The sequence below is a fragment of the Pezoporus flaviventris genome, unplaced genomic scaffold, assembly GCF_033815535.1.
Source record: "Pezoporus flaviventris isolate CSIRO_AGI_PZ_B2104156 unplaced genomic scaffold, CSIRO_AGI_Pfla_v1 ptg000007l, whole genome shotgun sequence".
NCBI classification, from domain to species: domain Eukaryota; kingdom Metazoa; phylum Chordata; class Aves; order Psittaciformes; family Psittacidae; genus Pezoporus; species Pezoporus flaviventris.
This window is the reverse complement of record NW_026892555.1, coordinates 83,682,527-83,754,200: the sequence shown is the minus strand read 5'-3', so window position 1 is coordinate 83,754,200 and position 71,674 is coordinate 83,682,527. Positions and strand designations below refer to the sequence as shown.

Here is a 71,674-nt window from a genome sequence, read left to right as displayed (position 1 = left end):
TCTCAAGTGTTTGTTAAGGTAGATGAGAATAGCAGCTGTTCTCTAATTTCCCCAACTCCTGAAAAAAGCACTCTCAGCTTCTGTTCCTCTACTATAAGGGGGATCATTCGACTGCAAAAGAGAATTGATGAAAATACCATTAACCCAAGTCATTATTTCTATGAGGTTTGTAAGACATGCTTGGACACTGGAGTGACAGGTAAGGTTCCCACGGAAGAAATATGTAATCTGCTCCATGGCTGCCCTAGCCACCGTTGTTCCTCCTTGTTTCCCTTTGGAAAATAACAATTTGTACTCTCTTGTGAAACTAATGCAAGTATTTCCTCTTTTGCTGCCATCTCTTTTCCTGCTGGATTGATGAGTATTGCGGACACTCTTGATGTTTTGTCTGAGGTTGGAAGTCAATAACAAGCTCAAATCAGGTTTAAGGAAATGAATCAATAAGCAGAACAGGAAGGAAACACACCAATTTAAGCCTAGAAAACCACATACCATAGTACAGGGGCTTAATACCTTTATTTTTACTGTGAAACTGGGGACATGAACTTTCAGGTGTCTCAGCATATTAATTACAAAAAAATCAAATTGGCACAAGGCAATTACTCTTAATGAGGTAAGACAAATGGTAAAACACCACTGAAAGGAAGACAGGTGAAAGCTGTCCTGAAAGGCCAGAGAAGACAGGTGAAGGGAAGATGAAATCAAGAGTGTGAAATGCCAACCCCACACAGAGACCATTTGGCTGGAGGAACACAGGAAAGGTGGAAGGAGTTTAGCCCCGCACTGAAAGTTTCCATCAGAAGTTATAAAAATGGGGATAGTGTATCCTGGAAGGTTTTAAATACAGATTCCTGCTCAGCCCATTGCCCAAGTGGTGCAGTGCTACCTGCAAATATTGAAACATCAATTGCCTGAAGCGGTTGGCTGAAATGCTGCTGCCTGAGTACTGTGAGCAATGTGTTTGTCAACATTATTGCAGGGGAAAGCAAGCCAAACTAATGACAACTGCCAAAAAAGTAGAGCAAAAAAGGTATACATCCCCTTATGTGTTAGAAACTGACTCTGTGCCAGGCTCTGTCAGGACGTGAAGGGAAATGGGCCCAAAGGCAGCAGAGTCCCCCAGCAGGCCTTTGTTTCCTGCTTTTAGTACTGTACCATGTTTATATTTGGCCAAGCACAGGGGGATGGTGATAAGGATAGATCCATTCTTTTGTGGACCAAGGAGGAAGACAGGACTGCTGGAAACATCTGTTATTTCAGATTTTGGGGCTGAAGGTCTCTTCAATCTTCTCATGGTCCCAGAACCAGCCACGGGAGCTGAGGAAAACCTCACTGTGCTTCACGCTCCAGCAGTACCCTCTACACATGGGTTAAAGAAAACTTAGAAAGCTATACACAAGTTTTCAAATGCACCAGGAGATAGCTTTTATCCTCTCTGGTTTGCACACTGCGAAACTGAAGCACTGAAAAGTTGGTTTTCACAGTTTCCTAGTGCTTGACACCTGCATGAAAGGTTGAGGTTTCAGAAGCACTTCAAGTGTTCAGGAGGAAGCAAGGGCAACTGCTCTTTCTCAAAGCTTTGAATAGCAGCCACTTCTTTGCTAAATTTGCTAGTATGCAAATGCTGGCAGAAGTCAGCACTGAAGCTGACTACACTAGAGTTTTGAATCAGTTCTCTCAGCGCTAGATAATGCCTCTCATTATCATTGTGGCTTTCCCCTCCCCAGTGACTAACTGCGCTGGGAATAAATCAGCGACATACTAACTGGCACGCTTTTTGGCAAGCACAGTCACCCATGAAATTTGCATTATTTCCCTCCTTCTGCCTAGCCTGCCCACTTAGCAGCATTCCTCTTCCCCTTGGAAGCAGGTCCTTAACTGGGAGAGTCATTTACAGTACTGGCAAATGTCTCAAAAGAAGCGTTATGGACAGAGATGTCTCAAAAGACCAGTTTCACCCCCTGGTCTGTGAATAGAAGACCTTGTTGCTTAGATTGGCTTGATGGCTTTGGGCAGGGAAGAAGCAGTGATTTCTTTGATCATTCTATAATCACCTCAGGTATAAGTGAAGAGCTGGAGCCACAGTCACCGAAAAGGAGTTCCTGACAGGAAATTTCACCTGATGTATCTGGTAATACTTTTGAACCACTGACCCAGATTCAAGCACACAAACTGCTATGTACTCAGTGTATAAACATATGTAGGGCTCTCTAGACTTTGGACAGTTGCAATACAATGTATACTGCTGCTGTATCTTTGACAGTCTTAGCTCAGTGAAATTACTCATTGCACTTCAAGTGTCGAAAATAATACAGCCATATGTGTAACTGCTGTGTGTACTTCATAAATGAAATGGTGCCACCATAAACTGTGAAAATAATGCAGCTGTGTAAAATCAGAGTGATGAATGTGTGCTAGCCTGCAGTTCTACTAATGCAAGCCAATGCTGATACCAAACCGTTCCCTCAAATACACGGGTGTTGAAACCTACTTTATAGGGAGGCAATTGTTCAGTGTGCCCTTTGTTTACGGACAGAATACAACACTTCGGTTGGTTGGTTTGGTTTTTTTCTTTTTATCCGAATTCTAGGATTTTGGTGGAGGTGGGACTGTTAACTACTGACATTTCTATTATGATGGTGGCCCTCCAAGGTAGGTGGGCTTGGCTTCAGTTTTGGGGAAAATCACCCATCCTGGCCCATAGCCAGCTGCTGTGGTTAGGAGATCACAAGTGTGAAATGGGGCACAGCACAGCATGGCAGTGGGGGGTGTCTGTCTCTGCCGCATTGGTCCCCACTTCTAAAGCCAGAGAAAGTCCTCAGTTTAGCGGGTCATCACCACCACAGCGCATCTGCATGCAGCTCCTCAGGGACTCAGTCTGGGCAGGCAAAGGACAAGCTGAAACAGGGGACCGGACAAAGACCTAGGCCATTAAAAGCTGATAGCTGAAAGACAAGGAATAGGATTACAGTCGAATGACACCCAAATAAGGAGACAAAAGACAGGGAGTGAATCCTAATGACTTATAGAGGAGGGGGAAGACGGAGAGACAAAGACCGTGATTGCTGTCAGCTCCTAGAAGGAACCTCCCAGCCACATCTCAGGCTATCACATGGTTGCCCTGAGTGAAGGGGCTTTCCTAGCATCCTTTCCTAGGATACTGAGGACTAGGTACTGAGTGAAACATGTTCACATGTTGGTCACAGGGAAACCTGGCACACCTTCTGGAGAAGACAATGGTGATGATGACAGCAAATTATTTTTTATTTTTTAAGTAAAATAATCTGCGTCTGCTACAGTGTTGCAACATTAACGATGAAGGTTTAGAAGCAATTAAATCTCTGGCCAGGGTGACTACACTGCTGAATGTTTCCTGAAAGAGGCACACTTGGGATAAGGGTAGTTAAGCCATCAGCAGATAAACAGAGATTTGCTAGCTTCCACATCCTGAGCAATCTCTGCAGGCATAGATGCATCACTGGGGAGTGACTGACTCTGTTTATCGATCTTGATAACGATACAAAAACCTTTGTGGGTGAATAGCAGCCCTGGCTCTTATCACCAGTGCCATAAACTGAGATACTACTCAACAACCTCACCCTCCATCCCAGAAGTGGTTAGCAGTGTGAGATACCTGAAACAATACTGGTGGATCCATATGGAAAGCCGCTTTTCTTACCTAATAAGTTACAAGTGGCTGAATGAAACGAAGTGGTGCGCTACATGTACTCAGCAGAAAAAGATCACACCTCATGGACAGCCAGAATAACCTTGCTTTTTAAATATTCACTATTTTTAATTCCATTTCTCATTCTGTAGCAACTCCATTGTACTCCTCCATGCCTTAAAACAGTGTCAACAAGAACCAGCCAGCTGGTGAGGCTGTGATGGTACTTCAGCTGCAGACATGACTACATAGCATCAGCTCCAGAGAGAGGTTTGTCATGCTGCCATCAGCACTTTCTTGTTATATGGAATGTCTGGACAGGTAGGAGAAATACTAGGCTCTGGCAAGCAGCAACTTGCAACTGCAGCTGTTTTCACAGTTCAAAAATAATCCAATGTGAGGCAAGGACTGGCTGCACTGAAAGCAGCAGGAGCAAGGGATCAGAGGCCAACTCCCTCCTCACCTCAGATTTACAGCTTGGTCCTCCTGGCTCATTTGAGCTTTTCCCCAAAGCCACCTGGCATTCTCCTGGAGCCACTGTCGCATGTCAGAGAAGTTTTCCTCATAAAATAGAAGGTACAGCAAGCCAGCTGGCTAGAGCAGGATGCTGTATTTATAACACGTCAAAGATGAGGAAGGCGGTTACAAGAGTTCAAGCCAAATAATATAATTCATAGCAGCAGGGAAGGAATTATGGGGCATGAGGTGAAAAGAAAAAAAATGAAATCCTATCTCTGAGAATGATGCTGCTTTTTCTAACTTTGGTAAAGCCACAGTGAACAAGATCAGAGCAACCTGGGTCAGTAAGTTCTCCATACAGAACAGCCCAATTTAAGACAGCTATGACAGGGTGCGAAAGGTGAAATCCAAAGGAGGGCAAGTTGGTCTCTCTCTCATGATTAAGTTTGGGCATTTGCCTAAAAGATGCTGATCTTGAGTTCAGAGCCTGCAGGCCACTGGATTTTTCCACACCTGCTATAGTCTTGTCACGTGGAGTAGAAAACCTGCTTTCTGTCATCTGTCACTAGCAGCACAAGAATAAGTGTAAAAACATATTCAGAGAAAGCAAAACCCTTTTGACTTTAAGATGCAGTTGAACTCTGCCACGCATAAGTGAATCCTGCTTTGGAAAGCTCTGCCTATAAATATTTTCTTCATGTTCATTTGCCACACTTTTTTCTTTAGGCAGAAGCATCATGTAATTTGAAAGAGCTATACTCTGCAGCTTTCAGCCAAACTCATAGTCATTTAGCAATGAATTTCCTAGTGTGTTCACTGCAATAGCTGTAACTTACTTACCCAGGAATATCCTTATTGATTATCAGGTTTAGGCACATGTTATCCAAGTATGGATATATGTTGCTGTCACTTCTCCCACAGAGGACTTTTCCCTGTGTAGATCCATGTCTCCTTAGCTGGGTTCCTGGCCTTGGGTCAGTGGCAAGCAGATGGGTAGGGACTTCCAGAAGAAGGTAGTTGCACCCACACCATTTAACATAAGCAATGGTTTGAAGACAAAGGTTAGGAAGATGCTGATGAAAGAAAACATTTGCAGAGAAAAGAATAAGATAAAAGAGGTTTGGGAAGCACTGTGGAGCTATATCAGAATGGTTTTCAAAGTAGTCTGAAAGAGAGAAATGAGTAGAAAATTAAGAAATAGAGGGGAAAGACATGCAGGTAAGATAAAAATAGCAGAATAGGATTTAAAGGGAGAGGGACAAGGAGAGAACAACCTATGAGAAAAACTAAAAGTTGGACAAAGTAATGCATTATATGGGGACTACATGTCAAGACATTATAGCAAAGAGAGAAGAAGAGGGCAGAGGATGCTACTTTCCAAGGAAAGAATGAAGAAAGAAATGCAAAGAAAGAAAATAATACAAGCAACAAGGAAAATAAGAGGTGGAGACTGGAAGAGAAACAGAAAATGGTTGGAAGGGAATTAAAACGTTAGAGGAAGAGCATGAAGAAAGCTGTGTAATATTAGGACTAGCAAAACGTGTTTTATTTATTCATGTTCCTTCTGGATTATTTTTTCCCTGGCAGCTGCTGAGGGTCCAATTGCTGTGCACTCCCCTCCCTCCGTGGAGGGCAGCCAAGCACTTCTCTTTGAGGATGATGAATGCACAAAGCAGTCTTGAACGCTTCAACTTTAAACAAAGAGCTCTCCAAAGACCCTTCTGCCTTGGGCAGCTTCTCTTCAGCCTCCCTGGTGGAAACCTTGCAGCTTTGTTACAGCCCACATGTAGGCTCCCATGAGCTCCTTTCACAGGTTGGACCATTCTTAATGCTGAAATATGGATATTGGGATGAAATAAGTGAGAATCAAGCTAACCTTCCTTAGAGAGATAATCTGCTCTCTCCTCCACATCTCTCCTTGCAGACAGGTGGGCTGGGATGTCAGCTGTAACAGAAATCAATGTCCTTATGGGACCCTCCAAGTCCTGTTGCAGCCAATGCAAACTCCTCTACTCGTTTTAACTGGTGTGCCCCTGCAAGGCTCGCACCCCTGAAACTGACACCCACCTCTACCCTTTGGCCTCTTCGGAGAGTTTGATTTGCTGAGCCATTTATCCAGTGGGAAATCTGGGAAGTTGAGAAAGGTGAGATAAAAGGATTTTAATCCTTTTCTTTCTTCCCCTGAGTAAGGGGAGGCCCTTTCCAAGAATAAAAAGGTGTTTAAAAGAAAAGCCTTTCTTCTCACAGGTAATTTTCATCAGTTCAGATAGTGACATGGTAACTTTTCCAAAAGCTTCCTAGTGATTTAAGGGTGTAAATCCCATCTGACTTCAGAAATAAGGCTGGGGTAATATTTTGCCCTTCATCCTCATTTTTGTGCTCTTCAGACAGATCTCTAAGGAGGTCTGTGCTCCTAATAGAGATGCGACTAATGGTTTCAAACAACTCTTTAATCAGAGGCATGTATAGAAGAATGTCACAGGACTGACAGACACATGGATCGGGCAAGTGTCACAGGCCGAGGGTCTGAGCTAGGAACCTCTGTACATATGCTCTGGCAGCAATATTAAACGTGATATAAGTGGGGCTGTGCTGGAAAACATGAACGCACTTGACAGGAGCTCTAGGAGAGTGAGTGTTAATGGGATGGATCTATGAGTTTAATAAGAATCTTACTCCCTCTTGGACCATAAGCGGGTCATTTGGAAAAACGCATACTAACTGAGGGAGGCTGGGAAAAGGCAGAGTGTTTTAGAGAGCTCTCCCACCACTGTGGTAGAACAGATAGAGCTCTGCCACATTAGTGGTAGGACCCCTCCCAGCAATGAGTGTCTGTACCGCTGCAGCCACAAGGGTTTTTCAGCTGGTAGGTCCAAAATGCACTCAGCACTATCTTGTTTCCAGCAGAGGAGTGGAAAGCCCAGGACATACTGCAGCAATTGCAATCCACTGGACTCTGTACATGCTGACATAGTTTTAAATGCCACTGCCTTGGAGGATCTGGCCTAGAGACCTTTGCTTGCATGTATAGTCTCCAAAGCAGGCACCACTGAAATCCCCAAGCTTCTTCCAGGGGTGTGAGAACTGCAGGATGAGGCCCTGAATGAAAGACTGCCATGCAAGGATAGCCTCAACCAGGGCAGTCTGATCAGGCATCTCTTGTAGGGACAGCACTGGTTTTGATTACTTCCTAGCCACCAGCAATGCCATCCCTGTTGCTGAGGGGGCTCTCATTTTCAGATGTCCCAGTAAAAAAACAGATTTACTTCATACTGATGTACTTAACTAGCCATATTGTCTACTTTGTTACTTCATTTGAAATGGTGATGAATCTGCAGATGTAGTGTTAATTCTAAATTATGTAATTTTCAGGAAGTGTCAGGATAAAGCACATTTACTGCCATGCTAATGATGAGCACATAAACATCCCAGCATGCTTGTTTTGCCATGTGTGTTTCAGGTTTGACACTGAAATTCCAGCCGTCAGTCCGAATGCTGTTAACACTTAACTATGCGAGTAAAGTTACTCAGCTGAGGATGCTTCATGTAGCTTCTCATGCAAGTAAGGGCTGGCAAGATCAGCCACTGGCTTGCAAATGTGTAGTATAAACAAGCCAAGTAAATAAGTCTGCATAAACATAGAGAATTCTACACCTTGCTTTATTTTCTCTGCTAAAGTACATGCATGGCAGGTCTTGTCTTGATGATCACTGGACTTTCGTTGTTGGGCACAGGCTGGGAGTTCTGCCACTACAGGTTTTATAACACCAGTCAAAGGGCTGTAAAACACCCTGAACCTGCTGGGTTCTTTGGTCCTAATGAACTGTGTTTAGAGTGTTTACACAGCACAATTTCATCTTCTCAAGGCCTGTAACATGAACTGTGGACTCATACTACCCTAAAGGTAATACATGTGGTACTTGTGCTGAACTAGAGAAAATAACCTTTCTCCTACTCTGTTCACTTTAATTAATGCCACAGTTGACTTGTACCATTTTTCTTTTGCGTATTCTCTAACTTGTTGAAACCTTAATTTTTTTGGCTAATATTTTCTGTGCCAGATGACTACCTCAGTCTGATTCTGGATGGATGTTTCTGGCTGTTCAGCTCTTTATAGATTTTTTTTTTTTTTCCAGAACAGCTTCTTGTAGAAACCATTCTGTTCTGGAAAAGGAAACCACCATCATGCAGTGATGACATTATGTGTGAAATCTAGTTTCATGCATGTGTCTTTTGTATGGAATATATTGAACCTGTAATACCCAGATTCAGCCAAGTTATAAACCCTTGGAAAACTGCAGCTTGCACACACCTGGTAGAGGCTTGTAAATTTGGCTGCTGATCTCTTTGATGTTTCAGTCTGTGGAGATGGTGCTCTGGTCTATGGCTGCAGGGACTGAGCAGGCAGGTTTCTGGCAACGTTCTTGGTGCCTTCAGGCACAGCCACAGAGACTTGTGCTCTGTGTCGTTCACCTCCTGGACCCCAAACAGTGAGGAGGAAGGGTCTTGGCCTTTATTTGCAGAGGTGGCATAAATAAATAGGTCAACTAAAGCAACCAAGAGAGAAAGATTGAGGCTGGGAACTTGGAGTGGAGAAGTTACTTGGGCCCCACTGCAAGAAATCTGATCTGGGAATTGGGGTGGGAAACGGGCTGCAAAATATTGGGGTGAAATTTGGGCAACAGCCTGTCAGTGAAACCTGGGGAGATGATTGTGCTGCAGAGTGGAAAGTGGCCAGCCAGGGCTGGAAACCAGGGGTAAGGGCATAGGGAGCCCGGGACATGCAACTGAGGTGGTGGCACAGGGGGACATAATGATGGAGATCAGCAGTGGGGAGAGCAGGATGATGGGGTTGTGATGCCAAGATCTCTGCAACTGAAGAGGAATGAGCCCAGGATGCTGTGAAAAGCAGCATGCATTCATGTAATTGAAGAGTATGATTATGTCTGGAGGGACTTGCACAGGCAGCTTTAATTTGGGTGTTTTCTGATTTTGAATGCTTGCAATTGGAATCTCAGCTTTCTTTTTGACAGAGCTTTTTGTCAGTGATAGTAGTATCGGTAGTTATTCTGAAGTGGGTGGGTGCCAAAGGGCCATCATGATGCTCTAGTATGCAAGTCCTGAACAGTGAAGTAGTTGTTGCACTTAGTAAATTATGATGAAATATGTCCATGTCATTTATTTGTGTTGTGTTTGTATATGAGGACTGTAATTTTCTTAAATCTCGGCTACTTCAGAGGAGGAGAGTGAATTATCATGGATGAATGTGGGGCTGTCTAGCTAATGGACTTCCAATATATTTAATGCCCAGAAGTAAATAAAATGTTGCTTTGTGTAACAGAAGAGTTTCTTTCTTTTTTTTTTTTTTTAAAAAAAAATAATCAAGTTTTGGTAAATGAAATCCAATGATGTGAGAATATTTTTCACATGGATGTTTATCCTTTTGTTTAATAGACAGTGAACTATTAACTGTTGAGAAGATACAGGTCCTACATCTATCCTGATGTACAGTAAAAAACAGGATCAGGATTTGATTCATGTCTGTATTTTTCTAAACATCACCTTGTAATGGGGTAAGGGGAGATAAAAGTGCATCTCTGCAGATAATTACCAGAGCTCATAAACACTTCTTTCCCCTCTTTCATTTCTTGACAGCTGCAGCAGCAGAGACAATATCCAGGACTGTACAGGGAGTAACTGCTGCGGTAGCACCCCTGGTGTGTTTATCCACCACTCTCGGCACTGGCCACAAATGTTCAAAACCCAGCAGGAGACAGCCCCGAGCGCTCTCCTGCCTCTGCCCCTGCTTTGAGCAGGGGCTTGGACAGGAGGATCTCCAGAGGTCCCTTCCTGCACAGCTCAGGCACATCCTCACAGCCTGCTCAGAGGCTGGTGGTGATGCAGTGCTGCAGGTGGGACTTTGGTTGATGAAACGCAGGGTTGGGGGCTCCTCCAAATCAGCACCCTGAGACTGGTGTAGGCCTGGCCACTACTCTGAGGGAGACAAAGGGATGCATCAGCAGGCCCAAGGGCTCTCCTGGATTGAGAGCCTCAAGGGGCCTATTTGTGCTGCTTATCTTTGGGCACTAAACTTCAGCACAGGAAGCTTTTCCCCCTATCTTGTCCATGGAGGGAGATTAGTCCAGGCAGAAGGTGACTCAGAGTATCCAAGCTGCCTGAATCATCTCCTGGAACATCTCCCCTTTGATTGCAAAGGCACAGCTGATACTAAAAGAAAAGCTTTCCTACATTTTGTATCTAAAGATGTCAATTCACCTTCATTTTTCAAGTTATAGTTAATAGATTAGCATTTACAAACTACCACAGGAGAGAACTATTGGTCAATTTTCTGTACCCAACCTAAGAACAAAAAGTGGGCTGAATGGCATACAAGTGACTACAGAATCTGTTGTTCTTCTATGGTAAACACATTGACCATCTTCTCCTGCTTGAAGCCTCTAATATTAGCACAGGAGTGAAGGCTCTTCTCCTAACTAGAGTTCTGGAGTTTTTTGAAAGACACTTGGGCCTTTAAAGTAATCTGTTAAACTGATTTAATGCAAATATGTGGCCTTTTTACATGCCCATTTTCAGGTTAGCAATCTGTAAAAATACTCACTCTGCTGAATATTTTAAAGCACACAATAAAACAGTGTTTTATGGAAGAGAACGAGGGAATGTGTACGAACCTGTCAGATTTCAATAAGCCAAAATATTCATCACGATTTTATCCCAGGGTATCAATATGAGGAGTGATAATTGCCTGTGGTCAGAGGGACTTGAACCTGTTTCAAACAATAGATGCCTTTTTAATCTCTAAGGGCTGTACTTTTGCCTTTTGGTTTTAAGCAACTGCTTCCTGTGAAGCTTTTGTGGAAGATGTAAGGTTTGACAGGACCTGATTCAGTAACAATTTTAATGGTTAATGTAATTTTTTCCCATTAGTCCCTGAGGTCTGAGACCATAGAAGTCTTCATTTTTCCCCACTGAAAGATGTTATTTGAGCATAGGATATTATGAAGTTTGGTTAGGTCCTGTTGTCTCACGCATGTGTGCTTGCTGGCTGATGGACAGAATGGAGAAGTACTAAGCTCTCCTTGCCTCTTGCTTGGTGGGTGTGTGTGGAAGAAGTTTTTTTCCTCTGCCCCATTAACAGTTTAAAAAAGAAAAACAGTAGGGACATTACTGTCCCTGATTTCCTCTGACAGCTTGGCCAAAGGTTTCAAAAGCAGCTGAAGGAAAACAGGAAGACAGGAAGATACACAGACATCATGATGATATAAACTTTGTTTCTCTGGAAAACTAGGCTTGACAAATTGCCTAGGCCTCTTAGTAACAGGATAAATCTTGGTAATATGATTTAAGTCTCCACCTTGGGCTCAGAAAAGGAAAGGAATGGATCCCCCAGGTGCTGATTGTTTTTAAAATGCTCACAAGCTCCAATTAGTTTCCATGATTATTTGGTGACTCGCTCCTGGAGCTGAAGTTTAACACTGAAGTCTTATAAATATATTACCTATTAGAGTTCCCTTGGTGATTATAATGGAGAAACCAGGAGTTAGTTACTTGTGTAATGGTATCCCAGTGCTATCCCATAACTTGTAGGGATTACTCCTATTCTCCCCAGGCATGATGAGGGACCCCACCTCCCCAGTATGAGCTGTGCTTGACTGAACATGTCCGAGAGCAGTTTGCTGTAATTGGCTGTTAGGTGTGATGTGCTTAGCAAAACTGTTAGAAAAACCAAGATGGAAAAAACCACCCTCCCGTGTTCCAACCAAACCGATGAGAAAGTAGCAAAGGGCAGGAGAACACAGGTGCCTTTACAGGACAGAGCATAAGGCTGTCCTTCTGTCTGTCCTTCCACACCCCTGGCACTGGATGAGCCCTTTTACACTTTTTTTTTTATCAGGGAAAAAGGGCAGTGCCAAAGAACTTGCTGCTTTTTACAAATCTGCATCCTTGTGAAAAGAGTTTTATTAGAATGAACTGTGAGGAGCAATCTGGAGCTGAAATCCATTTCCCTTTCTTTATTTCAAATCTATTGCCAGGAACTTTTCAAGATATCTTCCTTAGAGGTTTAAAGACTCGTCTTCTCATAACAGGTACAGCCTGGGGGATGACAGCAGCAGTGAACAAATCCTCCTGGGTGTAATTACTTTCCCCTTCCCTTGTCCACTGCATCTATCTGGTAGCACTTCTGCCAGGAGCTGCGTGCATAAGTTAACTTCAATCCATTCTGTAGAGGGAGTCAGATGCTAAAACCCAAGTGTCTGTGCACTAGCCCCTCCAGGATCAGAACCTGGGAGCAGAAGTGCTTCTTTGCTGTCCACTTAACCGAGCTGGGGGTGTGCGTGGGTGCCTTTCTCTCATCAGAGCTGTCTAAACTGCTGTAATGATAAAACCACAGCAGCAACAATAGCAATATAATTAACAAAGTCATTGTGCCAAAGCTCTTCAGCACTGCCTTGTGGGATCCTTGTCTCAGCTAGTGGGTTATCTGTCTCTACATCTCTGTTGTCCCTGGCCTCTCTGCTGGACACTATTTGAGGCAGTGCTAGCCAGTGCGTAGATGAAGGGGTGATGCTTGTTTCCATTTGGTAATGAATTTTCCTCTCTGGTGTCCATGGAGATCTGGTCCTGTAGCACTGCTTGTGGGCATAAGCTGTCACTTAATTTTCTAAGGAGGAAAGGGGGAACAGATCTAGGGAGTAGATGAGCTTTGGCATGCAAAGGCATGTAAGGAGTTGTGCTTCCCAAGCTTGGTGTGTCTCTTCAAAACTGGGATGTTACACAAATACCCAGTGTAAATTTGGTGTAAGGATTACCTGGAACTGTAAAAACAACTGTGCATTCCCCCTCCCTGGCATCCCAAAGGCCTCTTCTGAACAAAACCTGGGGAACCTTGGGTGGCCGTGGTGGAAAGATGTGGGCCAAGGCAGGTGCTATGGCTTGTGGCCTGCCCCCAAGAGCAGAAGAGGGGTGGTCGGTGGCCTCTGTCACCCTGCTTAGCTAAGGGAAGCCTGGGGAGAAGCAACTTGGCCATTTGCTCCTGTCAGTGGGTGGCATGAGAGGAGACAATATCTTTTGCATGGTCCTTCTAGCTGAGAAGTGGAAGTCAGCTGCGTGTGCTAAAATTATACCTGTGGTGTAAAATATATGGTGAGAGGTCAGGGATGATGGTGACTAATACTTTGGAGGCAGACATGAATGGGGAACCAGAATCAAAGTGGTGGCTGAAATTTGGCCTGTTTGTTTGCTTCTGGTTTATTTCAATTATTTGATTAGGAAGGTTTGAACCAAGAAACACTGTGGGAAGCAAAAATCTGCTTTAAGAGTTCATTCTGGGAGCAGTAATTGAGCTTTAAATGTTTATGGCAGAAACTGGAGTTGTACTAGTGAATGCATTATAGACTCTTCCCAGTGGTAAGCCCAGCATGATGGAGACCCTGCTCTGCAAATAGCCCCATTGTAGAGGACAAGGGGAAGAAGGGGAGGAAACCAAGTAGGCTTTAGTGAAAATTACTTATTTATTTTGCCCATTATAGTGTTCTTACTCCTACCTAGGCTAATGCTTTTGGCATGGAGCTGCAGGACCTGGGGAGGAGAGGGCTCTTCTAACTAAAACCGGCACCTGGATAACCTGCAGGTCTGCTTTCACACCACTTGCAATTGTTTGCCTTGAAACAATACTGGCTCTGCAGGAGAAGCCAGTGAGGAGTGAAAGACACTTGTCTGCCCTTGCCATTTGTAGCTCTTGCTGCTAGTCTTTACCGATCCTGTGTGAGACACCAGGAGGTACAGATGCATTTTTTCTTTTACTGTTGATGCAAGTAGGATTGTTTTCTCTGCAGGCAGTGCACAAACGAGTCTGTGGTCCGGTGCTCAGTAGCAGGCACAGGCCTTGGTGCAGTGAATAAAAAGATCTTATTGCCCAGCCCAGCCCAGCCCTAGGTCCGCTACGGTAAGAACATGCCACCTGTACCTATTAATTAATGTGCAGAAAATAACGCAGCTGGGTCTGAAGCCCTGCTGTCTTCAAGGCTCAGGGCATCAGTTACTCGAGCTTGAGAACCTGCCTTGTGCTGTGTCTTTCTCAACCCCCCACCTCGGGGAGGCAGCTGGGGTGGGTGCGCAGGACACGCTGCGCCGAGGAGGACTACAGGTGCGACCATCCCTGCCCCGTGCTGAGAGGCAGGACGAGCTGCATCTTCAAACCGGAGAGCCCTTCCCGAGTGCTGTATTTGCCCTCTTCACTCTGGCCGAGCAGGGCAGCGGCTGCGCTTGCTGACGCGGAGCCGCCCGGCTCCCGGCCGGCGGGGGGGGGGCGGGCGGAGGGGGTCTCTCACCGCCGCTCTCACGACGGAGCCGCGGCCCGCCCGGGACGCACCGGCGCTCGGGGCGGCTCCGGAGCTCCGGCCGCCTCGACTCCGCCTCGGCCCCGCACCCCGGCGGGCGGGGGGGAACTGAAGGGGGGCGGCGCCGGCTGGCGGGGAGAGGGCGCCGGCTGCGGCGGCGGGCACGGGGCTGCCACCCCGCGGGCAGGCACGGCGGCGGATGGCGGCAAGGTCAGTGGTCGCCCGGTCCCCGCCGGCGGGGCTCCTCTCGGCCACCCCCGAGGGGGGCGGCGGGCGATGTTCGTGTGCGGTAGATGCAGCGGCGGGGCCGCCTTTCCCTCCTCCCATTCGCGGCGCGGCGGCGGGGAGCGGGGCCGGCGGGCGCGGATGCCCCCTGCCACGCCTCCCTCCCGGGCGAGGGCGAGCCGAGGGTTTCGTAACCGCCTGCCCGGCCTGGCCCCGCCGCACACGGCGGGTGCGGGCAGAGCGAGCAGCCTCCGCCGGGCGGAGCAGCAGCAGCAGCAGCAGCAGCAGCCGCTCCCCGGCTCCGCCGCCGCTCGGTCCCCCCGCGGGGAGGGCGAAGCCAAGGCGCGGTGCGAGGTGCAGGTGATCCGCTGAAACGTGCGCGGGGCTGCCCGGTGCCCGCCGCCTCCCGCAGGGTGTCGGGGCGGGAAGGTTACTTTGAAAGCCGGCGGGGTTGCGCCTGCACCGATCGCATCGGCGTGCTTCGGAGAGGAGGAGGGTTCTCCTTGGGCTTCGCGAGCAAGTAAACCCAGATAACTTACAGACGGGGTGTTTTTTGGTGGGTGTGTGGTGCATCCTTTGGTTCTGTTGGAGGCTCGGTGTTGGTTCTGGGTTGGCGTTTTCTCTTTTTTTTTTTTATTGATTCCCCCTCCCTCCCTTCTGCTGGCAGTTAGCGGAGAAGGTCCGCGGTAACTCGGCGCTGTCACTAAGTGCCAGGCATCTCGCTGGGTTTTTAGGGAATAGCTTTATTTTGTCTTTTAACCAGAGAAGAGGGGAGCGAAGCCCCTGCCCCGGTAGCAGTCCCGCTCTACGGAGTTGCAGCCTTCAGAGTTTGCTACGGTGTTGGTTAGGTGCTGCCACCCGGCTGAGGCTGAGCTACCGAAATATAATTTCGGAACCCTGCCGCCATCCATCACCCGGGTGCTGGGTTCCGACATGCCGTCCGGCGGAGGGAATTCTTGGACGCGGCTCTCTGCCTCCTCTGAGCTGTGGATACGCCTAGGATGTGTTGCTGTTAGGTGGGGAGGCGCGAAGGGGTGTGTTTGTGTAATAGATGTCTTTGAGAGGTTAAAAAAAAAAGAAAGAAAAGGAAAGCAAACAGGCTTTTGATAAGGCTCTGTTAATTGAACAATAAACACAGTAATTCTGTTGAACTGCAAATACAGTTCTTGTTTCCTCGCTGAAACTCTTTTCCTTCTCACCGATGTGATCCATGGTTGGTTTGTTTGTTTTTATAGTATGTTTCAGAGATCTTTCTTGATACGGAGTTGCTTATGGTGTAAGTCTGGTTGAGGCCATTGGAAAATACTTGTAACCTTCCAAGCTGTGATGTACGCTAAGCTCCTGTTTTCAGCCTTTCTGTACCCAGGCTGGGGTCACAGGCTTTCTTGAAATGCCTACTGAGTCTGAACTAATGCAGTGCTCATGGGATGATAATAATAGCAATTTAGGAAAAAGCCTTCTGCTGGGAACGCTGTTCTTGGCTATGTAATGGTGTGCAATTGGATCTCAGCTTCTTGTTAAATGCATGAAAGGCAAAAGGTAAAAGTAGCCCTGGCAGAGGAGTACAGAGCTGGGACAGCCTGGTGCTGTTGCTGCCCATGGCACTGGGGTGTCCATAACCTTTGGGACATGGCTCTGTGCAAAATTTTCCCCATGCACGTGCTGTTGTTGGCAGTGTAGTTGAAAAGCCCAAACCTCTGAAACCTGTGAGGTCTGTTGGAGAGTTTGGACAACTTGGTAGGCACGTGAAGGTGAAGATGTTTGTTTTCTATTGTTTGTCCTGGGAGAGGAAAGTTGGTTGGGCCACATGTGGTGGAAGTTCTATATGCACATTATGAAGTATCTTGGGAAGTACTGGGCAGCAGAATATCCAGATTAGAAATGCCAGCAGGACAATAAATACAGTGTGTTTAAATTATACATGCAAATACAATAACTCAGAATAAGCCACTCATCCAAGATACACTATGGCTTATCAGAGTGCACTGGGAATAGCAGGTAGATGCTTCTGGGTGCTGGTCACCCTTCCCCAAGTGACTCACTTGAGCCTCCAGCTTTGCCAGAATCTGTGGGTATGTTTTTGCCGGTGCCTGTTCCTGGCTCCAGTTCAGGGTTCTCACCTTGACCCCTTGATGAACTGGAGCAGGAGCCCTATCAGCCACAGTCTGACAGATGGAGGCTTCAGCACAGTCTTAACTTTAGTCATGTGTGTTGTCCTAGTGACACGAAAGAGGGATGCTCACAAGCAAGCTTGCATGCAAGGGTTTTAAACTCAGGGCTGCTTCTCTTAAGCTTTCCAGGGTGTGCAGTGCACAGCTTTTTTACTTGCATGGTGCTGAGAACAAATGCCATGTCATGTTTGGGTACAGTATGGAAGAGCTGACCTTACTTAGGACCAACACTGACAGAGCAGGAGCAGTGGTGCTTCTCTGCTGGAATTTTATGGAGCATTAGTTTGCACATGGGAACTGAAGTCTTGCTGGAAGCTAATGAAGCTTAGACTCTTAAATGCTCAAGCCGTCCTATCCAGCAGAATTTAGCTTTCCAAGTCAGTGAAATGTTTTTCAGACTGTGGCTCTAATCAGTTGACAATGCCTGGAGGATACAGGTCTAGAGGGAGGCATATGATTTAGATGATACCCTGATCAGTTGGCATAACTACCAAAGACTAGGTGATGTGTGGCGTTGACTGCACAGCTGTTGACTCTGGGATCTGGCCTAGGTGATTTTACATTGCCTTCTGCCTACCTGTATTTATCAGCCAAAGTTCTGCAGCCCTTCTGTACATCAAGTAGCAGTGATTCAGGCAAGTAGTTTCACTGGCTTGAGTGTGGTTGTTCAGCTGAGTAAATGGTGTGTGATCTGAGTTCAAGGCAGTAGATTTTGGGCATGAGTGCTGTCTTTTTGTGGAGAATGTGGGAAACTAATTCCCAGAGCCTGTGATCCTGGCATGCCTTAAATTCTCTCCTGTTCTTATGCTTTGCCTCTGTCCAGTGGGTGGGCTGGAAGTGAGATGGGAGGCTGGACTTCCCCCCCTTTCACAGTAAGCAGCTCTTCCAGAGAAATTCCGCAGCTGTTTCAGAGTCTGTCCAGAGTTGCCTGCTTGCCTTCCTGATGCTATTTTCTACACAAATATATTTGCTGCTGCTGCTGTGCTGGGCTCTGCGAAGACAGCAGAGAAGCCCTTAGAACCAATGTAACTCTGTAGTATGGTCTGTCAAACCAGGTGGCATTAGAAGAAACCCTTGCAGCCCTCCCCAGCACCAGCTACTTGTGGTGCATCTCCCCACATCCTGATCCTGGGTTGGCATGGGCTGGTCCAGTCACAGCAGAGTTGACTCCTGCCTCAAAGGCACCTCTTGGTGCCGGTGGCCAAGCGCCAGCAGTGTGGGCTGAGGGACGCTGTGGATGGTGAGAAAAGATGCTGAAATCTCTGGGATGAGATCACCTCCAGGGCTGGGGCTTGTGAAGGAGAGAGGAGGCCCAGCAGCTTCCATCCTTAGAGCTGAATAATAGTCCTTCAGCCCTCAGGGGGTACTTCACCTCTTTCAGATGCAAATGACTTTGCCCTCCCCATCTTCCTACTTCAGAAACTACCCCTTCAGAATAACCTTCAGCTGTAAATGAGTTTGTAATTTGCCCCTTCCTGCTCCAAATGCACAGAAACTGGGCAGTTACAGAGCTTAACTGCAGTTTGTGCTCTGCTGCTCGCAGGCTTGATTAAGGTGATGTTTCCTGGGACATAGTGGAATGTTGAGATGCCACTAATCAAATGCACCATAGTTTTCATCTGGTTTTATTTTATTTCGTATTTTAACTTCGTTTCCCCAGGAAACAAGTGCTGTCTGTTTCATGCCTCTTGCGTTTGGCCAGTTCCAACCAGATTGCACCAATGGTTGGCAGTCTTGAAGATCATTAATTTCCCACTTGTTTTTGTTCAGATTAGTGGCTGGCTGGGCAATCTTTGAAGCAATGCTCTCTCTGAAGAAAAAGGAGGCTGCTTTCAGCTAGTCTCCAGTCTGCCTCATAGCAGCTGCCCAGCCAGGCACTGCACATGTGGTGGTGATCAAACAGACAGCAGCTTCGTAGCCCTTGCCACCTCGCAAGGTGTGCGTAGTCCCCAGGGGAGAAGGTTTGGGCAATATCGGAGGGAGCTGCAGTGGAGGGGTAGGGGGGCAGAAGACACAGATCTCTATCAGACGGGGCCTGTTTGTTATTCCTCCTTGTGGTGCTGTTACCCTTTTATTTGTCAAGCCACTTGAGATTTAGGAAGGCTGGCAGGCTGACTGGCATGGCTTGGAGCTTCCTTTCCTTGACGTCCAGGACACCTTGGGCTGGATGGAGGTGGGTATTGGAGCAGATGGGAATGCGCAGCCTGGGCAGGACTTTTGCAGAGGTGTGTGTGTGTGTGCGCAAACTTGCACGTGTGCAATGGCAGCGTGGTTATCTGGGTGTTCACCAGCGTCATCCTGTTGACTTAAATGTTAATTTGACACTGATGAAAAGATGGCATTCAGAGCTGTACGTTTCTCTCAAAATAATTTCTGTGAGTGAAAACAGCCTCTGATCCGCACACAGCCCCTCCCCTCCCCACAGGTACATTAGGCAGGTATGTACTTGGGCAGATGCAGTGCTGTGAGATGTTTGGGATATGCTTTGTATTGTTAAGCACCTCTGTGTAGATGCAGCTGGTCTGGCATGGGTGAATTGGGTGGTTTGCCTTAGGAATCTGGGCAAAGCTAAACTAGGAAAAGCAGCCTTGCGCTCACCCAGACAGTGCCTGCGCTAGACAGCTTTTCAGTATAGCTGTGCTGGGTGCGATGGGCACATTTCTTCTAGACCTGGACTGAAGAAAAAGACCAGCATCTGCTCAGGCAGCGGCATAAGAAATAGGGTGTTGAGAAGCATACGTGGCATGCACACTGCAGTTCTTCAGCCAGTGCATGTTTTGTTACCTTCTCTGTCGCTGCTGAGTTTCAGGCAATACATGCCTGTTTGTCCTGGGGCATAGAGTGTGGCTCTTCAGAGATCGCCGGTGTCGCTCTGTAATGTCAAAATACTAAGTGTCACCCTAGAGGGCTGAGCTGAATCTCAAGCACCCGTATGCCGCTCCTTTTCAGGCAGCCTGTGATGCAGCTGGGATCAGATGCATCTGTCAAGGTGAGATGAAGGAAGGAGCTGTGTAGCTGTATAACCCCTTATGGGTTATGGAGGATGTGGAGGACTAAGCCATACCAGCAGGGCAAAGGGGGCCACTACTCCTTCTCCCCCCACACAAACTGCCTGCCAGAAGCAGGGCTGGACATCTTTGGCGTCTGAGCATAAGTCTCTGCACCACGGAGATGTGGTACTTAGTGAAGGAGAATGTGTTTGGCTTCCCTTACTTTTCCCTCTGGGCATCAACTCATACCATGGGCAGCATGGCATGGTGGATGACTGTGGTAGCTATGAATGGGCTCTGAGGCTCGGACCATACATCCTGTGCATATCCCTCCTCTGACAGCGCTGGCCACCCAAGCTTCAGTGTGAGAAATCCTGAAACAGGCAGTTGTGGGGTAAAATGCTGCTGCTGTAACATTTCTGCCTGTTCTCCGTAACTGTATAGTGCTAACGATATACATTTAATGCTGGTGTAGTGCTTTCTCTGTTAGGTTTTAAACTAAATCGAGTGGGTTGCATGCCAAAGGGGAAGGATTGCAACGCTTCCACCGCCATGACTGACTTTTCCATGGTGGAGCTTTTCTGGAAGATGTGCACTGGAGAGAGCTGGTGTGACCTGAGAGCATGGGACACTGCAGGTTCTGACTGGCTGCGGCTCACAGGCTTTGTAGGCTCTGCTCTCCATGGGGATGGGGAAAGATGGAAGTGAAGCTGGCTTTGTTAGCAACAAAAGAGTGTGTAAAGTTTGTACTGTAAAGCTGCCAGCAACCCTCAGACAAGGTAAAATTACTACTCTAGAAGAAAGGGAGTGTGTGTGTGTGAACAAATGGGGGCACACGAAGACAAATAAGACTATAAAGCATGAAGCAAGTGTGCTATTAGATGCACTGCCTCTTGCCATATCATCTGCAAATAAAACAAGTTAGGTTGTTGGCATTGCAGCTGCTTTTCCTCATGAAGGTAGCATGGTGAGCCAGGTGTGTCTGACTCTGAGAAATGTGCTGGCAATTTGCCTGAAGTCTGAGGTGGGCAGGGTAATTTACTTAAAAACTCTGACATAACAATTATCATCCAGGATGAACACATACAACCATAATGTTTGCTTGCAGTTGTATTTTTTCTATGACACGCTCTCAGGAGTTGCTCACTGGATGCATTCACCAGCAAACACAGCCTGGAGGTGATCAGCTTCTTCCTTGACCTACAGTTAACAGCAATAATTATACTTCAACAAGTTTTAATGTGGGAGGTAGGGATTCAATAGCTTGGGCAGAAGGCAGTCAGTGGGGTCATTTGAGGTCCAGGCTTTGGAGAGCTTTCCTTTTGACCTTGGGCAAAGCACATCAGCTGCTCAGTGATTCTGCTCTTTAAATCTGATCTGTTCCAATTGGTTTCAGAGCAATTGATTAATATTAGAACTGGTTTCATTCTCTGAGAGAACCCCCAGATCTCCAAATGTTAGTGCATGGAACCGAAGTTCAAATATAGCTTCCCTCTCTCCTCCCTGCTCTTTACCTCAGAGCAGGAAGAAAGTGAGCCATTCACAGCCATCTGCTGGAAGCATCAATCATGCTGGGAGCAGAGTCTGCCAGTTGTTCCATATGTTATTAATGATGAAAAGATATAAACATATGAGCTCATAATTATGTTACATTAAAACTACTTACAAAATAATGACATTAGGAGAACAATGGGGTTATGAAATCAGGCGGACAGAAGCAAGGATGTGCCAGGACTAACGTTGCATAGCTCCCCTTTGCATCTGCATTATGATGCAATCTTTAATTCTGTAATTGCATCATTTTTTCCCTTTCACAGAGTCCCTCTTTCAGTGGATGGGTAGATGGGTAATTACTGCATAATACATTTTCTCTTCCCCTCATGTACTTGCTGTGTGTGTCCCCACGTCTATTTATTTTATGCTCCACCCAAACCTTGAACTGAGCAGTGCTGCCAATGCCTTCCTGGGGGCTTTGCAGGTGGGGAAGTTCTTATTCTTGCAGCATCCCAGGTACAGGTACTGTCATCATTTTCATAGCTGAGGAATGGAGGCAAAGAGCAAATAAAGTTCAACTGATTGAAATGCCTTCAATTATGGCTGCTCAAAATGATACTTAGGGAGGAGTTTATTTCTCACTCACTCCAGAATGCCTGGCATGATGTACCAGTTCATCTGCTGAAGCACAAGGACAACTGACCTCAGCTGTAACTCTTAGCACTCTTGTAGGTTAGTCCAAGTTGTCTTAGCTTTGTACAGGGTGGAGACTGTCCTGATAGGGGTCACCTGAATTAAAACTAGTTTCAGGGATTTGCTGAGCATCTTGCAGACCGTGGAGTGGAGAAAGAGGTAATTCCTGCCTGCAGGTCCTACATCCAACTTCCTCAAGCAAGGGAGTTGTGTTTTTCTTCCTGCATTGCCTTGTTCGCTGATCTTCCTGACCTGGGTGAGGCAGCGGTCTGAGACGGCAGTTGCTTTTATCACACAGCCATGTCCTTTTCCAAAAGTGGTTCATTTCCACAGCTCAAATGATTTGCAAACGTTGAATTAGAGACAGAATTGGTGCAGGCACGTACAGGACCTGGGTGAAGGTTGTATAGGCAGTATTCATTACAGTACCTCTTAATTTTGAGTGCTCAAGTTTGAAATCTTTGTGTTAAAAATTTAACATAGCTGTGTTTAAACATAATTTTATAACTGTACAAAGGGAAAAGGTGGAGATAAAAATTAGTCCTGTCACATGAATCTGCAGTGGCCTAGGTCATCTAGAGGGTGAAGACCTTTGGGCTGTAGCATTAATTTCTAATCCATAAGAGCACTGTTTGGCTGTGGATGATGGTACTTGCCAGAGAGGGGTGGCATGTTCAGCAGGTCATCTGCTGATGTACTGGGGGTTTTGCAACCCAGACTAGGATACCCTCAGATCCAGTTTAAGGATGGAGCTTTCAGAGCTCTGGTGCTTCCCAAGTCCTCTCTGATTTGCCTGTGTCTGTCCTGCTCTTCCCTCTCTGGCAGCTTAGTTTCTCATCCCCTTGAACTCGTTCTTCCCGGTTCCCCCTTCTTCCCCTCAGTTTCTGTACGTCCCTAACAAATGCCACCTGTTTCTCCCATTGCTTTCTTGTACCACTGCTCTAGCCTGTGCCCATCTTTTGTTACTACTGGTGCCACCTATAATTTTCTCATATCTAGGTGTCCTGGTAGGGTTGTGTGCAGTCTTGGTTCCAGTTTAGATCTGTAATTTTTGCTTGCTTGAAACTGCAGGTAAAGCCCAGCCCAATACCTTTGTAGGAAGCATTTTAGGGGATTCATCCTCCTTACTTTTAGTCCAGAACCATTACTGTGGGCATTCTCTGAGATCAGACAATGGATAAACAGCTGCTTCAAACCAACCCTATGAAAAAGGTTTACACCTAAAGAATGTGCTGCTTTCTGCCCCATTTCTCAGCGTGTCGTTTTATGCAGTCTTGTTTGCTCCCACCTACGTTCAACAATTAAGCCTAGGTGGATGTGTCATTTTATGGGCTTGAATATGTGATAGAAGTTACATCATTTTATAGAGTGAGGAAGACTGGCTGCTTGTGATTTTTTTTGTTTTCTGGGAATGAATAGAAACATGATAGTGCAAGCAGGAGTGTGCAGATTGAGAGGCTGGGCTTCCAGCTGAAATGCAAGTTGGTGCAGCTCAGCTGCTTCCTGGAGAAGTGATGTCTGTAAACCCAGCAAGCCATTAGATGCTTTTGGCCTGCATGTCAGTCTCCTGACCAATTTACAGTGAATTTCTTCCTACAGCTTTGTTCATAGGAGGGGTAGGCTGTTGTTATAAACCTCATGCTGCAGTAAGAGAGATTTCCCATTATGTTCAAATGAGTATAACTATTTGCCTTTTTCATGTCCTTTGTTTTTTTTTTTTTTGTTGTTGTTTCATTAAACTAGATGAGGAAAGCTGGATAATACTAGCAAAGAAAATACATTTGCCAACAAAATCTGGTCTTGGAACAGACCAGGCTGCAATGAAGCAGTTGGGGTGAGAATGATTTTAAAGTTAGATTTGTGTTCTTTGGAGTTTGTGATATAAATCATGGCCATGATACATATAAACCATGTCAAACTAGATTCATAAGATAATGACAGAACAGTGTCTTAAAAATTTCCAAGTGACTCAGTGAATTGTGCACCTTTATAAAATAATTAATAAGCCAGATGCCAAAAATGGCACCAGCTAATTCTCCCTGCATTACCACTGTGTATAAGTCCAAGAACTAGTATCTAAGTGTTGAACTTCACCTATGTGAAAAGGAGACAACTGCTAAAAGCATGGACTGGTTTTCAGGTGTGGTCTGAGGGTACTCGGAAGCCACAGATGTTAGTCTGTGAAAGGTAACTCTGAGAAATGGCTTGTGTCAATGGAGGGATCTACACATCTTTCAGAGTTGGGGGGGGGGGAAGACTGTACATCACTGGCCTAGCCATGTCCAGCTTGGAAGGTGGTGGTGAGTGTGCATGCCAAGGATCTGGTCTGGTGTTTGTGTAGGCACCAGTTAATCCCTGACACAACCTTGTTCTCTGTATTTTGTGTGTGTGATTTTTCTATTGAAGCAAGCATGTTTGGGCAGATCTTCAGCACCATCAGTTGCCATAGCTCCCCTGGGAAAGCAGCGGCTCCTTTGTGGGGTAGCCCCCATACTGGGTGTGCCCTGCTGGCCTCTCTTCACCCTTGGTTTACCTCCTCCTCTCCTCTTCCTCACAGCATCTGTGTTTGGATGCTGAGAGGCAGGGACAGGGCTTCAAAAAGCTGGCTCAGCAGAGGAGGTGGAGAGCCAGCTGATGCCAGTATTAATATTCTTTCAAAATTGATGGATGAGATGATTATAAAATTGCAGAGGGAAGTGAAACTTAGCGGAAGCCATGTTTTAATTGCATTTTGGATTTTCCTCAGCAGCCAGCCTCTGAGGTGCAGGACAGATCGAGCCATTTTGTGAGGATGTTGATGCAAACTGCACAATATATTGTTTCTAAGAAAGAAAAAGAAAAAGCTGGGGCCAGTCTGTTTTTCACACTCTGGTGCTCTCAGTCTTCCTCAGTTGTACTGCATGGTATCATGCTGTGTCTAGACAGTGAATCAGACCTGAAATACTGTCTTGATGCAGCTAGAGAGAAAAAGAGCCTATTGCAAGTGTCCTTGGTGTTAAGGTGCCCAAGCCTGTGAGGGGTATTTAGGTGCTGGACTTTAAGTTTCCCCTGTCTGCCTTTTATTACTGCAGAGAGGAATGAGGATGCTGGAGCCATTTGGCTTGCGGTGACTTGCAGCGTGGGTCCTTGTTTCCTCCCCGCTGCATGCCAGCCTTCTGGCAACTGATGCCTGCTTGCCTCTAACCTGGAGAAAGATCCCTTTTCAGCTGATGAAGGCCCCTGCTCAGTCTGTGAGTAGCATTCCAAAATGGATGGCCTGCCTTACAGTGGAAGGGTTCTTGCACTTCAGTTTACATACTTCTTTCTAGTTTTCCTTGTTATTACTCTTTGTTTCTGGTAGGAGGAACAGCTTCCTGGATCCCTGGTCTGTCTGCACTGAATGTCAGGTGTGGACACATCATTCATGAGCAGGGATAGAGGCTGAATGTATGCTGCACCCTTCGGGGTTGTTTCTGCCCTGGTTGTGTCTATGGCTGAGCTGCTGTCACTGGTACAGCTACCTTTGCTTCATGGGTCCCTTTTGAACCCTGCAGTATGTAGAGAAGGACCAGCAAGCATGCAGTGAAGTGTGCTTTTAGGCTGCTCATGAGACACCAGTTCATTTTTAATTTGATGCCTTTGCCAAATGTCATTCAATAATTTTGGTAGGTTGGCTTGCATGACTAGAGTGTCTTTGTGCCATGCATTGTGCAGTCTTGATAGCCGCTGTGGTCAAACACTTTCCTCTGAGTAGAAGTAGTATGTTTAGGTGGCCTGCAAAGCAAAAGAGGAAAGCTATGACAATAGGAAAATAATGATTTTGGGCATACTGGGTGTCGGTGAGCTGGAAGCAGTGGATAGCTAACTTCTAATGAGTGCTGTCTTCAAAATATGGGCCAGATGTTTGTATGCTGCGTGAGGTTTTCTCCTGGACAGGTGTTTTGCTTGAGTGTGCTTCATCCACGATTGGACCAAAAAGCTCTTCACCCAGTTTTGTTTTCCTTCAGGCATTAAGGAAAGCAGTTTTCTTTGTAGCATTTTAATTTGGCCTTTCTTTCCTCTGGGACTAGAACTTCCCTCTGCAGTCCCCTTAACCCAGCCATAACTCTCCCTAATTGTGCATATTTTGAACAAAACATACGTGTAGGTGGTTTAGTTAAGAGAAGAAAGCATTAGCCTTTTCTCTTGACTCCTCCTGCTTTCTCCCGAGTCAAAAGCTGAGGAAGAGACACTGTTCAAGATGTTCCTGCTCAGGAGTGGACTCTTTAATGTCCAAGTCCCACAAGTCCTGGTATCTTCAGCCTTATGCTTCCATCAACTGCAGGTAAAGTTGGATAAGAGGAGGTATGCTCAGGGGCTTGGAGGGCAGCTCTATTTCTAAAAGAGAGTAATTTGGGGTGGAGATGTTCTGCCTGAGTGCTTTTAGCGTGTCTGTTCTCTCCACCTCTCTCATGCCTCTGGAAAATTTTCTGGGGTCTGATGGGAATGTAGAGCTACAGGAGCTGCTTGCTTACTCCGTGGTACAGTGGCTACAATCCGAGTGGCGAGGTTCAAAAGTTATTCCCTCTTGCTGTGTTTCCTGCTCTGATGTTGGTTGGTATTTTGATGGCTTCAAGCTAACACGAGGGAAAGTAGCACGCTAAAAAGCTGGACTGCTGTTGGGAGGAAGTTTCTTCTGTTCTCAAAGCTGGTGTCCTTGCAAGGTGGTAAAATGGGTTTGTGAGGTGTGGTTGCAATCCCTGTGAGTTATAGAGGTGCCTTTGCTGAGCAGGTGGCAAGTAATGAAGGTGAACAGCAGATCACGACAGCCTTCTGACATCCTGAAAGAGCTGAAGTCTTTGTGGTGTTTACTCTGAAAATATTCTCTCTGCCTTTTCAGAAGCACATTGTTTACATGCGCACAAACTTTGGGGTTTTGCAGTGTATGCACTTGCGTTTTTTGTGCTTTGAACACAGCTGGTAATGCTGATAGGAGTATTTCTATTGTACAAACACTTGCTGCTTAGAAGGTAGAAATTGCTGAGAGTGGCACTGGAAGCCCAGCAATTCTCCCTTCAGCAAGGAAGGGAGCTGCTGGCAGCTGAGCTGTGCTCGGCAATGCATGCGTGTGTGCTCACAGCAGGACTGGGGGTGCTGAAGTGCTGGTGTTGTTATCTGGATGTTTAAATTCCTTAAGTTTATTTTTTTTTTTTCCTAGCAATACTTTCCAAATATAATTATTTAAAAGTATAAACCTCAATAATGCTATTTTGCAGATGCTTGGGAGCCTGTTTTCTTCCTTTCGCCATGGTAGATCTGTTAACGTCAGTGACTACAGCTTGAAGTAGCTTGTCCAGGTATAACTTGTCTTCACTTTTGTGGGATTAAGGCTTGTATGGTACTCTTTGACCCGATTGTTGCAGAATTTCCTTCTGTTTACTGTACTGTTCTGTATGCCAGTTTCCCTGTAAATGTTATGAGAATGGGGAGTATGGGCCTGATGCCAAGGATAAGGGGCTAAGAAATATGCATATCTTTTTATTTTGGAACTCTTGTGATCTGTGCTTGTCTGGCAGGGTGGTAATGAAGTTTCACAGAAGAATGCCTTTTTCATCATTTGATTTCAAAGTGCTCTAACAGGGTCCATCCTCAGCTCCAGGCATGACAAGCAACACACCAGAGCCAGGGTCCATCCAGCAGCAGGAGATGGGGACGGAGATGGAGCTAGGGACATTGCTGCAGGCATGAGCCTGAGGCCCATCCAGGGACAGGACTGGAGAACAACAGTGCTGTGGCATCCTTGCAGCAGGGAGTGATGGGCGGGGGGGGGGGGGGGGGGCTAAAACAAGGTCCTGTTTCTATTTTTTGAGTGCCAGTCTAGTGCTCTAGCCATTTTGTTCTGTTGCTTATTCAGTGTTTCGTTTTAGGAGGCCTGAAGGTATATTGCTGTAGCTGAACAATGACTCCTCCTTGAGATCACTGCATTTGCAGTATCTGGCTGTTCCGTGTGTGCAGAGCGGGGGACAGAAGTGCTTGTTAGCCTTTATGGTAGCTGAGGGATCACTTAGGCTCCCGATACATGGCTGTGCTCAGCCAGCTGCTGCAGAGTGACGTGTCTGGTGTCATCATGCTGATGAAATTTCAGAGAGACCTGGCAGCTTTTGCATCCAGGGCTGTGCAACCTAAGGGCATATTTAAGCCAGAGAAGATGCTTGATGGGAGGCCAAGATGGATATCTACGTTACTGATGAGATGATTAATAGGCTGTGTTCATGGTTCTCATTAGAGACCTCTGGAAGACTGGAATCAAACAGAGAGGGTGTATGTATATGTATATATGTGTGTGTGTGTGTGTAATTTGTGAGGTCTGCTGCACAAACCTCTTAATATTCTTATTTGTCACCTTCCACACAGGGGAGTGGGGAAAGGAAGCTGGAAAATGCAAATCATGTTGTGTGCTCTCAAACAGAAACAAAGGTGGCTGTATCATGCTTTCCGAAGAGGCTCAGTGCTCCTGGGTGCTGATGTCACCGTGGATCATCAGCAGGGCCAGTGCAGGAAGAGTGCAGGGGGATCTGATTTTCATACCCTCTGATGTTAGTTTAGAATTGATAATTAGCTTCCTTTATATGGAAATATCTTTATAGGTGAAATAAATCGAAGGACCAGGTTCTTAGCCCAAATCTGTTTTCAGTATTTGTTGCGTGCTCAGCTGACTTGAGTTCAAACAGAAAACGCTATTTCCCAAGCCAGAAAACTTCCAAGAAAAAAATGTATTCCACCTGCTTTTTACATTTAAAAGCCAAATATTAAAAGATCCCTCTTCTCTACTTCCTTCTCTCACCCTCTTTCTTCAACCTTTTATCACTGAGAGAAACGTAGAAGGAAAAAAAAGATTGTGTGGATTCTCATACATGCACGTATGGAGGAAAGCCCAAAATACATGGATATTGTTGACTTAACACAAAAAGGCTGGTGAAAATGAGTGATTTATGTGAACTTATTTTTACGAAAAACATGCATTTAGTAACTCGCAGTGACTTTGCAAGTTAATTCTATTTTGTATTCTGGAGGTACATAAACATAGCTTTGAATCTCCATTTTTTTGCCCTTGCTTATCCTTTTTTAACTACAACACAGTTGCATTGATTTAAAACTAGTTTAGGGTATTGGACAGCCATGTCCAAATATTTCTCTATTAGCTCACTACCTCTTGTTTAATATTTGTTAGCACCACAGGTGGTGGCAACTCCCATCTCCAAAGTGTGCCGTGCACTTCTTTGAGTGGCCTGACCTGCCTGCTGTTTCACTTTCCCTGCATCCCAGTTCAGGAGCCTTTCTTCTCCATTTTGTTCATAATGCGTGGGTCTGAGCAAAAGCCAGCAGCTGCATTCTGAGAATTCATTGGTATGATATGCTGCATACTCTCTAGATGTATCAGCTTCCCTCTTTTCCAAATCAGATTAAAGAGGATAAGGTGCAGATTCTGTTTGATTTCAGCATGGCTAGCTTCTTCAGTAGAAGATGCGAGGAACATATGCAGTCATCCAGGTGGATGAAAGCATTAACGTTGTTTCAGTAATGTCACACATGACAGAAATTCTAGCCTTCTGTGTGAAATAAATGTGTCTCTTCCAGGAGAAGAATATCCTTGACAGTACTTTTAAAAGCTTTTGGGACATTGTGGGTTAAATAAATACCTCTGACCACATTACCTTTTTCTTTTCTTGTCGCTTTTCTGATTGCAGACAAGATATGCGGGCAAGAAGCAAAAGAAAAACAAAAGTCAGATAAGGGAGCAGCTAGTGTGTTTGGGGTTTTGTTTGGTTTACTTCTTTAGTGCATCTTTCTTGTCTCCATCTGGTTCCTGGCAGTGTTTTGTGACCTCCACTGGATTCCATCAGTGTTCTCCACTCGGAGCCCCCCAGAATAGGTAGAAAGCTACAAGCTTTCTACTGAAAGTGCTTAACTGCCCAAAAGGAGCGGCATCTAGCAGCAGCTCTTCCTCTTTTCTCCCATGTTGGTGAACATTGTGGGGAATTGTTTAAACCATTTGAACTTTACTGCAAAATCTTCAACATTTGGAGATAATTACAAGGAGGACTGACCACTACTGTTCCTTCTTAGGACACTCCTGCATTCGCTGCTGGCCTTATTTTAGTACATTTTAAAAGGTTTTGAAGATCAGCTTCACCTGGAAAGAAAGCTGTGGTTTGGTTGTAGTGCATTATTCTCATGTATCAGGATACATGCGTTTAAACTCTGAAGCTTGAATATTCTTGGAACATATTTGAAGTGAAACCTGGAGTCACTTACACGTTAGCTGAAGAAGAAAACATCTTGGGCCACTGCAAAAATCGTAAACAGAAGAAATACAGGTTTTGTAATTCTTTAGTGCTGCATTAAAGGAAACTGCTGAACATGTTTCCTTGGTAAGCAGCCAGTTTGTGAACTGTATTTTGGTACTATTTTTGTGAATGTCCTCAATTCATCAGCTCCTGTTCTAAGATTGATTGCCGGCACCTTACCTTCTGCAACCAAAAAGTGAGAAGAGGCCTGTAGGAGTAGCAATTTCAGGAGATTGTTTGGAATCTCAAACTGCTTATTAGGTTTGTTTGAATTATCGGGTGTTGTATTTGGTTCCTAGTATTTTGTTTCAGAAGTACATAATATATAAATTTGATTAAATAGTGCTCATACACTTTCCATCAGTCTTTTGGCTGGATTTTCTAGCTTCTTAAAGCAAAAAAACTCCAGCTATTGGCAAAATCTTTTCCTATATATGTCTTTCCTATGAAAAGCTGGTGCAAAATAGTTCTGTTCTAGCAAAGGGAAAGACTAGTAGGTGGGCTGCACCTCCCAGATCCGTACAGGTCTCTGTGCCAGTTTGAGAAGGCAAACACGAATTTGCCATTCCTTCATCACAGTTCAAAAGTTTCTCTTTCACTGTGGCTTGGTTGCAACTGCACAGCCTGCTTAAAGACCTCACATCAGTAGAGGAAGGCAAAAATGTTGCATCCACCTGTCCTTACATGTTAAGAAAGGGTGCTTGGCATCCAGGAGGTACAAACACCATCCTGCAACCCCAGGAAAGCTAGAGAAGCAGTGGCCTGAAGTCTGTACATTGCCAGCTTCCTATGTCTTAAGATTGCAGTGGCTGTTTGGAAGCAGTGAAAACAGATGGCCATGTGCCCAGTGCAAGAAATTATTAACTCCACTGTATTTCTTTTCATAGCGAAATCACATTTTCACTTCTCCACTAGAGATACTTTAGCAGGATACAAACCCAACAAAGCATTTATTTTTGTGGACATAGTGACTGGCACAGATGCGATGAAACTAGCTACTTTCTTGATAAAAGCAGCCTGAGCTGTTAATACTGCAGTTTTGCATCCTCTCTAAGGAAATTTGGCAGTTAAGCTGTAGTGGATGGACATTGTATTTCTTTATGCTCCAGACTGACATTGCAGTGCAGGAAAAGGTATGTTGGACAGGCATAGCTTTAGCAAAGTTACATGACCGTGATTTTGGAGTAAACCATGGGATTAGTAACTACCTAGATAATAGAGTATTATTTGATGGCAACTTGATTTCACTTTTTACTGACTTAGAAATATGAACACTTAAGATTTGAGTCATATTTTTAGAGGTGTTTTAACAGGTCTTTGAAAATTATGGGTGCATCTCACTGCATTCAAGTTAATATGCATGTAAAAGTTTGAGAGCACTAAGGCTGTTTGCTTGTGAATTGGGGAGTTAGTGACTTGGCTTCCTGCATTTTGTGTTTGCATGCAAAATAATTTGCCCTAGCAGTAAACCATTCCGTGTGCTTACAGCTTGTGTTATAAGTAATCTTCATGCAAACAAATTAGATCTCGGAAACGTAGGAGGCCATGTAGGTAAGACTGGATACTTGCTGGAGGCTGCTAGATTGTGTCTTGTCTTAAAAACAGAAGGGTTGAAAAAAGACTGAGTGGAGAGGGTGGGGTGACCTGGTTATTGTAGTTAGGATCCAGTCCACTTCAATTAATGCAGGGCACTGTTGATGTTAGAGAATTATGCAGGGCTCTGTTTCAACTGGTCTCCGAAATGACTCAGTGTAAGAACTGACAGTGAGGTCATGTGGATCTTTTTTTTTAAGTAGACCTGTTTGACTAATGAGGCTGTTATGTGGCCTAGTATTAGTTAAGCATGCCCAGAGTTACTGCTAAGAGTTCAACCTTTAATTTTCTGCCAGAAGCAACTTCCCTTCAAGATTCAGAGATGTACAGCAGTTGTCATTAGAGATTGTTACATATTAAACCCCAAAGCGCTGTAGAAATTATGGGGGCAGGAAAGACACTGCAGAAAGTAGGAGGGGAATTAATTATATGACAAGAGCCATACTGAACAAGTGGATGGCTTAGCACTCAGTGTCACAGGGAGAAGATTAATTGTATTGGTGTTTAGTAACTACTTTCACCAAGTCTGTTTATGTGCATATAATGTACGTATAAAAATTGCTGCTGCTCTAGTTATGTATAATGGCTTATTACGTAGTTGTTTGAACAAGGCGACAGAGAAAGTAAAACTTCCAGACTCGTATTTCTTTTGCTCATTACAAATATTCAGTTCCTCCCTCTCCACCCCCAGGCACTCGAAAAGTTGCTTTCGCCTTATCTATATCGCACTTGCTTCCTGCTTGCTCTCCGTCCCTGCCCCCCACCTCTTGTTCCTGCCCTAGCCTCCAGCTCCCATAGGGAGTCCGATGCCTTTTGTCCTGCTTTCTGCATCCTCTACATACTCTTCTTCTTAATCTTCAGTAATGCACAAATAAGACACTTTTTTAGTTTCTCCTTAATTTCTGCAGCATATCTTAGAAATACTATTTTTTAAATAAGAAGGTCTTTGTCCAGTGTTTCTTTCCAGATGCTGTAGAGGATGGGTAGAGACTTTGGGAAAAGAGTATTTCTACAAGGAAACTCTCTTCTTATAAATCTTGCCAGCCTTTACACGGCAGAAAAAAAATCTTCATCTCTGCAGGTAGATGAAGAGATGAAGGTTTTACTGAGGTTGAGACTCTTAGGTTTTATGTATAGAAAGTTTGTGTCCAGTAAGGAAAAGCCTTCATCTGTCATATCCTGTTGACAGCTTAAAGTCCAGAGGCAAAAATCATGTCTGGAAGTGTAAGGCTGGGTGCCTGTGAGAGGGCGCTGTCTATCACAGCTGTGACTTTGTACTGCTAAACCTGGGGCAATATGATCAGATTAGCCAGGACATGCAGTGGGATATTTTTTGTGATTTTTTTTTCTTTTTTTTTTTATGATTGCAGGAAGACACGAGAACTGCCTGACTGGTCAGAAAATGTCCTGGACAAACACATTTAACCAGCAAAAGGAGTTTGAAGCGATGCTATGTTGTATGCCAGTGCTATCTGTGTATGTGTGTTGGGTGCCTCAAGACCAACTTTGCTTTTCTGTGACACACCGGCCATGCACCAGCAAAGGTTGCAGGGTGGCACTGAGGGTCTGTTTATCCCAGCATGATGTTCAGCTTGGTGTTCTTCCCCAGAACAAGAGTGGCTTGTTTTTCTAGTTGGGTTTTGAGCCAGAAGAAGTAACCCCCACCATCAGTGAACCACTGGGTGGGTGTCTGTCATACATGACATGTCCCAAGACACCACACGCCCACTTAGCAGTGGTGGCCAGTGTTGAGTCCAAAGCAGTTCTTTCCCTTTGAACTGTGCCTGATGTTGCTGCAGCCTAAGCTAAACACCAGCCTCGTGAATACTAGCTTAGCTAACTTGTTCTCTGGGACTATTCAGTCTTCCCAGTCAAGGCAAACATCACTTCATTCCCCCTCTCCAAAGACAGTTGTTACTTGCTGCTTTTTTCTTTTTTTCCTCCAGGATTAACAACTCTCAGTGGCACCTCTGGTAATGTTTCATTGCCATGCAAAAGGAGGAAAGCACTTTGTCAGCAGCCTACTTCAGGCACAGAAATTGATATCTGTGAGAACCATATGTACAGAGCAGCAATTACTCAGATCATCAATATTTATACAGCAGATAATAGTCATCATGGACAAGATGAATATTGTCACAACAGCAGTAGCTGCTTGGGGGGGGGGGAATGTAAAAAATAATTGCTGCTTTTTTTTTTAAACAGGGTAATTATTTAACTTTCAAGTAATTGGTGAAGATAGCTTGAAGTCTGAATTAGATGTTCAATGGGAGTTCATCTGCTTCTAGGAAGTAAAGGAAATGCCCCTCCTCTCTACCCTCATGTCACATGGTGAAAACTGCCTGGGATGTCATCCTTTACTCTAGTGGCTTTTTCTGAAGGCAATGCTGGTGCCAGTTGCTGAATGAGGAATCATAAGCCATAACAAACAAATCAACCAACAAGAATAAGCAGCTTTGTTTGCAAACAAATTTTTGTTAAGTCTGATGTGGATGGACGTGCATTTGTGTTGAGATGGTGGTATGGTTGCGCGTGCTTTGATTTTAAAAGCCATACCTCAGTGCCTGTGGAAGGTAGCCATCCTTAGGATGTGCTCTTTCCCAGAGCTTTCCAGCATCCTACCCACTAGCTGATGTGACACTGGTTGCCTTGGTGGTGCCTGGCTGGACAGGCAGCCCAGTGAGTCCCTGTCCTGGCTCCCACTTGGCAGATGTCTGGAGGGACAGGGTTATGGCTTCCTGTTTGTGCAGGAGATGCAACTCCAGATTTCTGCAAAGAGAACAACTCCTTCCACCCACCTTTTTTAACCTTTATATGTTGGTGTGATTATTTGGAGGCTTACCTTCACTGGCAAGAAAGTCTGCTGGGTTGCCCTGTTTTTGAGAAGTATTGAATTGAGAGCTACCTGTGTGTGATCTGTTTGCTATGGAACAATTTACTTGCTGACTTTTGTCTTCTGCTCGTGAAATGCCTCTGCATAGTTCCATTCTTTCTTTGTACTGACCTACTCTTCAGACATGACTATCTGAGTACTTGAACTCTTGCACGCCCCTGGACTTCTGTCACTTGAGGGAAAACAGTGGCTAGCAGCATGCAGCACTTGATGTTCAGAGTTTAGCTCAGTTGGGTTGGCTATCATTTACAATCTCACAGCTCAAAGTTTTCAAAACACTGAAGCAACTCAAGAACATTTTCAACTGAGTAAATCCACAGAAGACCTATGAAACTTCCAGGCACTGTATTTTATGGGAAATTCTATTCAGATAATGAGGCTTCTTGTGTGATGCCAGGAGAAAAATTGACCTAAGAGTGAAACTTTCAAAAGCCGACATCCCAAATGATGGGCTGGCTACACAAGGAAGAATCAAAAGGAATTCTTTTAAGCTGGCAGCCCTCTTCCAGGAAAATGTCATAAACTGCTCCTTTTTATTCTTTTCTGGAGTTACATACCTTCTGCTGAGATGTAAGCAGTGGAGAAGATAGTGGCTTTTCTCTCCGAGTTAGGTCTGATACTCAGCCTGAAGGAAGTGGAGACTCTGCTCCCACCTTTGTTTGGCAGCATTTGATCAGGGATCTTTTTCTCTTCAGGTAAACCCATTAGTTTGCGTGGATTCTAGCCCTTCTCAAAATAAATTTTTAATATAAAATAATTAAACATTCATTGGAGCAGGGACAGGAACCCAGGTCTCTGCCTTTCCCTCATACTTGCTTTTCCTTTGTGACCTCAATATTGAATTGCACACTTCAAAGTGGAATGGGGTCAGCGGAGGCATTGGAAGAGCTCTGCTGAGCTATTGAAATTGCTGGTACTTAAAACTTTCATCCGTGAGAAGGGGAAAGAGCATCATTTTGTCAGATTCACCCATAGTGAATGAAAGTTTCCTTCTGCCATGAGCATACCCAGGTGCCTTTGAATTGAATCTGCCACTGGCATGTGGCTTGGAGAAGTTTGACCCTGTTGCATGCAGATTAATTTGGATGGAAGCCTTGTCTGAAGCTAAATTTAGGCCATCTTAGATCTTCATAGTGCAGGTAAAGTTGAGACATCCAGTAATGGCAGCATTAACATTTCTGATGCTTGTCTCCAGTGCAAAACTCTTAACAGAGATGCTTTCTAAATTGCAGACCACAGACCCAGTATTGAAGCTATGCATTTTAAAACTTTTTTAAAATAGTACCTCCAATTTTTTTTTACTGATGGTGATGTAATCTTTGCTCAGAATTTAAGCTTGCAGTCAACAGACTTACTTTCTCAGTTACCTTATCCAGGTCCCTTTGAGGCAGCCACTGTTGAGCCTGTGGGGGAACTATCTGCAAAAGTGTTAATTCAAACATTTTCTTATGCCTGAAGGTTCTGCCTTGATGAAAGTAAGTACTATACAGTTCTTTGAAGAGATCACTGCAGTTCATAAGCCAGCCCATTAGGTAGGTGAGCTAGCCCTGTGAAAGATCCATGCTTGACACATTCATTGCTCATTCAGTTATATTGCAGCAGAGAATAGGCTTTTGTCAGAGCAAGGAGAAGAACAAGGGGCCATTGAAGGGGGCAGGTAATCAGCACTACTGATGTTCCAGATTATTGAATTGTGTTGAAATAATGAGTTTTTTCATCAGCCTACATTGTTTCTACCTAACTCTCTGAGTCTTTCTTCATTGCAGTAACTTGCAAAGGGATCTGGAGATTATGAGGCTGCTTCCCTTCACATTTAACAGGGTACCATGTTTTGGCTGTCTTGTGCCATTGCAAAGTGCAGGCACACTTATATTCTAATTTGAGGATGAGATGTTTGCAGTTTGAGGACATGGGGTGCTTGCAGTATCTGGAAACCATGTTCCCCTCTAATTCTATTTCACTTCAGTGTCAAGCACTGGGGCACTGATGTGAAGACTGTAGATGAAGATTTTTCTGTCGCACTGATGCATCCTAGCTAAAGCCTAAAGGGGTTTTGACAAATAAGGGTTTAAAGATGAGTCCTGTGTACTAGTTTTCTTTTAAACTAAAAATGGGAAGAATTGTGTGGTGAAGGATGGAGTTGGCGATATGTTGGTATGAAGCCTCAAGAAGCTTCTTGGAGCAGAAAAATCATTCCTCTTTACCTTTTAAGCAGTAAAAGGCTGAATGTTTACCTCTTCAGTTGGTTTTACAGATGTTTTGAAGACTTATCCTACGTTACCTTCTGGAAGTTTTTCCTACATCCTTATTTTGTCAGAGTTCATTGGTTTATTTCATGCAGGGGAAAAAACCCTGCCCAAATCTCCTTTCACTTAAAAATAGTGAAGGCTTCTTAGGTTTAGGAATGCTAGCACCATCTCTTATGGGAACTGTAATTAGCATGCTTTGTTTTCCCATTCTTCCCTTGGGGCTTGGCTTTATGGCTGGTTTCCATCTCTTGTTTTCATGTTGAGTTGCTATTGTGGTTATGGGAGATGTAATCTAGCTAGGAAACCCAATCCTTGTTGAAGAATGGGAACATGGGTCATCCCATATGGAAGTACCTTGAGCTGCTATAAGCAACACTTCATCATCCTGAAAACGAGTTGCCAACTTTCAGTATTTAGTAGAAAGGCAGCACCTCTCTTAGTACAGGTGACATAGCTGTTTGTTTCACTTTATTCATAAGGTGTTCCTCTTAAACCCCAAATTTCCATCAGAACTCACTTTTATTTTATTTTAAATCAGCATCTTGGCTTTGTCTCCAAGCACAAAATATATATATTTTTTTTTTTTTTTTTTAGGGTTTTGCCCTGCAGTAATAAGTGTGATACTTGGATACTGGAATTTGTTGTAAGTTCAAAGCACAGCAAGTAGGAGATGGTGATTTGATTTGCCCGAGGAGACTTCTCTTTCTGGTCTGGCATAAACATTTCTGAAATGTGGATGGAGCTAGACCGGGAATGGGAATAAAGTACTCTTCAAACTCCAGATTTTACTTTCTCAAGTAGATTCCTTTTCTAAAATAGCAATCAAGAGAAATGCTGGAGCTGTGTTAATTGAACAGACTGATCTATAGTCTGTCTGTGGAGTAGGAAATGTCAGTGTATGAAGTTTAAGCATGTATAGAAGACAGAATTTGGTCAGTAATAGCAAACTGATGAGAAGTCAGTGAAGTTGCATTGTTCCTGAATTTGCTTTTAATAAGCAGTGAGCTATTTATGAGGACACTTTTGCTACTGTTTGGCTGATTAGCACCTCCCCTTCAGAAAACCTCGTTGACTCTCCCAAAAGCCTTGAAGTGTACAGAAACTTGTTCTTTTTATTCTCTCAATTTCACAGTGTCTTCTGCCTTTCATCTTGCAGCCTCTTGCGAGCTGTCACTCTCCCTGTTTGTATGATTTCCACAGAAAACACAAGTAATAGCAGCTGAAAGGGAATTTTAAAATAGAGCAGGATATCTAGGACATGTCAGGGTGATTGTGAGGTGGTCTTAAAAATCTACTGGTTGCCTGCTTTGAAGGTTTTTTTTCAGAATGTTTTGAGATTTAACCTCTCTCTTCTTTATCTGAAGTTTTGGAAGAGCAGCAAGGCTTTCCTCTTAAACGCAACATGGCACATATGTTGGCATCTGGGGGAAGCAAGACTGTTTGTGAGATGATCAGTTCTCCACTGGAAGGATTTCTGGGCAAGTCTGGTCCAAATCGGCTCTTGAGAACAGTTACTGTGAAAGAGGCTTTACCCAGCTCAGTAGAACTGCTTCACATGGAGGGGTCACTGGCACAAAGAAATGCTGGTTTTCACAGATTTAAAAAAATAAGGCTTTAAAGAAATTGTTTATTCACCTGAAAAGTCCTTGTGATATATATATATACATTTAACCCATATATAAATTTATAATTCTTTTCATACATAAATCAATTCATGTTATCATACTGGTGCTCCCGAACATCCTTGCACAAAGGGCAAAGTAAGTCACTGAAAAGGATTTAGGTGAGGACATGTGAATTTTAAGAGGACATAGTGCCCATGTTTGAAAGTAGTTTTTAGGGAAAAAACTTACACTGACTTACCTCTTAGAAGCCTGATACACAGTCCAGGTCTCCTCTCTTCTGACGCAGCCACACCCCTGACACAAGAAGGTGAGAGCTAAGTGCTGCTCATGGTCTCACTTCGGTAATGAAGAGCTTTTAAAGAAAGGTTACAACTTTGTGACATGTTTGCTTTTTTCCTTATGTCCACTTGTCTGGAATGAACATGACACAAAAATGAGTGGTGGTGTTTGATGAAGGGCAATGGAAACGACCCCACAACTGCAGGAACTTTACAGTTTTAAGTCCTTTGAGGGGCTACAGCAAAAAACCCTTTGAATTTTGGGGGACCTAATTTTTTCCAGTGTTACAGGGTTACATTCCTGTGCTACTCCTTCCTCTGCTGGCTGAAACTCATCCATGTGGTCCATTGGAAAAACTCTTTCTCTTTTTATGTTAATGGGTGGTTATGAAACAAGAACAAAAAAAAATAAAAATCATGCACTGGCAATTTAATGAAGTGATAAGAATCTACAACTTCGTCCTTTAATAAGATTATAAACCTGTTGCATTTTCAATTATGAGAGACACAGAGGTGGCTGTAAGCCCTACATGTACAATTTTAAATCAGGATATCATGCTGAGTTGGATTTTTTTTCAGTTCACTCCTTCAGAGGTCTCATTTTCTAGCACTTATTTCTTTTGTGTATTTTTAAACAATATACAATAGCATTTTTCCACCAGCAAAGGCCTGTGCATTTCAGTGACCTTTCCTGCTTGCTTTAGAGGGGTTATGCAATCAGACATAAGGGAGTGAAAATATTTAATGATTCTTTTCCTTAAAAGGTCTTATGCCTCTATTCTTGTGGTTATAGTACTCACATTTAAGCAGTTGTGTTTTGCACCTGCATACTTACATGCACTTGAATACTTACTTTGAGGAGCCTGAAAGTCTACTTCCAAAATCTGAGCTGATTTGCAAAAATTGAGCTAAAAAAAGAATATAGTGGATATGGTCATCTTTAAAGCAAGTAGCTTTTCTTCTAATGTTCCTTTCCTCCTTGGTCCCTCACCTCCACTTAAATATGCTAAATTTAAATTCAGAACTTAAGAAGGAATGATCTTTTTCATATCTGTTGACTAGTCAGTGATGGAGAACTTAGCGTTCCTTTGTGAGCCCACTTACAATGCACTTGCCTGCATTTTGTTGCGTGGGAACTTTAAAGCTCCTGACAGTCCACCCTAACTGAAGTCTTTTCTATCAAGAGAGGTTGCTTATAAGAGAAGGTGGCTTGTTGTACCTAATAGTGAGAAGAACACTAGAGGCTGGGCACCCCTTAGTTCAGCTTCCCAATCAGGAGTGTGGAATATCAGGAGAGCACCTATGCATCTGTTCAGGGAGACACATGGTAACAGGAGATCCAAATAAATTCTTACAGCAACAACTGTGCAACTTGTTGACTTGGAAATACTTCTGCTGTCTCATGGTAATCACCAGACAGTTACATGCTTCATTGCTGCTCAGTATTAAGACTGGTGTGGGTTACAGTTATGTTCATGACTTGCTTTTCCACAGGTGAATACTTTGTGAACCAAATCCACGTTGGGATAGCAGCTAGGAAGGCAGAATAAGCAAGAACATTCTTTGCCTCATTCTTCTTTCCATGCCATCAGCCCATCCTTGTGTATTAAAAGATAACTTGCTCTGAAACCATGTATTGAGCAAATTTGTGCAGTGCATATAGTACATAAACCTTGAGTTGAATTGTGCTTTTTCCAGTAGGTGATGTCAGTGAACCATCAAGATAAAAGTTATGTATTTATTGCTTGTGAGGAAATGAGTTTGGAATGTGGCATTGATTGTGGACCCCCTTCTGCAAGAAGGGCACATTACTTTGCCTGACTTTATTTGGTTTGTGTGTTGCTCATGTCCACACAGACAACCTTAAACTTTTCCACTTTGTGTCTATTAATACTTGGGGTCAATTTGGGGCAGGAGAAATTGCAGCGGTCCGCTGACATATACAGGAGAGGAAAGGAAATTGCTTTCTGACAGATCTTTTCGGCTATTTCCACATGAGCAGATGGATCCCATGGTACAGGTTTGCCTTTAAGGAGAGTTTAAGCAGGAAATACTTGTGTTTTTTTTTTTTTTTTTGCAAGAAGACTGGTTATTTTCTGTATTTGTACAGTTTTTAGGTAATTCATAGAGACTTCTGATAAAAATGCAGGCTTTTTTTCCACCTAGTTGTATGACCTTCAGTGTTTTAAACTCTCACCTTTTCCAGGGGAGAGAGATGTGGGAATTGCATCTTTGTCAACTGAGCCAGTCCATTACCTCTCTAAATGCTGACCGCTATGCTTAATGCCTGGAGCTGGAGAAAGCAACTGGCTTCCACAGTTTTCTTTAAAATGTTATTTTCCAAGGTAACAGCACAATCTTCCTAAGTTTAAGGAAGATCTTCCTATCTCCCCCAGGTTGAAGTGTTTTAAAGGGCCTCATTTTGAAGACTGAATGATTGGGAGGGTTTCTAGCAGCAGCAAAGCAAGCAATTGCTCTTACAGCTGGATGAGAGTTGCAAAGACCAGGTGAACTACAGCCCTTTGAGGTGGATTTCTTCTGGCTGACAAGACTATAAGACAGAGGCTTTCCTGACAATCGTTTGACCAGAAGAAGTGCTGGTTTGACGGACTTGGCTGTGGGAGGAGCATGAGTGTTGGGGCAAGGCAGAAGGCTCATTGGAGGGTGGCAGTCTGCAACATGCCTCAAGAAACCTTGAAGGTGAGCACTGTAGCTGTTATGTATGTGTAGAGCATACCTGAAAATAAACAGAAGGGAAACTGGTTTCCTAATCGTTAGGGTATGTTTGTAGTTGTTGGTGCTGTCTTTAAGCAGTAAAGGCCAGCATTATTTTAGATATATCCCAGCTTGCTTGTTTGGAAGAGTGCAGGAGAGTGGCAGGAGGCAGCAAGGCACTGCCACCTCTCCAAGCACAATATGGGAAGCAACTCCAGCTGTCCTGTGAGAGCTTTTTCCTCAGACAGGGAGCAAGTAATGAGCTCAGTGCTTTTGGTGTGCTGGTGCTCTACTCTCCTTTAGACATGACCATGCAAAGTGCAGCTCACCCTACCGATGCAGCCCATCCAGCACCAGGATAATCTTATGGTGCTGCAAGCTGGTACTGACAGCATTTGTCCATGCTGTTTGGGAGTAGGAAAGTGGAGATGGTCATCCTACCTAAACCAAACCTCCTGAAGGGTGCTAAAGCAAGCTAGTGGGACAGCCAAGCAGAACTTTCTTCCTCCTGCAAGCCCTGGTGCGTAACGCTTTATATTCTGGAGTGCCACCTGCTGGCACTTGCTCTTTTCACTTGCTCTTTTCTAGAGGCAGCCGCTCTAGAAGATGAGAGCGCAGAACAAAGAGCGTGGATGTCAGTAATAATAATAGCACTAATTATTTATATTGATCATTACATTATTTTCTTAATTGTCATAGCACTTAAGAACCCTGTTTATTGGCAAAGACCTCACTCTGGCAAGTGTGCTGCAAACTGAGTGTGAAAGAAACTGGCAGAGCCTTCACTGCTTAAAATATACAGGATACAATACGAAGGAGTGCTTTAAAGAATAGAAAATTATTTTTCTAATCCATGCTGTTATTTGGCAAAGTATGAATAGTTACTTTCTCAATGTCTTGATTTAGTAGATGTTTTGATCATTTCTGTCATTAGCAAAAAAACAAAGCGATAATCAGGAAGGTGAAAGACACCTGACGGTGAAGTCACTTAAGCAAAGTTAGGGTAACACTGCCTCAACTCTAAAAAGTAACAATGATGTCAGTAAACTAAAGAACTCTGAAAACCTTCCGTCTGGAAAGCAAGGGATGTTGTAGTTTGTAGCACAATGCAAATCTGAGTCCAGAGCTGAGGTTTTTTGCCCTCTGAGTCAAGAACTTGTTTTGGCAGTAGGGAAGAGGTATTTTTTTGAATCTGTTTCGTAACATTTTCTGTCTGTGGGCCAAATCCTCTGTGGGCATAAGTCAGTGTGGTTCCTTTGGCATCTGTTTGGTTGTGTGCATTGATGTTTCCTGTGTTCAGTGCACCACTGTAAGGCCCACAGATATAATACTAAAATAATGGAATAAAGACCTCAACTGAGTGGAATCTGGTCAAATACTGCATAGAAGCATTAAGCTGTGTGCATGCTCACCATGTCTTCTTAGATCGTCTCTTTCAATGCAACACTTTCTAGAGTAGCAAAATGCATTTTGGGCCTTTCCTCCTTTCTTTTAACTGTCTCTAAGGCACCTCTTTGGTTCCTTGCTGCTATTCTGTGCGATGGTACATGGAATAGAATCATAGAATCATTTAGGTTGCAAAAGACCTTTAATATCGTTGTGTCCAACTGTTAACCCAGCACTACCAAGTCCACCATTAAACCATGTCCCGAAGTGCTGCATCTACACATCTTTTAAATACCTCCAAGGATGACAACTCAACCACTTCCCTGGGCAGCCTGTTCCAGGGCTGGACAACCCTTCTGATGAAGAATTTTTTCCTAATATCCAATCTAAACCTCCCTTGGTGCAGCTTGAGGCTATTTTTTCTTGTCCTATCGCTTGTTACTTGGGAGAAGAGACTGATCCCCACCTTGCTACTACCTCCTTTCAGGTAGCTGTAGAGAGTAATAAGGTCTCTGAACCTCTTTTTCTCCCCAGTTCCCTCAGCCACTCCTCACAGGACTTGTGCTCTAGACCCTTCACCAGCTCCATTGCTCTCCTTTGGACACGCTGCAGCACCTCAGGGTCTTTCTTGGTAGTGAGGGGCCCAAAACTGAACACAGTACTGGAGATGAAATACTCTGGAGACCATTGGGGTGAGTGTGAATGTTTTTAGAAAACCCTGAACCACCTGCCCTTTCAAAGGAAGATCCTTTAGCATCTTTGTTAAAATAGCCTGTAAAACCCAGCAATTCTGTCAACCACATAGTCAAGCTTCAATCACATCATGAAATATGACTTGTCTGTTCAAAATGCCCATGTTGTGATTTTTACTGGGGAAAAATACAATGGTGTATTGCTAGGCTTAAGCATTCCACATTCATCAGTAGAGCGATATGAGCTAGAGATACTTCTGGCTCACTCAGTGACTGACCACATCAGAAGAAAAATTGTTCCAGTACAAAAAGCTTTGTCCTTTGTGTTACCTTTTTATAAATTTATTCTAAACGAAAATAGTCAGATTGAAATGAAATGAGCTGACATTTTAATGGAAATTACCGTTTTTGCCTAAAGAGAAAGTATTTATTTAATTTGATCTGAAACTGCCAATGAATTTTTTCACCTCAAAACTATTTTTCTTCAGGTAGCTCTAAGTCACATGCAGGAATCGTAACACTGGCTTGCAAGACAGGCACTGAAATTTAGGGGTTCTACCGAACTGGGTAGGATTGGGGGTTTTGAAATTCATGTTTTCAGACTTTTCTTCAGAAAAATGGGGCTAGCAGCTTTCTTTTTACTGAGTACTGAATTGGTTGTACATAATCCTGTGAACCTAGGACTCGCCATGGCCATATGCTATCAGGACTGTGATGAAGCCTTAAGCATTAGCACTGTTATGCTAGTTATCTTTTCTAAGTTTGTTCTGCCTTTACATTGCAAGGACTACAGAACCAGGCCCAAAATTAAGAGATGAGGCAGTTTGCTTCATTTTGATTGTTTTGCTCTATTTAGAATAACACAGTCCTTTCTGAGCATTTGCATTCCTTCATACAGCAAAAGTTCTTTATACTCTTAGGTGCTGCCAAATGGGAGGGTATTTTCACACAGGAAGGTTCCAAAAGCAGCCAGACTTTGACTGGCTGGAGTATGATGGGTGACGCCTGGCCTGAACTTTGGGACTCAATGTAAAGAATGAAATACAACCAGACAGAGCTTGGCAGGTCTGATAAACGTCTTGCAGCTACAGAAAGTGAGTGGCTCTTGGAATTGAATACCATTTCTGTGAAGGAAAATAACAGTAGATTTCATATAATATGGGCAAGAATAGTTTATCTTCCTGTGCCTGAGCATTTGAGCAGCCAGTAGCAGTCCCCATTACAGTGTGACTGCCAGAGCAGAGAGGCTAGCAGCTCTGCAGATTTGAGCTCTGTCTCCCAGATTGTAATTTATCTGAGCCCACTGGAGAGGGTTGTGGTGGTGCTAACATGAATTATGGTTGTTGCCCTGCATTGCTTAGCTGTGAGGCTACTTTTGTTGGCAAATGGTGCTGGTTCATATGAGGGAGAGACTTGATGCAAAGCCCTTCACTCTGTTCTAGGCTCCATTCTATAATTCCATCCATGGGAATCTTCTTGTTTCTCTCATGGGCATGAAGGAGAGAGCTGAGAGCCTTTCCTGGTGTCAGTTTGTTGTCTCAGCACTAGTCCGAAATTTTGCCTGGTGGTACTGTGACACCAAGTTGTGACGTGGAGCTGGTGGGGTAGGTTGATGTGCAAGCAGTTGGTTTAATTGTAGCTTTTTCGGGAACATTGTGTTGTTCCCTCAGATTGCATGTTTTCAGGGTGGCACAGGGGAATTGAAGACATCTGCACTTAGAGATTACCTTGATCTGCCTGAGCTGCTGATACTGGATTCTTTATTGGTTGTGTTGAAGGATAGTATGTTAAGTATGTAAATGTGCAACTGACCTCAAGATCACGTGTCATCCCATTAACTTCCATGGCTAATTTCAGGCCATGCACTTCATAACTTGTCTGAACTGGAGCTTGTGGAGTGTTTATAGTCATGGGTAGAAACATGTGGTTTGGAAAAGTATTGGAAGAAATAATTTATCCAGATAACTTTTTAAATCGCTTTTGGAGGATTTTACTGGTCTAAAGACAGAAAGATAAATCATGAAATAGGAAATCATCAATATGTATGCAGTTCAGGCTTTGCCTAACTGCTTGTGATCCATATTTGCAGTGAGAGTTGGACTGTTCCCAAAATTCAGGAAGAGAGGGTAGTATTAATATTACTAGCTGGCAGAGTGTTACAGGGTGAATGATTAGTTTCCAATAAAAGAGGAGCTTTTGGATCGGTTCCAGTTCCTTTTGGTGTAGTCTGCAAACCAGAATGACCAGTACTGTGACCTAGAGTATCTGTTGTGCTTATCAGAGACTAAAAATGCATGAAGATCACAATTTGCTGCATTAGGAAATGACATAGCAGTTGACCTTGAGGAGGCATATTAGTTGGCTGTCTTCCACTGTCTTGTGAAGATAAGCTCTTGGAAGTGGTTCTCCTACATTAGGACATCTGTTACACCTTTTCTCTTCCCAAAAAGGGGACTTTACTCCATTGTGCTGCCTACTTAGCTGATTCCAGGAGAAAGCTAAAAATATGCAAAAAGCTTCCCTGACCCATCTAATCTCATTCAAATCTTATTCTACTTCTTTATGGTCTATGAAGGAAGAGAGTTTCCTTACTTAGCGTTTTGTGGCTTCTAAGAAAATGTTTTCTGATTTCTTAATCCCATCCTTTTCAGTGTAAAAGGATGTGTTACTTTGCCTCCCTTAGGCTTATTGCACTATTTTTTTTCTTATTCTGAAGCAAAAAAAAAAAAAAGACCCAACCCCTTTCCACACACAAACAAAATAAGCCCCAAACCATCGCAGCCCTTGAGAGCAGCTATGTGGAGATAGCTGTTCAGCGATGTGGGTCACAGAATCACGTCCTCAGGAAGCTGTGCTGGATGAGTGCAGAGAGTGCAGAGCATGTTAGGCGGTGGGGTGTATGAGGCAGAAACGCAGAGCAGAGTTGCAACAATTAAAACTCTCATTTGAAGGACTTCTGTTTCCTGAGGTAAGTCTGAAATTGAGTTTTCAGCTTTAGCATTGTATAGGCAGTGTATTAATGTGTGATTATTGATTCCTTTCCTCCTCTGTTTGGGCCCATAGGCAGGTAGATTTTTGACCTGGATTTATCAAACCCCACTCAATGGCCTTTCAAAGCTGTAGCACTCTCTCCTGTAATTATAGACTGGTATCTTAATACATTAATTCAAGGTGATACCCACTCAATCACCCACTGACCTGTATCGGTGAGAAACATCTGCATTTGAGCTTTATTTAAAATTACTTTTTTTTTCTTGGGATGGTGAATTTTTAAGTAAAATACCAAATCCTTAGGGGAGGGAGGGGATACTCTTTTAATTAAGTTTCTCTTCAGGTATCGGGCAAATGCTATCAATGGCAGATGAAACACAAAGCTCTTGCAGAGCAGAATTTTTCACTGAAGTGATCAGGTATTTCATGCCTCTTTCTTTCTCAGGATTTTGAATGCCACAGAATTCGGTCATGTGGCTGTAAATAAAAATCTCTTAGAAATAAGATATTCTATTGCACTGCATCTAAATGCTGTAACTGAGAGCAAGTTTGACACCCATAGTTCTTGCTGTAAGGTTGTGGGATTTTGGTGTTAGTGATTTAGTTTGTGACTTCACTTTAAGGTAGGGAAGCAACTTCTAAATCTCTTTGCCAGCCACCGAAACACTTGCTCCTTATGTCATGGTTGTAAATAACTCCAGGTGCTGCTTTTATGGGTGTGAGAGGTAGATGTCTTTTCACACCACCCTTCCCACTCCCCTTCCTCTTGATGCCAATTTGAATGGCAAATGGGTCTTGGTTGTGGAAAAAAATTGTCTTAATTCCTCTTACCCTGGGGTTTAGGATTAAGTCAGGCATAATTAAGGGCAGCCAACAAAACTGAAGACGTGCTAATGGTCCTGCAAGTGCAGTGCTTGGAGTGGGCTGTAGAAATGAGCACCATCCCTTGGGATGCTTTGAGTGCTGAAGGTATTTTTTTATTTGTAAATTGTGAGGAATCTGTCCTCTGCTGGGAAATATTCAGATTTGGTATGTCTTAGGACCGCAGTCATGTCTTTCATTGTGTCACTGCATCCCTCATGCAGGAAGAGAAACACTAGGACTTGGGGACAGCAGCAGCGGTGATGAGTATCTTCACACTCCTTCCAGCAGCACAGAGCTGCACCTGGGGGTCTCTGTGCTGTGCCAGGCTGGAGGGAACCTGGGAGATTTAGGGAACTGTAGCTCTGGGGCAGCTTGACAGGTAACCTTGTCAAAAACCTGCAGGCATGTCAGAGTTGGGCTGGTGAGGAGCAGGTCAGGCTCCCCCTCTCTTGGCCTCAGTTCCACCTGCATGGAGCACTGCTGAGAGGCTGAGTGGGCAGGAAAACTGCTTTCTGTCTCTACCCCTCTGAAATGGGCATATTTCTGCAGGTTATTAGAGCACCTCGTGTGAAACTGTCTGGACAGTCTGTATTGACTCAGCAATAAGAAACTGTACCAATCATTTGCTGACCTGGCATGTTGCAGGTGATTAGTAGTGTTTGCTGTTGGAACAAAGTGCACGTTTGATGACTTACCTTGGTTATATTTGACCAAAATAAGGTCTTTGGAGTGAGGGAATGTGGACATGTCAAAGTTTGCAGATAAAAGGAGGGAGCAGCACTGCTGGTAACATGAGATGGACCAAGGAGCAGCATGTGAATCTCTTGTTTTCTATAAGCACCAAATGTTGGTGTTTTTACCTGATATGTTTTTGCTCCAAACACGTAAACTTCTACATCTAGTTTCTTTCCTGTGGGTAATCTTTCTGCCTCTGTCTCCTATTGCTAGGGTTGTCTGGTGACAATTTCTAAGGAAAATGCTGTGGGATGATACCTTGCAGCTAGGCTTCTGTCTCACGATCCACCTCTATTCACTCAGATCAGCTGCCAAAGAGGCAGGACAACTGCTGTCCTATTTTATCTGTGCTGTTGTGATCATCCAGAGCAGGTTCTCTCTCCATCAGCATGGATCCCCTGGCACTGGTTCATAGAATGTTGTAGGCTTATATACTACAGTTTCACTCAGCTTTATTTTTTTGTGGCTTTATGCATTCAGGAGTGTGTACACCTGATTCACATCTTTGCAAGGGCTGGCCTAAAGGTAAAGGAGCAGCACCAGCTTGGACTGGCTAAGGATTTAGCCAAATTAAAACACTTTTTCTGCAATATTTCCGTGCAATTGTGAATAACTAAATAGAAAGGATGTAAGCTGCCTGGCTTAAAAGAAGGTGTCTGGAAAATAGGTAATTTGGGAGAGAAGAATGGATTAACTTTGTTGTTTTAGTTTTATGTCGTTCAAAATGCATGTAGTCTCTTGGTTGTAATCTACATGGTGGATGAGCTATGTCTGTGGAGAAACATCAGTTTCTGGATCACAGTCTCTTATAATTTTCATGGTCTTTGGAAAAGCTCATATGTTCAATGAAAGCCACAAAAAATCTCAGGCATTCATTCCATGGAGATACTGCCAGATGGAAGAAATGGGGAGAAATGGATGGTTTTCTGAGCTTTGTTGATTCTTTGTTGCAAAAGAAAATAATCTGCCCAGAATCTGTCACCTCTGCCTGAGGGCTCAAGAGATGAAAAGTTGAGCTGGGATGAAGTTGTCCAGGAGCTTTGAGCAATGTGGGTGGTGCTTGCATGACCTTGGATCAACTGCTTTGTCTCTCAGCACTTCTTTTCTTAGATGATGAAAGGATATGGTAATACTTCTCTCTTAACAAGGGTGTTGTGATGAATAAATTAATTAATCTTTGTGATATTCTCAGTTACTATGGTAATTAGAGCTACAGAACAGCCTAAAAATAAATAAGATCATTTAGTGAAGGATATTCGGGGGAAATCAGGTAGCATGTCCTGGGCATTTGCAGCAGCCCCACTGTGTTTTGTCCAAACGTGTTTTTTTTGAAAACATACACAAAAGCTAAATATTGTAGCAGACATGCTTCCAAATATTAAATATGTTCCTTCCTCCTCACTATCAGTTTGAAACAACTCTAGCACACATTTCCTTCCATATCTGTGGGCAGATGATTCTTGCAATTAGTTCCCCTACTGAGAACAGTACTCCCCCATCACCCCCATCTCCTTTCCAGCCTAAGGGCACCTGAAATGAATGGATTTTTCTTCATCGTAAATCATACATACTCAGTAATACTGTCAAAGAATTCTTAATGTGCTTGGGGAGTTTACGTAACGAACCTTCCTTGAAAAAGGTGAAGTATTGTCGATACACTGCCTTGAAAGTCTGTTATTAACCTTGCTGTACAGCAAGTAGAGCTTGCCTAAGTACATGCATAAGTCTGTGCAAAGTTTTTGACGTGTTATTTCAGTGATCAGCTAACTACATCAGTGTGCCACAAAGCCAGTCTTTAAAAATGTGGTATGATGTTTAATCTTCCATGTATTGTATTAGTTTCCACAGGCATCATTAAAGTATATTTTTGAGGCTTCCAATTAGTATAATTTTGGGCCCTAGTAAGCTAGGAAGCATGTGTGAAGATAATTCTGAGTTCTCCTGTGGAGGTGGCACCCCTTCAAGGCTGTGGTTCCATTGCTTAGTATCACTGGGACTGTCCTTACACAGAAAAAATATTATGTCAATAGGCAAAGATTTGCAATTATTGTTCTCTGACTTGTTGTCCAACTCCCGTCATGGATGTAAAATGTCCTCTATGCACTGGGTTCCAAAAATAGCCTTTTTTTCTGACCCTGCCAGTCGGGAACCGCATTATAGTTAGGGTTTGTGCAGAGCTTTCTGTGCAGCAAACTTGTGCTTTCTTCCTCCTCTCATCTATAGCTGTGCAATGCTACCTGAAGCAACCTTCATCTGTTCATCTCTTGCAGCACCCCCTGTGTTGTGGTGGGAAGCTCCAAATTGCAAGAGAGCAACAAATGTCCCTTCTGCCTTCACCTTCATGGGGAGTAGGAATCTGATGCCTTGGCATTCCTGGCCTCCTGCTCACCCTAAAAAAAAAAAGGGCCTGGGGCTCTGCTGTGGCCTCCAACAAGGTATCACCAGAACAGACACTGAGACTGGCAAACAGCTAAAATACTTGGTTTGTTCTCCAGACCTTTATTGCTCTTGAGTTACACAATCATTTCTCAAATGTTAAAAATTCCTAGCTCACACAGAGGGCAGCCCAAATCTGCAAGAAGGACCTTTGTGCTGTGCTCTCAGGCACCTGGCTGTACTTTGATCTTCTGCTGCAGGGGTCATCAGCTTTGCGGGTTCCTCCCTGGGTCTCTGTAACCACTTGTAAATCTCTTGCTGGCCACTGTCAACCCTGACACTTGAGTTTTGGAGCTTGTGTGTTTTTATACCCAGTTAATCTTCATTTGAGTCACTAGATAGATCTCAGCCCTGTAGAACTTCCAGTTGCTGTGAGGTTTGTGCCAGGCAGAGTCACTACTCACAGTTGCAGTTTTCTCTGGCTGTGTGTATAGCTTCCCTGTCATAGTTCCCAACCCTCCTTTCCACATGCATTCCCCTCTCCACACATACATATATGCTGTCTCTCTTGCAGAGCCCTACAGATAACCCTGACAGTCTTCTTATTTTTTTCCCCATTTTCCTGTCGTCTCCTCACTCCCCTTGGGCATCAATGGATGACAAGAGCAAAACAAGACAAGACAGTATTTTTGGCTAATGCTCTTGGTCTTCATGCTCAGACTGCCAAGAAGAGTGAAGTCTGAGTAAGCTTTGAGTGAGGTGTTCACCTGTGACAGCTCAGTACCTCCAACTGGTGGGAGTGTTGAGAGTTCAGTCCTCTGTCCAAGAGGAGGTCTGCTCCTCTTCGCATAGTTACTGAAGCGGTAGAAGAGTACTGAGAGAGCTCCCATGGCTTTTTCCTTCCTACCTATGTACTGTGAAATGAATTAAATAGATATTATGCAGTTTAGCTCGGACTGTACATAATAGCTTGATTTTCTTTTATCCCCAAGCTGAGCTGTGGCAGAGTGCAGGAGGGTTCTGGGACTTCAAGTGTGGTTGGGAATAAAGTTGCACTGCACCCATGAAGCTACCTGTCCAACCTTTGAACAAGGCAATGTCATCAAAGGACAAGGGGTTAGATGGCTGTGGCTACTCTTTAACTTGTCTTTAGACAGATTTGGAAGGAGTCATACTAACCTCTCAGTTTATTAGTTGTTACAACTGATATGTCAAAATATACGTCTGATCATTATTTGATACGTTTTGGGAAAATAAGAATGTTATAATTCTCTATAAGTATATGCAGAATGTAACTTTGTGACTTGAAATAATGTTTATAGTTTTGGGGGGTGGGGGTGGGGGGAAGAGAAGGGGTGGGGGAAGAAAACAAGTGTAACTTCAAGACACACAGTTGGAAATGACTATTTCCTTTATTTAGCACCAGGTCAAAGTAGGGTTGTCACTGTATTTACAGCTTCTGCAAATATATCCACACATATCTGAACAATGTATGTCATGTAGGTGGTAAGCCCTATCTTAACCTTTTAATTTGGCTCCATTCTTTCCCTCTTCTTCATGTGGATTGTACTAATACTTTAAAACTTTAGCCTCCCAGAGAAATGCTTTGCAGCATAACTTAGTGTTCCAGCCAGCTGAGATCTTGTTGAGATGGATTTCCTTCTTTTTCCTCTTAGGGCACTCTTTGCCTGGGGGTGATTCTTGTTTTATTCTTCAGCTCTTCTCACAGAATCACAGAATCATTAGGGTTGGAAGTGACCTCTAGAGAACATTTAGTCCAACCCCCCTGTCAAGGCCAGGGCCACCTAGAGCAGGTTACACAGGGACGCATCCAGGTGGGTTTTGAATATCTCCAGAGAGGAGCACTGATCTTCTGCTGTAAGGATGTCAGTGGGGCAGGGATGAGGGGCTTGATAGAACACGAATATATGACTCTTGGACAAGGACATGCAGTCAGAAAAATTATCTTGAATCCAATCATGTTCGCATCAGTGGAAACTGGTTTACCTTTAACATTGTAAATGGAGAGAGATGGTTGTAGGTGACAGATAAATGAGGTCAGAGAACTTCAGCAGTTCAGTGCACTGACATCCAAAATGTGGAGGGCAGAGCTTCTATGCAGGCAAACTGATTTACATCTGGAGGAGTACCTCAACTTTGTCTTTAAATGTAAGCCTTTCCTTCTGGATTTGCAGGCATTGGAGCCTTTTTTAAATTTTTTTTTTTATTTTTTTAACATCTTTGCAGATGCAGCAGATCAGATTTGTGTCCTGTAATGTCCGAGCTGAAGTTTGGCTGGGGCAGTGCATAACTGAGGATTTTGTATGGATACTTCTGTGCAAAATGTAAACTCAGCTTGTGGCTGAGACCTGGATTTGATAGCTTTGGTGGTTCATGCTTGAGTTCCTATGCCTAATTCCTAATCTGGCCTTTGTCTGTTAATGTTTTTCAGCCATGAATTGCCTAGCAGTGTGGATAGCTCTCTGCCATTTTTCTCTCAGTTACACGCTAGCTGTTTAAAGACCCTTTCAGCCAGTCTTCTGTTGTGCCTTCCTGTACTTTAGGGATGTGAAGATAGTAATGGGAAGGAGGGGATGAAGAAGATAAAGCTTCTATGCATTTTCTTCCACTTTCCCTCAGTATGGCCTGCATGCGGGTGGTGAACTCATAGTGCCTTCTGTGGCAGAGTTAGGCTCCCTCTGCACTAGAGTATTTGTTAATGCTATGTGTAATACTGTGTTGGCGCAGGGCAGGCACCACAAGGACCCATGCTGGCTTCATGCTCACATCAGTCTCTACCTCTCAGCAGTGGTCTCTGTGCTGCATTCAGGCAAAGCATACCAAAAGTGCTGTTTGGGTGGCTGGCATGTGCCATTTTCCCCTGCAGCCATTGACCACATTTCATGAGCTCCTGCCTTCTCTCTCATGAGTCAGGAGTGTCACTGCGTGTTTGTTGAAGTGCCTTGTGAGCCAAAACTTGCTGCTGTTACAAAACCTACAGCAGGGCTAGTTCTGCCAATGTCAGTGATATCAGTTGTTAGCATCTGAAGAGATGACGTGTATTTTGTTTTCCCTACTCAAATACCAGTAGCTGCCAGAAGCAGGATGTGTGGGACACTGTGGTCCAGAAGGCTGTCCTGCATTGCAAACTGCACATCTGTGCCTGCCTTTTGTTCTTGAACTATGTTATTTCCATTGTACTAATGTCACCCATTGGTTAGCATGTCACAACCTAGTTGCTATGAACCGGAGGGAAGAGCAAGAAATAATTGTATGGAAAGGAAGAGAACCTCTGACAGCTGTGGTCCTCAGGTGTTAACTCTATTTTGCAAATAACACTGCAATAAGAGAAGATCAAAGTTCACTGTGCAAATATTTTGTGTTTTCTTTATTGTATTATCTGGGTGCAAATTCAGGCTGATATTTCTTCAAACACAGCAAGGCAGGCAATGTAAAAAGTTGTAAAACTGTTACCCATTCATATTTATCACATGTTGGAGTAACCAAAATTAAACAAAGCTAAACAGCTCACTGTGAAAGTCAACACAGCTGCCATTTTTTGCATAGCTGTAAGTATCAAGTGGGAAATGCAAAGAATTCCTATATAGTGAATAGTTCAGAGCAAGGTTAGTAACAATTTGCCTTTAATTTAGTGCATTAACAGATTGTTGTCCATGATATTTGATGGTTCTGGGTCTAAACAGAGCCTTTTGTCTTGAGTGAAGCTTTCATCAGTGAGAAGGGCCATGTTGAACCAGCTGCTTGTGTAACCAGGCAAGAAATTAATTTGACTGAAAATTATGCCATTCCTTTTCATTGTGAGCAAATGTGGGTGTTTCAGTGTAGTTACTTGGTTGCTTATTCATGCACAGGAGTAAGTTCAGGAGCCTGTGGAAATGCATCCATTTCACATATTTTTAATTTCCCAACCTTTCATACAGACTTAGTGGTTGAGCCAAATAGCTAAAAATCCTCAGGGGTTTAAAGGATTAGATGAGAACAATAGTTAAGGTGCAGGTCCTGCAAAATATGACAGGAGGCAGATGCTGAAGGACCTGCTTAGTGAACTACAGCTTCCCCTGTTACGGGTATAAATATGACGGTGACTGGTGGACTGGTAGAGATTTTATAGCTGTAAATGGAGACCTAGTGGTGGCTGGCCTGAAGGTTTGCCACTGGGCAGTTTGGTGAAGCCAGTGGGAAGGTGTTTTCTTGCTAAGGGTGGCAAATTTGTTTCCAGGTTACAAGGTCAGCACTAGTTTCCATTCCCCCCTTAGCTGGACTCTTGTTCCTGCTGGTTCCTGTAAGTAACCTATTCCTTCATGTTTATCTGTTTGTCTCAGGTACTGGGAAGGTTCAGGCCTGAGGTTTTCCTGCCCTCTCCATAGCCACTGCCTGGTGCTGCCCTGAGAAGAAGCAGCAGCAGGAAGGCAGACACCACCCTGAGGAGAAGCAGGAGGAAGTCAGCAGCTGCTCCGTGGCTGTGAGACTTGTCTTGTGTGAGACTTGACCTGAGTCTTGTCACAGGGTGAGAGCTGCTGTGCTGCCCTGTGCCAGCCACCATGGAGACCCTGTCCCAGGACTCTCTGCTGGAGTGCCAGATTTGCTTCAACTACTACAGCCCGCGCCGGCGGCCCAAGCTGCTGGACTGCAAGCACACGTGCTGCTCGGTGTGCCTGCAGCAGATGAGGACCAGCCAGAAGGACCTGCGTTGCCCCTGGTGCCGTGGGATCACCAAGCTGCCACCGGGGTACTCTGTGTCGCAGCTGCCTGATGACCCCGAGGTGATCGCCGTCATTGCAATCCCCCACGCCTCCGAGCACACCCCCGTCTTCATCAAACTCCCCAGCAATGGGTGCTACATGCTGCCCTTGCCTCTCTCCAAAGAGAGGGCGCTACTGCCTGGAGACATCGGCTGCCGCCTCCTGCCTGGCAGCCAGCAGAAATCTCTGGCGGTGGTGACAATCCCACCGGAGCAGCAGCCACTACAGGGTGGCCTTCCCGCTGAGGCGGGAACAGAGGAGCCGGACCGGAGAGGCGTTGTGAAAAGCTCCACCTGGTCGGGGGTTTGCACTGTGATCCTGGTGGCCTGCGTCCTAGTCTTTCTCCTGGGCATCGTCCTCCACAACATGTCGTGCATTTCCAAGCGCTTCACAGTGATCTCCTGCGGCTGAGGCGGGCAGGGGTGTGTGTTCCCTGGGGGTTGGGTCGGTGGTGGTGGTGGTGGTGGTGATATGGAGTGAGACAATTCAGCGCAGCTTTGCCCAATGACTGCAGAATCGGGGCAGCAGTGTGCCAGCCCAGCCACAGCCCCTGTCAGTGTGGCATCAGGCCTGTCGGCAGCGTGCGGAGAAAATCACGTCTCGTGTCTGGCAGCAGCGGCACTGAGGAGGGCTGCATGCATCACCATAATCATTTATCAAAGGGACTGCAAAGTACAGTGATTTTTTTTTTTTTTAATTATGTTACGAGATTAAAGACATCTATGTAGCTGGTTATACTGTAAAGTACATGGAATGAGCTCTACTCTAAACACAGTAGATTAAATCAAAACTGCTCCATGTAGAATTAAAAGAGAATTGGTGCGTGACTCTGTACAAGGTGTTCAATACCAGTCCACACATGCATTATTTTTTAATGGGGGGAGGGAATGAGACTTGTAAAACCAAGAAGTCACTTAGCTGGTAAAGCATTTTGTATGTTTTAAACTGCACACTAATTAAACCGAGTTAGGGAGTTGTACAATAGTTTTTAAATGGAAATGTTTTGCAAGCAATCATTTTGTTCTGTGGTGTGTGTTTTTTGCCTCTTTTTTTTTTCGCCGATTTTTTTCAGCTCCAGGGAAGTGGCACTTCAAGCATCTTCTATTTGAAGGAGCTATTAGTGAAGAAATGGGTCATAAGAAGTCCTAGGACTTCTCCTGAAAAGTTGTGATAGCAGATTGTTCTGTTTCTCCTTCTAAAGCTTAGGTTTTCCTAATTGTTTTTAAAGCATTCGGATCTATTTTGCCTCCCTCTTTCCTAGGAGACGCAACTGTGTACCCATGGATAGTGTGACAGAGCATTTCCCCTAAGGAAGCCTCACCATCCCAACAAGCCAAGGACCTTTATACGCAATTATGTAGTAAGAGGCTCTGACAATAGCCAGGAGGAGTACCCATGTCAACCTAACCCTCTACTGGGTGGGCTCCCCTCCTACATCACTGTAGCTGTCCTGGTGTCAAAGTATCTGGGTGAGCATACTGGAGCCATTTCCCACATTTCAGTGTTATAAATGTTGGTGTTCATAAAGACAGATTTGAAAAAAAAACCCACAGCAATTGTCTCCCTCCACCCATGAGTGTCATGAAACCCCAGTCATTTGCAGTTCACGTCTGGAAAGAGCCAAATTCCTGAACCTTTGCTGCAGTAGCGCCTTGCTCTAACCAGTCCCGATAGTCTGTAAGTAAAATAGAGCTCAGTGTGAATTTTGGTATTTGGCAAAGCTGAAATTTGTGTGAGATTTAGGGATTGGATCGAGGGGCATATGACAGACCTTTCATAAGACAGAAAAATTTATGGATTTGAACTGCTGCTTTTTGCAAGTACAAAGTGTAACCTCCCTGAAGCATGACCTCTTGTCGTTTACCTACTGCTCTTTCTAGTAATTAATTAGAGATTGCTCGGTGTCGTATTACAACACTAGAGAATGTAATTTTGAGCATGCGGTGCTCAAATTGCCCCTGTAGACGTCGGTGGTTTCCTGCTTATATCACAAAATCCAGTTGCTGGTTCACAATAAACATTCCTAGCTAGGACTTCTGTCAGGAACATACCTCTATCTTCATGCTGGATTCCTTCCCCTCCCCTCCCTGTTCCCAAACTACAATTTTCTTCCTTGATTCCTGTCAACTGAAGAACAGCCTATTTGGTGCTTAACTGTTACGGTGTGTGTTGGTTCATGTATGGAGAGGAACCATTGTGCTGATTTTTTATCTACTGTCATATGTATGCATAGCACAGCAAAAAAAGAAAAAAAAAGGATCCTCAGATAACACATTCAATGCCTTTTCTGTGCAAGGCCCATGTGCAGTATGCCTTGAACTTGGCTTACAAGTATTGTAATTACATGGACACCTCTCCACAGCATGTTTAATTTGGTTGCAGTAGGGAACAACAGGTATTGCAAAATGTGTATTGTGAAAGTGCTAGTCTCATGTTGCTAGTAGGAAGCCAGATTTCTATGACATCCACACTACGCTGTTTATTGTGTAAATGAAAGCCAGTTCACAAAAAAATTCTTGCCTTTCTGAGACTTGAGGAAGTGACCAGATATGGGACTCAACCCTCTACTGCCTTATCCCCTGTAGCAATTGCTAGGAATACCAGGGGGCGTATGGCATAGCTGGAAAATGCTCTGAGAAAAGCACTGATGCATTTCTCATCAGCTTATCCAACTTGCAATGACCATGAGGCAGTCAAAGAGCAGGCCCTGGAGCTACAGTGCTGATACTGTTAACCTCCTTCTGGCTGTACCTGCCTGCCTGAAGCTCTTGAAACCAAGGTTTCTCTTGTGTTGCAAAGAATGGCTGTCTTGAAAAGCACCCCTTCTGTCCCTACATGGGAGGGTGCAGTATGAAAGAGGAATCAGAAATTAGGTTAAAATACTACACTGCATAACACATTATGCAACAGGCAGACCTGGAGTTTATCCGGTATTAATGACATAAGTATTATATTAGGCAGAATACCATCCTGTATTATCACAGTACATTGTTTCATTAATATGAATTTCCTGTACTTTTCTTGCCTGCTGAAATGCATGTTTGACCTAATTTCTGATCCAGACATTTGCCTGCTCACAGCCTTCTGTAAGAGCAATAAGTAAAACCTCAAGATTTTTGCCTGCGTGTGCACGCATGGTGTGTACCTTCATCCCGTTTTATAACTAGGGGTTCCAGAGATGTTTTCGCTCTGGCTTTAGACTGTGACTATCATTTTAAATTTGCAGCTGCCATGTCATGTTGGATCACCTAGCTTTATTGCTGACTTGTGTAGAAGTGAACTAAATAGTTCGTTGTAATGTACAGTGTTAAAATGTTTCTTGAGTATGTCGATAGTCATACTACTTTAAAAATGCAGTGCAGTCTGTCCCATTCCTTGGTCCAGTACCTGACATTTAAAAATGTGATACTGCTACATACACCTCTAACTTACTTTTTTTTTTTACAGCCTTATCTTTGTAATTTTTCTCTGTGGAAAAATGCATTTGGACTTGTATCAAAAGCGTCATGTTCTGGGCTATGTTGTGTTCTCTGGTGTCCAGTAAGAAATCACTGCCCAGTTCCACGAAAAAAGAAAGAAACTTACTATGACACAGTGCTATTCGAGCAATCAAAATTTATGTTAAAACTTGTGGGTAACTACTCAAGCACCTGCATTTTTAGAGCAAATTATTCTGTATGAATGTGTATTTATTTGCTCGTTTAATGGGAAGGATGCGTGTTGGGGTCTGGCTTAATTTTCTTTTCTAGAGGGCCCCAACTTCCATTTTTGGCTTGTGCTTTGCTGGCAAACAGACTTTAGGGTTCACTCTGTGAAATTTTGTTTAGTGAATTTTAAAAATTCAAAATATGCAATTTTGGTATGTGGTATTTTTTTAGGAAATCTTGTGTTCAGTGATTGTTCATGCTTAACCAAGATGTAAAGGAGACTGGATGTTTTGTAAACATGGAGCAATCATGAGTCCAGAGTTTCATCTTTATTTAATGAAGCTCAGTCTGAATAAAACATTAGCGGGAAAAGAATTATATCAAGTGAATTATGGTACCTCTTTTACTTTGCCATTAACTAAAAATGGCAGCATCTTCAAAAGAACACTTGTAAGGCAAAGTGTCAAGTGTGGGTTGTGGTAAATAGTAAAAGGTTGTTCATGTTTTAATCACTTTGGAATACAGAACTGTAGCTGATGACAATTGAGCCACAAAACTTTTGTTCTCTTTTTTCCAGTTTTAAACAGGAGACTTACTTAGAAGTTTTAAGTGAACTTTTCACTCATGGAGGTGAGGGATGTATGGAGGCCTTAAGTATGTATTGTACTCTATGTTCCCTGAATCTTTTCACAGCAATGCCATGTAGCAGAGGACCTTGCCTCTTCCCAGTCGTAGAGAGGGGCTGTACACATCATCCACAGCTAAACTGCCCCCAGGCAACATGCCCTGCTGGCATGAGTCACTTGCATAAGTACTGCAGGAGACATTCATATGTCAAGTGAACACATCTGAAGTAAATATTAGAATTGAAATACTTCCTTATTTGAGTTACACAGAAAGCTTGGCTTCAGATTTGTTTTTTCCAGACATTTTCTATAGGTGCAGGGAGAGGGAGGGAAGAAGCTACATGACAGCAAATGAGTCCCAGCATCATCTGGGAGGCTGCTGAAGAATCTGCCTGCCCTGAAGGTAAAGATTTTAGTGCAAGAGTTTCAGTAGGACAACATTGTCTGGAAATGCTGCAATGGATTTACAGCATGTTGGTGACCTTTCTGGTGCTGTACACTGTCCGTAGGCCTGACAGCTTGGGCTGTTGTGTTCTTTCTCTTTGTCACTTTACCTCATGTAGGCTTGTGTCAACAAGCAAAGCTGCTTGCTTTATCCTCAAGTTGAATGATTTCACAACCATTTCTTAAGTTGCCCCAAGCATCTCTAATGAAAAAATTACCTTTCAAGTTCAGTGAAATTTAATGCTTAATAAATGTTCAGAAAATGCATTTTTAAAGTATTTCCTTGTGCTTCATTACATTTTATTTTTAGTTCTTTATAATTCCTGTAACGTTTGTGCTAAGCACGTTCCTGAGCATGCAAAGGCAATTCGTAGGGATTAGGTAAGATCCACATCCAGAAGAAAATATTTCCTATTCCCCCTATCCATCCCACAGTCCCCTACAGATCTACACAAGTCCATTTTCACTCTCCTCATCTATGTTACACTGAAGCACCTAAGTATGGGGATGAAAGGGGACTCCTGGGCGTGCATGGAATGCCTACACTTACGATCACAGGAACATATTTCCATGCTTGGGGAGGGTATGCACATAACACATGCTCACAAGTAGTAGGGAGAGGCCAAGAGGATTAGTAATAGGGCCTTAGGCTCTTACATCTTGGTATGGTCATGTATTGTATGGTCCTGGGATGATGAGGTGCTGAGATAGATTAGTAGCATGAAGCCTAAGTATTGCTATCTATTTCATGTGGGATGAGTTGCAGCCCCCTCTGTGCTATCTACTGCAAACTGACTTGCACTGCTGTTGGATGGAACTCACAGGTGACATCTCTTCTGGGGTTCAGACTGGGATAACCACCCAAACGGGAACAGCCAGATGCCTTTTATTTTATCAGAGGTCTGTAAGTTCAAGCAGAGGTCTTTCAAAACAGAGCTGCATAAAGCACTCCTGAAAGCTTGAAGGCGACAGCATACAGACTTGGCCTGAACTGGTTTGAAAGTGTGAAGAGAGGGTGCAGAAGGAGAAAGACACCTGGAAATGAGCAAACAATTAGGCAGTAGCCTGGAAATTTAGATCAGTGTGTGCAAAAACATTTCCTGGGCATGTTTTACAGTGGCCTGCATATGTCATTTCTGTCAAATTGAATCTCTAGGATGGCAGTGAAACTCCAGATCTTGCTTTTTCTTCAACACCTTTGAGCTGGGAATCAGCCTATTTCAGAAGTGCTGCTTTCCACCTAACTGAAAAACTTGATGGGTGTGCAGAAATTTTTTAGGGTGCTGAATCATCACTGAAGCTCAGGACTCAGATATACAAGCTGAACAGGAATTCATCAGGAAGAAGCTGGGATAAAAGAGCAAAGCCTTGAGTTCTTGGTATGTGCAGATGCATCATGTTGTTTAAAGTAAAAACTTGTTTTATTTGCATGCGTGTTGACTGAACGTACAAAAAGCAGTTGTTATGTCCTAAGTCAAATAATGAAGTTGACGACATTTAATGAATGCCAAGCAACTAAAGACAGGATGTATTGAACCTATTAGATCTGAAAAAAGAAGTGGTTATTTGACACTGCTATTGCACTCAAAAGATCTAGTAAGATTAGGTTAGGGGTCTGTAGCTTCCTGGCTTGGTTTTCAGACGGAGTAAACCAGAGAAATAAGAAACCTGAGTTTCATGTGAAGGTTATTTACCTGCCTATCACCTTGGGAATTACAAAATATGTGTATTTTGTAATATACAAAATTATTTGTGTATTGTCACTGCGCTGATCAGTTTTGGAAGCATTGCCCTGTAGAGCCTGCAGGCACTGACGAGGTCTGAATCATTGGGGTTTTACAGTACTTTCAAAACAGGGTGTCACATAGCAGAGGTGTGTGGCTGACTGAGGGTAAAAAGGAGCTCAGTTCCCAAGCATGGCCACTTTGCTGATTGAACTGCAAAGGAGTAATTTCTTGCTTAAACTGTTTGGAATAATGGTCACAGATGTTTTCAAAGATTTGCTTAAGGGATGTCTTGCAGTATTTGGGACATAACTCAGGAGAATATGCTGAGAAAGCACTAAAGCATTAAATCCAAGGAAGCTGAAGGGATTCAGTAGGACAAGCTTAAACACTTTCTTGAATAGAGGTGGACTTTACACTTAGGTGTTTGTTTCTTGAGACCTGGCTGGTCTGCACAATTCTTAAAGAACATCTGAAGTAATAAGCTTTGCTTTTGGGAAGGTTTTATTTTGAAATTTGAAAGCATATTGACTAAGACAGGCTCTGTAATACCCCAAGGCTGCTGTTTTCAAGCACTGGAGTGTAGAAACCTGTATTTCTGTAACTCCTGTTTTTAATTGCTCATTGTACATAGGGAAGAATTCTTAAATCTTGGTGTGATAAAGAAATAAAAACAACGAAAAAGGTTGCAGTTCAGACCCCCACCAAAGCCCGCCCTAGGAATCCAGAGTGATGATTTAAAAAAATCAGGAGAAATAGATTGAATTCTGATCGCTTCTTTCCTGCTGTGCTGAAATGCTGGGGGATTTGCTAAACCTACAGGTTGATAAAACTGAATCCCTGCTTAATGATTATATTTGCTAAACTGGCTAACTGCAATGGATACATAAAGTGGGCTTTCTTTTCCTTCTGACCTCCTCTGTTTGAGAGAAGACAAGATTTCGACAGTTGTAGCTGGATTGAACAGTGTGGTAAGAGTTGTAAAATGTTACCAGCAAGGAGCATGGTTTTGTGATAAACAAAGAACTGCAACACTGAATGTCTTCTGGCAGCCATCCAGTCAGAACAAGCATGCTCCAGCAAACCCCTGGGATTGAGAGAAATGTCAGGAGTAGTGGATAAATGAGAATATTTTTTAATACCCCAGATACTCTGTGTTTACTATTGCTGATGCCTGACATCTTTGGGTTTGAGTTCTTTCTTTTGTCCTTTATAAGAAGTCTAAAGAGCACTTTGTACTGCTTCCTTACGAGCATGCCATCTGCTGTTTCCTTTTCTTCAGCCTGTTGTTTGGCCATCCCATTGCCCTGCAAATTTGCAAGGAGAAACTTACCTTTATATATATGAGCAACTGCAAATTTCTACTGCATTTCCATTGATGAAAAGGGCAACAAGTCTCCCCAGAAACAGGAACATCTCCAGGGCTCCCTGCAGAGTCTTATTTGCAATACCTCTCTGCCTGTTGTTATTCCCATAGGTCCTCGTTAAATGAGTATTTTGTATTATTGTTTCTTTAATATAGACCTAGTATTTTTTTTAAAGCAACAGCAAAGCAAGAGAGAACAGCACAGAGCCTAGAAATCATTTGCACAGTTTGGCTTTTAAGATAATTCATGAACAGGATTTTTTTCTTTTCTTTTTTTTTTTTTTTTTTCCCAGTGTATCAGTGACATTAATTTTGTGATTCCACTTCTTTTGGTGAGGAAGGGGGATAAGGCAGAAGAAAATCCCACATTCATGCCTTGGATTATGTCTGCTGAGTTTCAAACTGTATGTAAGTGCTTCTGTTTTGTAATACCTCATAAACCTCCTAACAGCTGAAAACTGCAATAGCACCAAATTCTTAATGAAATGTCACGTGCTGCCTATTGATGAATGCTGAATGTGCAGAGCCTGGACTTCCTGGATGTCGAGCACACAGAGCACTATGTGTGGAATTAGTTGTGACTGTCAGTTCTCAGAGATCAAACTTGAGTCTTATGCCTCATTTAAAGCCGTTAGTGGACCCGGCCTCTGAGGATCTCTGTCATATTTCCTATATGCAGTGGCAGCCCTCATTTTATAGATCTAAAGCAAGCAGCCTTTGATAAGGAGTTATTTAGTGATTTTGTCAGCAAATTATCCATCTCCTTAAGAGACTGCTAATTCCTTGCTTGGTTCATTGACCCAATTTTTGCCAAAGGAAGATGGGAGTTTGGTTAAATCATCCCAGCACAGTCCATTCTTGCTGTACTTTCTTGGTGGCCAAAGGGGAGATGTCTCAAGGCAGATGTTGAACACGTTGAAGCATGGATGTAATCCACCACAGATCTCTCTTGAAACAATAGCTGCAAAAGGACGTAATGAGAATACTCTCCCTGCTGGAATGTCCAACCAGCATCACCGTTCAGAGAGTGGGCGCTCTGCTTGTAGATATGATTTTAAAGATTTAAAAGAAACATGAGAACCTTTCTGTAAAATTCTATCACCTTTCTAAGTTGTCACAAATGTAGAGCTTTCCTGGCCACCCATTATCCCACAGCCTGGAGAGCCTGCCCTTCTAGTCAGCTCCAGATGAGAAAGGCAGCCCTGAGGTAGGCTGCCTCATGGCAGAGCACTGCGTCTGTTGCTGTGCTGCTCGGATACTCTTTTATGGTAGGCTCTAAAATGTGTTTTTCACCTTCCCTCCTCCTCCTCCCCCACCCTCGTTTGGCCTATAAATGTTTTGGAAAAACAAAAACAGACACTAGGAAAAAGCAAAAAAAGAAGAGTAAAGTTGCTCTTCTTTCAAGACACGTTTATGCCATCTGTTCTGTAGCTATTTAAACTCTGTCAGGAGAAAGGAGAGGTGCCCCCGAATTTCAGCTATGCTCCAAATGGATCTCGGTAGGCTTCCTGTTTTGGAGAATAAACATTGCTAAGCAGAGGACCTCTGAGAAGAAAAATATTTTTAAGTCCTGGCAGTCAGCAGATGTGGTTGCTGGAAAGTGAAGAAGGAGCAGTGGCAGTCCTTGCAATGAGGCATTCTCCCTGCTGCAGTCTGTGGTTAGAGAGCAGTGGTCTGGTACGGCACAGGGCTGCAGTGGACGGAGGGCAAGACTGACTGCACACATGCATGTATTCCCTGGGGGAGCTGCTTGTCAGCTTCCTGATGTGTATTTTGAGTTACTTGCAGTTTATATCAGTTTAGATTACTTCAGCTACTGTATCCCTAATGGCTCCAAAGGCATTGCAAGAGAGCTGTAACCTAAACCAGACCTAAAAAGCCCAACCCACAGGGCCTTTTTGCACTATCCATATGAATAAAGGTTTTTGTATTGCTAAGGTAGATAGGAAGGAGTGAGGATGCTGAATGATTGGGGAGATTTTTTTTTTTGGTGAAGGCAAATAAATTTTGACAGGTGTTAAAATAAAAAGGAAATAACTGAACAATCTTCATGTCAGCTGAAGTGTCCTCAGCACAGCTTTGAAGTGGAAGTTAGTTCTCTGTTTCAGTGCCAACCTTGAAGATGTGTGCATGTATCCATGTACTTTGTACATTAATTAAAACAAGAGCCGAATGAAGGTTTGGCTTCTATTTTAAGAACAGTTGAACCAGAAGCTGGAAGGTTGAGTCTAGCCTCAGGCACACAGGTATTACATGGCTTTCCTACAGCTCTCCCACCATTTTTGCTCCTTGTTCTACGCTCTGTTTTACATGGTCCCTTGCCTTCCCTAAGCTCCCTCCCCAACCCTTGTTAATTATATTCTAGCTAAACAAGCAGGCTGGCACTGTTCAGTAGCTGTGAATTGAAGTCCTTGACATGTTTCAGAAGCAAGAGCACATGAAACTTGGTTTTAGACAACTTCCCTCTTCTTGTGAAGGGCTATAGATACAGGAGCTGCTGGGCTGCCATGTCAAAACTTTGCCAAATATTGACTTTGTAAAGGTGAAGTCAAAGTGCTGTTGATAAATATGAATGTCTGGAGAAGCATTCTTTGCTTGCTTTGTCTGTCCTAGAAGGCATCGCAAAAAAATTGCTAAGTTTCTAACCACCCCTCTCAACCCTTTCATTTCAACACATATTTTTGTAGGCCAGTCTCTGGAGTCTTGTCCTTTGTATATGCGGAAGTGCTGTTTTAATGAAACCTATTCAGACACATTTGCTATGATTAAAATTCTTAAAAATGCTTTTCAATAGACTAGTGTGTGCTTTTCTTTTTTAATAGAAAAAGTAAAATTGGATGGGACATTTACTCATCGATTCCACTGGGAGCTTTAATAGAGTTGCGCAGTAATAAAGGAAGACTGAGATCCTCAGCCAAGTTTCAGATGGGTGGAGGTGACTTTGAAGTGGTCTATCAGAAAGCCACTTTTATAAGCTTGTGAAGGAGAGGGAGAAAAATGAATGGGTTGCACTCCCCTCTTTCCCTGGGTAACCTTATCAGTTTGGTACAGCTTTGGCCTTGACTTGGGTGCAAATCTTTGTCCTTTACGATGAAAATGTGGTATTTCCCAGTGGATGCTCTGAGTGTACAGGTGCACATGCATACACATGTGTGTCAAGCTAGGGGTACAGTCTTATCTCCTTAACTGACACACACCCTTAGAAACATGAAATTAATGCGTATTAAAGAATGTAAATCCAATGACTTCAGAGAAGCTCTGAGGATTTACAACACACAGGGTGAAGACCAATAGATATAAGTAAGACGTAGATAAGATATAATTATTTTATATTCAGCAATCTCTGATGTTTCAAATTAGTATATTGTTGTGAGCTAAAGTGCAGCTGATTTTCTTTGTAAATCTTCAATTTTTAAGACTGGTTTCCTGTGGAAATGAGACATGCACACTCATGCTCTGTCTGTGTGTCCCTTTCCAGTGACCTTTCAAACCAAATTTAACAGAGTGATAGCCATCTAAAACATAATTACATTTCTGTTTTGATGATGTGTGGGTAGAAAAGTAGAGGGAAGAGAGAGACAGATCCTGTGTGTGCCAAAAAAAAGGAAAAAGCTACAATGTGGACTTGAATCATACTAGAAATTAGGAAGACACGAGGCCTTGGGTGATATGATTTAGCGTAAGGTGTCCCTGCCCATGGCAGGGGGTTTGGAACTTGATGATCTTAAAGTCCTTTCCAACCCTAATGATTCTATGATTCTATGATTCTAAGACCACATGGGAGATGCTCCCCAAGAAATGACCCAAGCAGAAGAAAAACTTAAATTGGAACTTGCAGTGAACAGTGAGACAGCAGTGCACAGGAAATTAGATTTTATTTTTGCTTCTCTTCATGTAATCGCTTTTCTTTCAAAATGCAGCTTCTTCTAGCATTTGTCCTGAGTTCAGCAGTAGCAGTCATTTTTCTCCTTCTTAGTAGCTGGTGCAGGGCTGTGGTTTTGACTTTCAGCCTGGGAAAAGCACTGATAACACCGATGTTTTTAGTTGTTTCTAAGTAATGTTTAATCTGACCAAGGACTTTCTGAGCCTTATGCTCTACCAGGGAGGAGGGGAAGCCGGGAGGAAGCAGAGGCAGGACACCTGACCCAAACGGACCAAAGAGGTATTCCATACCATAGCATGCTCCATCCCTGGCAGTGTTCAAGACCAGGTTGGACGAGGCCTTGGGTGATATGATTTAGCGTAAGGTGTCCCTGCCCACGGCAGGGGGGTTGGAACTTGATGATCTTAAGGTCCTTTCCAACCCTAACTATTCTATGATTCTATGTCATGCCCAGTATAATAACTGTGGGGAATTACCTGGAAGGCCCAGATCACTGCTCAGGTCTGGCTAGGTATCGGTTGATGGGTAGTGAGCAGTTGTATTCTCTTCCCTTGTTATTTCCCTTATCATTATTATTACTGGTGGTAGCAGCAGTGATTTGTGTTATACCTTAGTTACAGGACTGTTCTTATCCAACCCGTGGGAGTTACATTCTTTCTATTCTCCTCCTCATCCCTCCTGGAGCGGGGGAGGAAGGGGAGGGAGTGAGTGGGAGGCTGCGTGGTTCTGAGTTACCTGCTGGACTTAAACAACAACAGCATTTTATACATATATCTCAGTCTTGAGTGATGAATTACGGAGGTACTGATTGCCTGTACACAGCCCAAGCCAAGTGGAGTTTTGCAGTCACCAGAGGATGAATCTCTTCATTAATAATGCCATGGCACAATTTTTATGACATTGCCTTGCATTTGGTGACTTGGAGAAGTTAAACTTGGGTCACCCGATTGCACTGTGATAGGACAAATACCAATTGGCAGAACTGTAAAGGAGCATCATCAAAGGGAAATGCCTAGTAAATGTGTGTTTGATTATTTTTCAGTATCAAAAGCAAGCCAAACCATACAGCGCTCTATCATTTATGACAGCTTAGTGCATATGATTGCTTTAGCTAAGATGAACTTAGAGTGTAGATCAGGTTTGCCAGGTGAGGTAACATGTTTTAGTATTTGAAGTGAGAAATGAGGAAAACCCATGGGGTTTTGTGCCCACAATCTCCCCTTCAAGCCTGCAGTAACAGTAGCCTGTATCAAAACTAGATACAGGCAGATGACAATTGCCCTGAATTTGCCTTTGTTATGCCACTTAGTTGGAGTACTGAGAGAGTAAGACAGATGTGATTATGGAAGAGAGAGGAAGTTTAACTTGGAGTCAGAAAAGCTCTTAGTCAAATAGCACAGGTAGAGAGCAAAAGAGTCAACTTCACCAGAGCAAAAATCAAGTGGTTAAGGGAGAAAAGGCTTGAGGGAGACTTGAAATGTGGCATGAAATACTGATGTTCAGTAGATCCCAGTCTAAAAGATGAGGAAATCTCAGGATCCAGTACAGCTGTTAATTGTCAGGATGCATGGAAATATTCTCAAACAGCAATGTTTTTAATTCCTCTATGTCATCAACAGTCACACATGATGGATATTTCCAGTGTCTTTACACTCAGGAATGACAAGAAGAGCTTCTGATTAAAGCTGAAAAAAAGGGAATTTGACAGTTTTAATTGCATAAGTCTGACATAAGAGAGATATGTTCAAGGACTTGATTCATTGCTTCAGCGAGTAACAGCCTTTCTTACGTTATCAAGCTAACTAGAATAGCTTAGAGTGCAAAGCACTGAAAACATATCTGGGGAGCAGAAATCGTGTGTCAGCAGTTACTGCTTCAATCATATGGAGCATGAGAAGGGAGAAAGAAGAAAAAGACTGACCTAGACTTATCTGGGGGTTGGATAACCACTAGGAGATCCAGACTCCCCTGAGCCCTGCATTTGTGTGTGCCGTTGGCTACATATCTGGGGCTGCATATCCAATGTGAGAATCATCTATGGTACTGTGTAATGTGGCTGAACACCTGGCCAGCAGTAACAAGTTCAGCCATTTGTGTAACAGGCCTTGTACGGGATGTGTAGGGAGACCATGCAGTGCAGTTTTACTCTGCTAAGTGTGTCTTTTGGTGTGACATTTCTGTATGTTTCTGAGTATGAAAGGAAAGCAAAATCGGGCCATTTGCAGAGGTTCTGCAGCAGGGCTTTCTCTCCATTGCCTGTGCGGGAAGTTGGGAGGATTTTCCTCAAGTGGAGTGAGGCAACAGCTGCACTCAAGGGTATGAAAGATGTCTCATCAAAACCACCCCTTTACTGCCAGATGAAGGCGTTCTAAAAGATTGCTGGTAGCTAGAGTCTTATTCAGGAAGACAGGTTAAATTATCACAGTGTTCTTCAGGGCCTCCTGGGCAATGAATCTGTGAAGCAGTGAAGTCAGTTGTTGCTTTCTCCACAGAGAAATTCATCACAGTAGCCAAATTAATGACTGCTTTTCAAAAGTTTCTCCTGCAATCTGAAGGACTGATTTGCTGCCTGCTGTTTGTTATCTGTGGCATTTTTAAGCTTTACCCAGGTGAGTATATTGCTTTGTGTGTTTAATGCATGAACACTGCCTTCCTAACCTTGATGCTGTCCATTGCTTTGCTTTCTTCTTTCACTGGGTTTGATGATGATATTGTAACAGTTTACACAGCTAAGAGTCTGTTACTCATTTCCCTTGCAGCTACGACAGAGTGAGTTCCCTCTGCTCCACTGAATGGGCATGCTTGCAAATTGACCTTGTGGTAGGAGCAGTAAGGCTGTGGTGTTTTGTTGGTATTTTAGGCCATGTAGTCTTCATTTGAAGTGCAGGGCTCACTACAGCACTAGGAAAAGGGGAATGAAGCAAACAGGTCAGATAAGTGGCTGCAAATGAGCTTGTAAAGGCCCAACTGGAAGGCACAGTGCCAACTAGCTGACTTGCTTTGCTGTCAGTGTTAGGTGATTACTAAACCCTGAGCTGGGTTTAGGCAACATAGTTTATTGTCAGCACTATTCTGATCTGGGTTTATCACTTATTTTTAACTCTATGTTCTTCTATCACCTGTCATGGGCTGAGAGCTATGGAGCAAGTCAGAAGCCTGCCAGGGCAGGGGCTGATTGCAAAATGCAATGGGTTAAATTAATCCTTCAGGAAACTTTACTGAATAGAAGGGTGTTGGTTGTGTTCCCTGGCATATCTGAAAAAAGGCATTAGTCGAATAAATACAGTGGCATGACTGGCAATGAATATGCAGGGGTTTTCATTCTGACACTACTTTTTACCACTGAATATCAAGTCTTCTAACTCATACAAATTAATTTGAGCCTTTCATTAGTCTTACATACAGCTGTTGCTGCTGAGGCGTCTGAATAATTGTCATTGTCTTCAAGTCTGATGTGTCCAGAACAGATGAGAATCCCCAGACTTCAAAAAATGAGATACCTCCTTCAGAGTCAGTGGGCCAGCTCTGCATCCTACCCACATTTGGGAAGAAATAAAAGCCCCAACAAATAATGCAGGGAGAAGCTGTAATTTAGGACATATTCAGGGGAATCAAAACACAAATAAGTAAACACACTAATATTTTCAGCCATTGCTGCTCTGGTTAGAAACGTGGGGTAACTATCTATGGCATACAAGAGCTGCCAAGCTCAGCCATGTTCCCAGCCTAATTAATTGTTCACAGGTGCAGATGGGCACATTAATTGCACCGATGTATCACTTTTGACCGATCCCTACCATGCCTACATAAGGGGAGCAATGCAGTTTGCGCACCTTTTTGCGGTGGCTCTATGAGGAGAATGGATAAATCATGAAGGCCCAATTCTGCCACCTCTATTCTCATGATGCCTTGTGAGGAGAGGCATTTGAAATACAGGGGCTAACGGTGAGTAAAATACTCTCAGCGTGAGTAAGTATTACTGAACAGCAGATTAGCACGCCAAGCTAATTTAGTGCCAAGCACTTATCTAAAATTAAGTGTTTTTCTCTACTTACACCCTGAGATTCTTGTCTCCAATTATGTCTTTTTTTTTTTGTTTGCTTTTCCTTTGTTCTCTGTATATTCAAATATTGATGAGAGAAGCCTACACAGAGACCATGGGATGTGTAAGGTCTGAATAGCATAGTAAAATAATAGCAGTTGGGTGGAGTTCATTTGTTAAATCTTAAGACTGTGCTTAACCTGTTATGTCTTCAGCTGGGTTTGAAGTACAAATGTACCTAGGCAAGAAAACAAGTTTACAAGGGCTTAGTTATAAGTTCCCTGTCCAGGAAGAGCTCAAATAAGCAAAACACACCCTGAAACAAGGCCAGATTCCCCTGGGATATGTTAAAAGGAAGGGACTTTCTTGAAATCAAACCACTTGTGTGCTGTTAAATTAACGCTGATCCCCTTTGGCAT

The 71,674-nt window shown here is 43.7% G+C and overlaps 1 protein-coding gene and 1 long non-coding RNA gene across 2 annotated transcripts; both read left to right on the top strand.

The window, feature by feature from the left end:
- The first annotated feature begins 17,443 nt into the window (after nt 1-17,443).
- LOC133267221 (uncharacterized) lies at nt 17,444-37,597 on the top strand. The gene is made up of 3 exons (XR_009742674.1): nt 17,444-19,053; nt 27,292-27,372; nt 33,903-37,597. It is a non-coding gene; the product is annotated as an uncharacterized LOC133267221 (long non-coding RNA).
- A 16,087-nt stretch (nt 37,598-53,684) lies between these two features.
- On the top strand, nt 53,685-60,504 carry RNF152 (ring finger protein 152). Its single transcript, XM_061449282.1, has one exon. It carries the CDS (start codon nt 55,323-55,325, stop codon nt 55,932-55,934), a length of 612 nt encoding a protein of 203 aa, XP_061305266.1. The 5' UTR covers nt 53,685-55,322; the 3' UTR covers nt 55,935-60,504.
- Nucleotides 60,505-71,674: the final 11,170 nt, after the last annotated feature.

Coding starts and splice junctions, on each gene's coding strand:
- RNF152 (XM_061449282.1), top strand. CDS start 55,323: ATGGAGACCCTGTCCCAGGACTCTCTGCTGGAGTGCCAGATTTGCTTC.